At 37.6% G+C, this 72089-nt stretch overlaps 5 protein-coding genes across 7 annotated transcripts in view; 2 read left to right on the plus strand and 3 right to left on the minus strand.

Annotated features, from left to right (window-relative positions):
- Nucleotides 1-11833: 11833 nt before the first annotated feature.
- rwdd3 (RWD domain containing 3) lies at nucleotides 11834-15822 on the minus strand. The gene is made up of 4 exons (XM_053647322.1): nucleotides 15604-15822; nucleotides 13681-14150; nucleotides 12454-12569; nucleotides 11834-12313 (listed from the first exon to the last, which is right to left on the minus strand). Exons 1-4 carry the CDS (start codon nucleotides 15686-15688, stop codon nucleotides 12202-12204), a joined length of 783 nt encoding a protein of 260 aa, XP_053503297.1. The 5' UTR covers nucleotides 15689-15822; the 3' UTR covers nucleotides 11834-12201.
- A 94-nt stretch (nucleotides 15823-15916) lies between these two features.
- LOC128621507 (holocytochrome c-type synthase) lies at nucleotides 15917-25664 on the minus strand. The gene is made up of 7 exons (XM_053647321.1): nucleotides 22920-25664; nucleotides 21155-21262; nucleotides 20647-20816; nucleotides 20277-20425; nucleotides 20041-20160; nucleotides 19863-19949; nucleotides 15917-17190 (listed from the first exon to the last, which is right to left on the minus strand). Exons 2-7 carry the CDS (start codon nucleotides 21258-21260, stop codon nucleotides 16998-17000), a joined length of 825 nt encoding a protein of 274 aa, XP_053503296.1. The 5' UTR covers nucleotides 21261-21262; nucleotides 22920-25664; the 3' UTR covers nucleotides 15917-16997.
- A 325-nt stretch (nucleotides 25665-25989) lies between these two features.
- LOC128621509 (TLC domain-containing protein 4-B-like) lies at nucleotides 25990-34530 on the minus strand. Its single transcript, XM_053647323.1, has 6 exons — nucleotides 34337-34530; nucleotides 34097-34186; nucleotides 33952-34010; nucleotides 29515-29609; nucleotides 27555-27628; nucleotides 25990-26338 (listed from the first exon to the last, which is right to left on the minus strand). Exons 1-6 carry the CDS (start codon nucleotides 34489-34491, stop codon nucleotides 26020-26022), a joined length of 792 nt encoding a protein of 263 aa, XP_053503298.1. The 5' UTR covers nucleotides 34492-34530; the 3' UTR covers nucleotides 25990-26019.
- Nucleotides 34531-42456: 7926 nt separating this feature from the next.
- Nucleotides 42457-60574, plus strand: LOC128621377 (calponin-3). Its single transcript, XM_053647103.1, has 7 exons — nucleotides 42457-42652; nucleotides 55732-55853; nucleotides 56872-56938; nucleotides 57108-57245; nucleotides 58229-58345; nucleotides 58503-58649; nucleotides 59575-60574. The coding sequence occupies exons 1-7, from the start codon at nucleotides 42596-42598 to the stop codon at nucleotides 59917-59919; spliced, it is 993 nt and encodes a 330-aa protein (XP_053503078.1). The 5' UTR covers nucleotides 42457-42595; the 3' UTR covers nucleotides 59920-60574.
- Nucleotides 60575-67777: 7203 nt separating this feature from the next.
- Nucleotides 67778-72089, plus strand: part of LOC128620933 (NLR family CARD domain-containing protein 3-like) — a 14466-nt gene continuing 10154 nt past the window's right edge. Inside the window, exons 1-6 of one of the 3 annotated variants that reach the window (XM_053646300.1) lie at nucleotides 67778-67998; nucleotides 68249-68374; nucleotides 68825-68926; nucleotides 69983-70084; nucleotides 70885-70986; nucleotides 71244-71351. In XM_053646300.1, coding sequence (XP_053502275.1) covers nucleotides 67985-67998; nucleotides 68249-68374; nucleotides 68825-68926; nucleotides 69983-70084; nucleotides 70885-70986; nucleotides 71244-71351 — 554 coding nt within the window. In that variant the 5' untranslated portion in view covers nucleotides 67778-67984. Of the gene's footprint in view, nucleotides 67999-68248; nucleotides 68375-68824; nucleotides 68927-69982; nucleotides 70085-70780; nucleotides 70987-71179; nucleotides 71352-72089 lie in introns of those variants that run through there. The other 2 variants (XM_053646301.1, XM_053646302.1) reach the window with 2 other exon arrangements.

Genomic DNA, 72089 nt, shown 5'->3' on the forward strand with positions numbered 1-72089 from the left:
AGATGGCGCTGAACAGAATTGTGGGTAAAAGCAAGCATTGGACAGATGGCGAGGAAAGAAAAATAACTTTTCAATGAGTCACGGTCACCTTTCCTAGTCACAGACCATGGCGAGGTTTCAGCAAACGGATGCTAGCATGTGTCCCTAAATTTCCCATAATCTTCTTCATTCTCCTTTCTTACCCTTCTCATGTCAGCCCTGCACCATCATGGCTGTACCTTCTGTTCATACTTTCCCATCACTGATTTAACACACCACTCATGTTGTAATCATGTTGTGAAAGTGTGCACTTTAAAGCCAGAACACGGTCCAGACACATGTTTCAACAATAACACATTCAAGATGTCTTGTAAAACTAATTCCCCAGTGTGATTTGCTTTGTTCGGTGCACCTGCTGAATAAACAAGTTAATCACTAAGTGCCGGCTTTGCAGTGCCTTGGCTTTTTTTGGACAGGAATTAAATTTTGCAGGCTGTTTGTTGGTTATTAAAATTTAGGTATGCATCAGCGCCAGTCAAACATGTGGTTAACGCCTCCAGACGTCTGTGCTACCTGCGTTCCGAACTGCACATGTCCCATGTGAAGGCAGATCATCTGTTCTCTCGCCGAGATCATCTGTTATTCAAATGCACACCCGCTTTCTGACCTGCAGCTCAAGCCAAGAGGACATGATGCGGAGACAGAGGCTACAGTATGTTTTAGCTAACAGACTGCATGTTTAGCATTTAAATGACAAAGGGGTCCCAGAGTGCAGCTCAGGATGAGCAATGGCTGCAATATGTTCAGTGTGTACATGCTGTAAACACACATAGATTTCGAATCATTTAAAGCTTTCTCCCTCCTTCCTTTCTGCATTTATATATAACTTTACTGCTTTGTATGACAGGAGTAAATCTCTCAGTTCATGAAATCTTTTTATAGGCAACTTCTTATGATGAATGTCATGGCTATGTAAATAAAACCAGCAGTAGAGGAAAGAACAGACTGCAAGCCTGCTCAAGAAACGACTTCTGTTTATGAAATGGAGAACAAAAAAAGAGGAAAGGATTTTGGCATTTACCTTTGTTGACTCATTTGATATTTGCATTTGATTGCACTTTATTGTTCCTGCAGAGAGCATGGCCTAATTCTTAAAGGCAAAGATAATATATTCATATATTACGTAAGGAATAAAATACACCATGGCATGCTGTTATAATAAAATAAACATTTACTGGGTGGTGTGATGTCCAGTTAGTGTTTAACACATTTGCCTCAAACTTCTGGAGTTGCGGGCTCGAATCCTGCCTCCACCATGTGTGCAGAGAGTTTGTATGATCTCCCTGTGTTTCGGGGGTTTTCTCCGGGTACTCTGGTTTCCTCCACCAGTCCAAAGGCATGTGTTGTAGGCTGATTGGCATTTCCAAATTGTGTCTAGTGTGTGAATGGGTGCACGTTTGTGCCTTGTGATAGTTGGCACCATGTCCAGGGTGGCCCCCGCCTTGTGCCCCAAGTTCACTGGGATAGCTTCTTGTAACTGGAGATCGGTCTTTCACTTTCTTCTACGACTAGGATTTTCTCCTATGCTTTGGATCATTGTCTTGCTGCATAACAAACAAAACTTACAGACTGAAGACATTCTCCTTTAGGATCTCTGGTAGAGAGCAGAATTTATGTTTCCCTCAATTATTGTAAATTGCTCAGGCCCTGAAGCAGCAAAGCATCCCCACACCATCACACTGTCACCACCATGCTTGACCGTAGTTATGATCTTTTTGTAGAATTCTGTGTTTGGTTTACACCAGATGTAACAGGACTCCTGTCTTCCAATCAGTTCCACTTTCAACTCATCAATCCACAGAACATTCTCCCAAAAGGTTTAAGGATTATCAAGGTGTGTTTTGTCAAAATTCAGACGAGTCTTAATGTTGTTCTGGGTTTTCACCTCGCCACTCTTCCATGGATGCCATTTTTGCCCAGTGTCTTTCTGATAGTGGAGTCATGAACAGTGACCTTTATTGATGTAAGAGAGGCCTGTAGGTCCTTTGATGTTGTCCTTGGCTCTTCTGTGTCTTGCTGGATAAGTAGTTGCTGTGCTCTTGGAGGAATTTTGGAAGGTAGGCCACTTCTGGGAAGGTTCACTACTGTGCCGAGTTTTTTCCATTTGGAGATAATGGCTCTAACTGTGGTCCTTTTCGAGTCTCAGAGCCTTTGAAATAGCCTTGTAACTCTTCCCAGACTCATGTATTTCAATCATCTGCTTCCTCACCATTTCTGGAATTTCTTTCAACTTTGGCATAGTGTGTTACTGGGTAAGACCTTTTAACCAACTTCATGCTGTAGAAAAAGTCCTATTTAAGTGTTTATTTGATTGAACATGGTTTGCAGTAATCAGGCTTGGTTGTGTCTAGTCACCATTGTGTCTGAACCCCATTATGAATGCAGTTTCATATATTTGGGGAATTAGTAACTACGGGGGCAAATACATTTTCACACAGGCCCAGTTCGTATTGGATAACTTTTTAGCTTTAATAAATAACATTATCATTTAAAAACTGTATTTTGTGTTTACTTGCACTGCCTTTGTTTTATCTTAGATTTTGTTTTAATTTCTGATACAATTTATTATGAGATATACACAAAAACCGAAGAAATCAGGAGGTGGGCAAATACTTTTTCACAGCACCGTAGATGGATCGTCCATCATTCAAGTCAAATTATGGAAGAAGTACACTGTGATCCCAGGTTATAAGATACCATGCACACTAATTACTCACTGTAATTTGTCAGTTAGAAAACAAAGAAAGCACTGACTCTGCTAATGTGAAGCATAGGTTGTACAGTATATCAGTCCCATTTTACTCCGTCCAATGGAAACAGACCACCGCTTAGATGCTGCTGACCAGATATTGTTTAAATGATAGAACCATCATCACTGACATGGTAGGCTCAACAATAATGTGATAAAGAAAATCAGGAAATATTTGAGTCTTGCTTTATTTGAAGGGTACATATATTGGGCCTTCATAATGCACTCATAAGCCTTCTATCTTTTTTTTTGTATAAAGCAATGCTGGAGTGTTTATGTTATGCTTATGTCAAAGCTCATGAGGTGACAGTAATATATGACTTTTGATGAAAGTGACAAAACAAGTCTCTCAAATAATAAGGTCATTCTCGTCCGTAATGATGCTATCATATGGAAATTTGAGCATTCAACTAATAGCAGGATTGTACACAATATGTATTGTTTTCCATCATGTTTGTTTGAATGGCGTAATCCCAATCAAGTTCTAAACTTCAAAATCCACCTCTCATGCAGTTTCTGATAGCAGCAGGTGTATTTGAGCGTCTCAAAGAGCTGAGGTGACACATACAAGAAAGTGCATTTAAACTGGCAGGTGGCCCAATTATCCTCTTCCCAGCAATTAGGCAGCACACATCATCATCATCATCTTCAAGGGCATTGGCAAATATGTTTTCACTCTCGTTTTCCAGTAGAATGAGTCAGCCATGGCCAGCATCATATTTTCCGGATTTTTCTGTGAACCTGACAATGACATTGGCCAAAAAAAAAGCCCTACCAATGTCTGGCACTGACACTCGACAACTTGGATTAGTTGTTTGTTTACCCAATGCCAACAGCAACTATTGGCCAGTTTGCACGTGGCAGAAGGAATAAATTCGCAGCATCCTCCGCAAATCATGTAGATCTGGCAAACCTTAGTTCAGGAGGACATTGAATTGGCAAGCCTTGTTGTCCCATCTGGAATTAATGATGTGTTGTTGAGAGACGAAGGGACCACGGAGATGCACTAGTCCTTCAATGTCTGGTTTTGGAAACATGGACATTCTGGCTAATCGGAACATGCAGATGAGGCCGTGGAGGATCACTGTCCATTCGACAGTCTGGAAACACACACCTCTATAAAAACAAGCTGTTGACTGATGCAAGCCAGTTCGAATTTAACATTCATGATCTAGCAAAAAAAAACAAAAAGGTACTATACTACACACAGGAGCATAAAACATAATAGTGAAAGAGTACATGAGAGGAAAGAGAATCTCCCAGCAACTCACTCACGTTGCCTGGAAAACAACATCCCCAATAACATCCCCAAAGGATGCTAAAGGTAAAATTAGATCACAGCAAATTGCACCACCATTGACTCAACAACCTGGCCTTCATCAATGGCATTCATTGGCTTCGACCTGGCAATAATCACCCAGGAGAAAGGACAATGAGAAAGCCGCAGGCACCACAGCGACCGACCATCTGCACTCTCCAGCAGATCCTCAGCTACTTCATGATTAAGGAACCTCTAACCATGTAAACTTGCCACAGTCGTGTCTTTAGGCCAAATAGCTTTTGTTTCAGTTTGTATTCAGATGAATGGCCTTTTTTTCCACTGCACATACGGAAAGAAGAACTGGTCTAAACTGGAGCCAGGGGAACCTGAGGTTCTAGATCTAGCTAATTTTCCAACTTGAGAGATGACTGGACATGTCTCACTGACAGCAGTAAAAGCGTCTGTAACACCATTATGGTGAACAATGATGTTCTTAAGAAGAAGAAGAATTACCACTGTGCCTTTGTCTATATCCTTTAGTTCATCAACTCCTATCAGCTGCGGTAAAATTATTGACAAAAAGGCTTTCAATGATAAAGGGATTTAAAATTTGGTTATCATTTCTAGAACAGCTAATTCACAGGGATGGATTAATAAATGGGGAAAAATTGTGTTTAACAAAGTATAATCATTGATATTGTGAAGCGTTCTCTAAAGGGACATTTAGTTTAATGGAAGGAAACTCTAGTGTCAGTGCTATGTAACAGTCAGAGGTATATAAACTGTTGTTTTTTTTTTTTTAAAGTACACCGTCATTTTTAAAAATAAAATAAAAAAGTAAACTTTTGCAAATTTCTGCAGTATAAAAGGAATACAGCATTGTTATGGGAAGATAACAGTTTGGCATAACAGTTTGCATTGTGTCGCATCACACCACCTTGATGATTTATATCTTACTTATTCAATATTTGTTTACACAGTGTCACATATTGTGTTATCAACCAGCTATGAACAGTGCTACCCCCAGTATTATTAGTTTCTGTTGGTGAGCAGGTACCAAAAACCATATAACTTGAACCTTTGGTAATACTATTTCCAGTTTCATGGAACTAAAGGTTATATTATTTGTGTCGTAAAAAAGGACTAATGACTAATTGGCAAGAAAAGTATTCTCTCATAGCTGAACCTGGAAACATGTCAATCTTCTGACACTGAGATTTGCATTTTGCCAATGTGGAAATTGTCTAATCTCGACCCACTTCATTCATCACACTTGAAGGAGGCCCGATCAGAATGCACCCAGATCACCTGCAGGGATATGAGGAGATTTTGAGGGAATTAGATTGGCTCTCAGCATCTGAAGGTATCTTCTCAGTTGGAGTCATGGGGAGAGGCTCAGTTGAGGCTCAGCTGGATCTCTCCACAGCACGGCATGTTACACCACGGAGAAATCCACTCACTTCACTGCAGGGGTGGCGCTGAAGTGCATAAGCAGCGCGACACACACAGTGACAGTGAGTGAAAGGAGAAAAGGGGGATAGAGATTCAGATACACAGTCTGAGTTCAATATATCAACTACACGTGCAAAGGTTTTTCTGGCAATAGTACAGTCTATTGGTTTTGCCAAGGATTGGGCTAATTTATTCTACATCAACTATTCCTAGTCCTCTTTTGTGAAAAATACCTTTTTTGGTCAAAACAAGTTACACGATATATGTCTGTCACAGTACTACTGCTATGGTAACTGTGTCAGCCTTTTGGATAGCTTTTCTTTATTTATTTATTCCTTTCTTTATTCAAATTTAATCCTAGAACAAAGTAGTATCACATATGCCAAACTGTATTGAGACAAAATGGGGTTTTTAGCAAGCCTTGACTAAGCCTTGACTAATTATTGAATAAGTTGGAGTATTCATCCAACAAATCTAAACCCTATATTTACATCAAAATAAATGTAGCAACCTGAGATACATAGCAGTTAACATCTATACCGGAGTGAAAGCAAGGCAGTACCATAATCAGGCATATAGCAACCATAATGTCAAACCATATTAAGCCTTATTTAGACTGGATCAATTTAACATGATGAGGTGGGGTATTGTATTTCTTACTGGTGTATCTCTGAGATTTCAATCCCATGTGACTCAGGAATGTCATTATTTTTTAAAGGTCTGTGTGTTCCAGGGTCTCGGAAGTTTGTGTGTTTTACCTACATTAAAAGGAAATGTGTTCCTATTTGAATTGACATACTCAAAGATTTCAACATATCCTATGGCAAAAGTGGTCTTCTCTTCAATATTGAGACTTTGTTTTCTATTATTTCCCACCAAAGTCAAGCACAGAACAATAAAAACAGACATTTTTAAATGACTTCTTATTGATTTCCTAACACAGGTGTAGCCTACATACATGATCAGACATCCACTGGAGTATTATGAATATGAAATAAACCATAATGCACCATTGTAAATTTGTGGTACTGTTATGGTGCATCCTACACTCTTCACAGTTACCACAGCAAAATGAGTGTAATATCATGGATTAGTGATTAATAACAGTGATTACCATAAAGAATCAAACTGTAGCATAGTAAAACCACAGTAAACTATATGAGCTGGTGACCCTGAAAACCAGCTGCAAACCTATATTAGTCCTGTTTTAGAAAATCCATAGTTTTACTGCAGTGGGTGAAGCAACGTGATGATGTAATATTGATCTGCCACCCTTTTGGCTCGAGTTAAAGTTGCATTCTTTAAGATTGAATCGCTTTTTTTTTTTCTTTCAAATTAGTTGCTCAGAGAATCTACACCATTCACTGTAAATGGTCGCAGAAACCTTCAGTCTGAACATATGAATATAGTATATTCTCAATAAAAACAAACATTTAAATCAAGAAGTGAGTTAATTTAATTTATAACAGTAACACACAGGAGGACTAATGCTACAAAGATGTATAATTTGTATTATATATGTATATTTAGTAAAAAAAAAATTGTTATAGATTTTTTTTTATTTGATTATTTCTACATTATCAAGTCAGTACAAAAACTCTGTTTTCTAGCACAAAATTAAATGTTATAGAAAAATGATGTCAGTAAAGAAAGCAGTATATTACGTAAGAGACTCTTTTCAGACAGTAAACTCAATGAAGTCTGCTGGGTTTTGCTGCAAAAATAAGAACCAAGTGCGACAGTCAAATTCTCCAGAAGAACCGTGGCTGGTTCTGCAAGATGCTCAATAAAACTTACAGTTCATTTCCTTATAAAACTGCACTAAGTGTACCCGAGATTATTTTTATTTTGATTTTTTTGTCACACCAAATATTGACTTTCTTTCACTGACTACTGTTTACTGCTCTTTACTGTATTTTTTAATGTAGAAATAATTCATTTCCAATTTTTTTTTTTTACATGTATATAATGCTGTTTACTGAGACCAGACTGAACTACAGAAATCACCAAAATAAAAGGGCTACATTACCAGTTAAAAGTTTGTACATGCCTATTCCTACATTCTTATTTTTATAATGAATAATAATGAAGAAAGTACGATGAATGCAGTCACCAAGAAAAGTGTTTAATCAATGCTACTTTTTTTATATTATTAACAGTATTCCTGAAGAAGCTTTCCGAAAATAGTCCTCACTGCTTCTCCTAAGTTCTAAATAACCTTTTACCTATGCTTATTAAATGAAATGCATGTACACCTGGATATTATTACTGTCATTTGTTTGAGAAACAAATTTCAACCATAAGCATTTATTCTAATATCCTTAAAGCAGTGAGAAGTATATATTAAATCTAGTGTCCATTTTGGCTGGTATTGTACACCACCACAGTATGCTGTAGGTTCATTCATATAGCTGTGTTGGATATCTAGAGACCAAAAGTGGCTATGAAGGGAATGGGCGAGTAGACAAGTTTTCCTACAGCACAACAGCACCCTATACTGTCCACTAGCAGCATACACAAGTGTGCTGTTCGAGCCACTCTGCACAATGTCTATGTGGGATGTTCATCTATTATTCCGAGTGATTAATAAGGTACTAATGAGTATTATTAAAATAGAAATACAGAATTGCATGAATAAAAGTTCTAGTGCTCCAAAAAAATTCAACTTGTGTAATATTTTAGTGGTATTCCATTTATCCATAGTATTTTAGAACAATCCTGAGAAAATATGAGTGGTAATTATCAAACTGTGTAAGATTTTAATGTTTATTTGAAACTTAATTCCAGTACCTGATGTATTTTTGTCTAAGATTTCTTTTTTACCTTTTGCGTGAGACTTTCCATAAAACCTCTTTCCTAGGCATTTTGAATAATCTGTAGATCCACAGTGATCACTGAGAAAATAATGATCAAAATATAAAATGTTTTACTATTTCATTTTAGTCTTCAGTGCTTAGTTTTAAAAATATTCCCCATACTGTATGAACTATTTTCTATAATCATTTTGCATAAGCATTGCATATTTAACATATTTAACTCAAAATATGTCGTTAGCTACGAACAGAAACGGTAATATTCGTTTAATTAATGTTGATTTATTAAGCAAAACTTGTTCAGAATCAGAAAAAAAGATCAGATATATTAAAGGGAAAAAATTATTTTTCTATGTGTAGAGGAGTAGAAAAAAAAAATCCTAAAGTACAGATCTTGAAAAAAAGCATCTTAATTATAGCAATTTACTATAAATGCTGCTTAATTAAATGTAATTATGACCTAAAAAAAAACATCTCTAAAAACAGCATTTGGATTATTTTATAAGCACAATACTCCAGTGAAAGCAAGGCCGAATCTTCAAGCAAAACAACATTCACTGGATAGAGATAAGGCTGTTTCTCACATTAACCCAAACACTCAAACCTTCCCAAATTCATTCCTATCGACCAAACCCCAGACTTCATCACAAATTAAATCCCAAATTAAAGTGCAACTTTCCCTTACACCATCTGCTGAGCCTCTCCAAGTTGTCTCCACAAAGCTCAACCCACGATATCTCAGTTCTCAGTTAACTTCATTAACATGTCTATCTCTCACCTAAAACCATCCTCGGCACTCCAGCTTAATTAAAAAGGGCTGTGTTCACTCGCTACATTATCCACGAGTGTGTGCTTGCATGCTAAAAAGCTGGTCTGTCTCTCTGCTGTGATGAAGAATGAGCGTGCCGAAATCGGATAGCTCAATGACCAGGCGAGATTGCTGTTTTCTGAAATTACATCTCATGCTCTCAAAACTCCACACTAAACACAACTTGCCCATCTCTCCCAATCGTCCCCAGAGATTAATTGCAAAGTAAGCCATGTGCTCAAAATGAAATGAAACTCAGCATCCAAATGAGACACCCACACCACAATTGAACCAATTGGTTTTAGTGATGGGCAATTTCACACTAATGAGAGAATTCCACAGTGGTAGAATAACCATCTCTGGGACCTCTGGTATATCTTAACTCAAACGCCTGTGGTTCCAGCGAGGCACCTGTTGCAATACTAAACACAATGGTTTAGATTGTATATAGTGCAAAAGAAAAAAACATAGAGCATCTGGATAGACTTGAGGAAGGAACTAAAAGTGGACTAAAATTTCTGAACCAGTGATTCCTTGAAAGGCCTTTGTTGTGAAAAGGGCTAAGTTGCTTGACAACTCAGTTCTTGTCTGGCATTAGGTATACCAAAAACCAAAGAAATTGCCTGAAGTTTCTGCATTCCATCTCAAGTGGTCCAATAATTGCAAAGTTGGTTGCTTGACTATTTATTTATTTTTTTTTAATTATTAGCTCTATGTATCGGCATTGCAAAACCACTGTTTCTTTTTTATTTTTATTTTACTTGCTTTAACGATGATGGCATTTTTTGTGTCATGGCACACAACAAATTTTTGTTATACAGCTGTTTATGGAAACCTCAATATCTCGGCTCAGGATGGGCCTAGCTCCTTGGAATAAAACCTGATCTCAAGAGCACATTAAAAGGTACATGGACATATACAGTGCTGTGAAATAATATTTGCCCCATCCTGATTTCTCCTGTTCTCACATTAAATAGTTTTAGCTCTTCAAATGAAATACGACACAAAACAAAGGCAACCTGAATAAAAACACAATACAGTTTATTATTATTATTATTATTATTATTATTATTATTATTAAAAATGCTATCCAACACCTATCACCTATGGGAAAAACTAACTGCCCCCTTAAACTTAAAATCTGGTAGTGCCACTTTTAGCAGCAATACCTGCATAGATTTGGGGAATTATTAACTATGGGGGCAAATGCATTTTCACACAGGCCCAGTTTGTATTAGATAGCTTTTTTGCTTCAATAAATAACATTATGATTTAAATACTGTTTTTTGTGCTTACTCAGGTTGCCTTTTGTTTTATCTTAGATTTTGTTTTCATTTCTGAAACTATTTAGTATGAGATACACAAAAACAGAAGAAATCAAAATAATTTTTCATAGGGCTGTAAAAGCAGACTTACACACAGTAATGACTATGTGAATTCAGCCATGACTGGGAGGATTGGGAACCTCCCACAGCCTTCACATCGAGATGTTAGATGCCTTACTGAGGTTAGTGTCTTTCTGGTCTACACCTACTAAGGTTAAACAAATCTCCAGTTCATGCTGATGCTTCGACGGTGGCTCTCAATTAAGAGTCCGATATCTGCAGAGCTCTAATGTCATTTAACCAAATACATTTCCCAGCTCACTGAACCTCTACGCTCACTTAGACTGGGTACAGCTAAACTACATTAAATGGTTTTTTATGTCTATCACCTCACGGCCGATATGTTCTCGCACTGGATCCAAAAGTGATTTTACATATTGCCACTCAGTAGGTGACATTTAAGCTGCAATGTTTTGGAAAAACACGTCCGGACAGAAAAGGCATGTAAAGTGAATTTATTGTTTGGAAAATATGATGGTAAAGGGCAATAAGGTGATTTTCATTAAACACTATTAATCACGATTTACAAAATGGAATTTGACGTGAATCCTACTTTAAGCCCCTAACAGCTGTCTGTATTTGAAATGTGGATAGATGAATCCACAAGAGAAGGAGAAATAGAACATTCTGTATGAAAATTCATTTGGTAAAATTCACTCTGGAGTTTTTAAAGTAAATCTGTATTTATTTGACAGGTGCCTTTATTTATAACGACTCCTATTTTTTCCCCCAATGACTTAAATCTTTTTTGATACCATTATGCAGATTATTAAAGAATGATGTGAAAAGACATTTTGGTGCATAATCATCCGTTCCTCGTCGGTAACTGCTTTATCCTGGTCAGGGTCATGACCCGGAGCCTATCCTGGGAACACTGGGTGTGAGTTGAGAGTACATCCTGGATGGGATGCCAGGAAACCAGAGGAAACATTTATATTAGCTGATTTGGTGACTGACAGTTGAGACAGAATATTACTGAGGATTAAGGATCTTACTGAAGGTCCCAACCATGGTGGCTTGGTGGTGCAGGGATTTGAACCCACAACCTCCTGTGCAGTAGCCCAAAGCCTTAACCACTTCTCCACAGACAATAACCCAAGTTCTGGGGACCCTAGAGCTATGAGACAGCAATGTTACCTGTTGTACGTTGAAACGTGCAGCCTTATTCGATGAGTTGACGTAATTTCCACTGAAACCGGAAATCAAGGCGGGACTTATCCAGTGGCCCCTCCCCCTTTTAAAATCGCCAATAGTGTGTGGCTTACCTCACAGCCTTGACTAAGCCGTACTTGACGATATGTACCGTGGACAGAAAATCTGATGAGACTGAAGTGCAGAACGAGGTCATCAAAACTATTGAATCTTACTGCTGGTATAGAGAGACTGTAAATTTTAAATGCATGTGTCTTCTAAATGTAAATTTTGTCACTGTTTTTGAACACAGTAGCTTATAGATAAGCTTAAGGCTAACTTTTGATCAATTTTGATGTCATGGGGAAGAACTTCAAATGTGCAACATGACCACAATCGAACTGATTAAAGCTGGAGCCATCTTATGTTAACCCTATAAATTTGTGTGAATTCGCAATCCTTAGTGTTCAATCTCTGCTCAGGTTTTCCTCAAGGATTTCCCTAGTAATAAATCATGTATAAAAGCAGACTCTAAAAAAAAAAGAGCCAATAATTTATGACATTTATTGTAGCAAGGGAACAAATTCTTGGTAAAGCTTCATCGACCCTACTAAATCAAACTCCCTTCTGAGGTCCTCTAAAGACAAGTCTTCCTTAACCTCAAACGCTGATATTCTGAAAAAAGAGAAATGGGTTGAGAGGAAGGAACGTGAGAGTGGAGAGAAAGACATATTAAGTGACAGGCTGATGCAATAAGAAGTGTTCAATGTAAAGGGATTTTGAAATGGGTAAAGTGGAAGACTGGCAGCTCTTACCTTTTAAAATCCTCTGTAAGGGGCACTTCACATAAAACCCTCATCATCTTCTCTTTGCACCGTTTGCCTGACGAGTCGACATCAACTTTCACTGTCCTCTGAAGGTGGATATATTCCTTTAGGGGAGGATTTAGAGTTGTCATTCAATTATATCTTTTACTGACCTAAAGGAAATGAATATACTAATAAGACGTAATTGGAAATTGGGCTGGGTAAAGAAAAATAAGCACATATCATATCAGCCAAGATATGTTTGGTGTCTGATGTTTTCTTATTTAGTTTTGCACTTGAACAGCAAAGCTAATAAAACTAAGGGAAGTTGATCTCTTCCAAAATCATTTCCAATAACAAAGGCTTCCTTCTACCCTTACGTGCATGCTTTGTAAGCTACTTTATCTATTTTAAATAAATAACTTTGTAAAATGACATTGATAGTTTGTATTCATACATTTTATTTTAAACAATATTATCATTCTTATCATTTCCAGCTTTCTGGTATGATTCTACCTTCAAGTTTTCAGAGTTGGGGCCGAGGGAACGAACAATACCAAACCGTGCTGAGTAAAAAAGCGAATCTGGTTGTCCAAGATGGCCGTCCACATACCATCACAGTGTTATCAGTTACAGCATTTTGTTCTTGTTTATAGATTTGTATATTGTAGATCCTGTAAAAAAAAAAAAAAGAAAACTCAAGAAGAAAACATCAGCCACCAAACATATCTAATCTAATCTGTTTTACAAGTAACGCTGAGGTTTTGGTCGCCTCTCAAGGTGCGTCTCAACCAGCTCCCAAGTTCAGTAGTCAGGGCACTGATCAGGGAGTCAGCCATTTTAAGGGCTGTCTCAATGTCAAAATCTTTCCGGTGCACTGAAATTTTGTGCCCTTATTGGAAATGATGTCATATTTTCTGAAGCCTCTCAGCTCGGAAAAAAATGGCGGACAAACTCTCAGCCAAAGTCCGGCTACAAATGTAAGTAGCTTGTTATCGTTGTTGTAGCTCTCAAATGATTACTTACGTTAGTGATTTTTCACTTTATTTGACATTCAATATATGTAGTCATATCGCTGGAAACTGAGTCATCAGTGTCCCAGTGTGTAGTGAGCCAGGGTCCTTACCAGTGTCCGAACTTGTGTACATGATATACCAATTCACGACCGAGGGAGCTGATTGAGACGCACCCTCAGGTCAGGAACCAATAAACTTGTCATTAATCTCTCATTAATACCTTAATGCTTTCCTTTGTGCCTTGCAGTAAAATCAAAATCGGCCTTCCCACAAACAGTCTCCCCATCAAACCCAACTCTGAAGTCCACTTTTCAATCAGTTTGATATATTTAGCTTTAGACCGCATATGATCTAAATGCAGCAACGCCATCCAGGTGTCCTCTGCTTTACTATCTGCTGTATTTGAGCAGTCTCCTGGGATGTTTGGGGTTGTAATCAGGCTGGTGAAATGGTACTGAAGCCACGTCACTAGGTGGTGAACCATGGGCTCAGGTGGAAGGGTGTGAGCTTCACTGAGCATCGCTCTCTTCAGCTCGTGGCAATGGTTCCTCGAGAAATCGCTGGAGGTGACGCTGATATCAGGAGGGATGTGAGGGTATAGAGGAGGGAGATGGAACGTGAGGTTCAGGGTTTTTCTCCTGCTGTCTGTGTCTATCGCAGTGCAAATGCTGTACACAAGTCCTGTCTGAGCTGTGTTTAAAGAACAGATTCACGTTGCATTAGAAAAGACTGACGGTTTCTTGCAGGACAGTATTTAACGATAGTTCAGCCAAAAATCTGTCCTCAATTACTCACCAACATGTTCCAAACTCATTAAGACTTTCATTCATATCGCTTCATAAAGTCGGGATTAAACCACTGGGGTCACATGGATTACTTTTACGATACCTTTAGTAATTTTTTAGAGCTTGAAAGTTTTGGTTACATGGACTGTAAACAGGGGGATAGAAATCACCCAAGTTTCATTAAAAATATCTTCATTTGTGTTCTGAAGATGAACAAAAATCGTACGTGTTTGGAACAACATGAGGTTGAGTAACTGATGACAGTTTTTTAATTTTTAGGTGAACTATTGCTTTAACATAACAGATTCATAGTATTTATTCCACAGCACTAATCTGATTGGCCAGGATGTGATGATTATTTCTCTATAACATCTGCTCTGACAATTGTTCACAGGTTTATATTAATACGCTCGTTCTAATCCATTATCGTTTCTAGGAATAACTTAAACATTGACCTCTATGGCAGACACTCCACATAAACTGATCAAGGAACATGTGTAATTGTTTATATCATCAGATTTTTCTGTATGGAGACATTTATTTAGTCTTTTTGGAATGTTTCTCCAGTGTCAAGTTTCCAACAAGAGGAAGTTTTCAGGACAGGAGGCTTTGCTGATTCTTGGTAACATTTTTTTGTTTGTTTGTTTTTTTGGGGCACACGGTAGCTTAGTGATTAGTACATTCACGGGTTCGATTCCCTCCACTGCCCGGTGTGTGCGTGGAGTTTGCATGTTCTCCCCGTGCTGCGGGGGCTTCCTCTGGTACTCTGGTTTACTCCCCCAGTCCAAAGACATGCATGGTAGGCTGACTGGCATGTCCAAAGTGTCTGTAACGTATTAACGAGTGTGTGAATGTGACTGTGTATGTGATTGTGCCCTGTGATGGACTGGCACCCTGTCCAGGGTGTACCCCGCCTTGTGCCCCATTCCCCCTGGGATAGGCTCCAGGTTCCCTGTGACCCTGAAGGATAAGCGGTATATAAAATGAATGGATGTTTTGTTTTTGTCGTATTAACTTGAAGAAAGAGAAAAAAGAGAGACTGATGAGGAAATATTGCCACTATAACATAACTTATAGGAGGAACTCACTTGTTCTGCAGATGTTCAAGAAAACTATATATAACTATAAATGGTTAAAAGGTATGTCATTCTTTAATTTTAATTTAGGACTTGCTGTCATTGATTATTGTCCTATAACTGCATGCCCCGAAATGATTATTTTTCAGCAATAGACAGTTATGTTCTTATTCCAAGTTCATTCTTTCAACATTGAATTACATGGATAATCTGTATAACTATACCCTAGCTCTATAGCCAGCTAGAGTATAACTAGATAAAGTTAATCCTCATTACCCTCACCTGATTCCTCAATCAACTTAAATTCGTCTTTTCCGCAGAAAATGGCAGACAGAACTGCCATTTCATCCAGCGCTTCTTCAGACATCTTTGGTGCGTGAATGCAAAAATATGTACTAAAGTTCACTAGCTGGTTAGCATTATGTTCCCACACCTGTATTCATACCAATCCCGCATTCTCCTCTGTGATTGGTTAGTGCTTCTTCCACACGGGCGTGCTGATTGGAAGTTGTTCACGTTACCACAGCAACCACAGAACACGAAGATATCTGAGAGCTGTTTATGAAGACAAGTAACGTCTTTCGCCTGATTAATCAGATTAATTATCTTTTTTTTATTTTAAATATTTTTACAGGAATTAATGGATTAATAAAAGAAAGACCTGATAATGAATCAGGGACAGCTTGTGAATGTTAACTACTGACCAATCCTAGTATAGGAGGCTGGGACTGTACGAATACGGGTGGGTAAAAAAAATAACGAGTCGGTGTGTGATTGTACGCAGAAGTTTGAGTCGGTGTTGCAACACTGACTCCCTAAACTCAGTTCCGGTCTAGAGACTATTTTTTTATTATTATTATTATTTTAACATAATGTGGAATAAATGTATGATGTATTGAACACAAATTAACTCTTTTAATATGGAGTATAAGCCTTAATGAAGTCTACTTTCATTAGAAACATAACAATAAGCACAAGCTGTGGAAATGGCGCATAGACATTCACCAAAGTGCCATTTTGATGGTAGGAATTTAGATTTTCCTAAAACATAAAAGCGCAACATTTGTAGAAAAATTAAGATGTTAATTATTGAACATACATTGGCCTTCATACAGTGGGGAAACAAATCATGTTACAGATTACAGGACATCAGTATGGAAGTTGAAATTTAACCAACCTAGGATAAGCGTTTAGAATTATGGTGAAGATACTTGGCTTTTCATACTTAAGCAAAAAGGAAAACACCTTTAATTATTATAGAACTCCTGTGCATATAATTACTTCAATCACTAATTACATTCCTATTAAAAAAGAATAACGATAAAAAGTAATCACGTGATCTGTGATGTGATATGATACTGTATAATTCACTCTCAACAGCTTTAGCCCTGTGTTAGCATTCTACTACACTATAATTCTTACAGACAGCTTATTAAACTGTGATATAAATTGGCATTTGACCAGATTTCACTAATACTTGTTTGCATGTCTAATATTTACAGCCCATACTAATAATCATCATTAGTACAGGACATTTGGGTGTGTGTGCAATGCAACAGTACAGTATCTTCATTAAACACAGCACTTCCTGTCAGAGTAAGCTAAACAAGCCCAAATAATCACCAATAAATATGTATGAATATAAGTCTCCTATATTCCCGTAGAGAAGCACAGGTTCACGACGAGGTCCATCTCCACCACGCCACCTTCATGCGATCCCACACGGCTCCTAAAGAATCAAACGCTGGACGGACATCTAAGATGGTGTGACTCGACTTCTGACCTCCATCGTAGTAGTCGATCACATAGCGCACCTCTTTCCCACACCGGTCCACAATCCAGTCGTGTCTGTCAAATGGCAACTCATGCCTGCAGCACGAGGGAGACCGAAGAAGAGCAAAAATAAATAAATAATAAATATCAGTAGATCTTTCTATGTATTTTGTGGTAGTGGGGGTTCAGAGGTTAAAGCCATAGTTCAGCCAAAAATGATGAAAATTCTGTCATCGATTATTCACCCTCATGTCACTCTTATGCTGTGGTGCAACCTCTTTTAAAAAAGCCCAGTCTGGATCCGACAGTACAAAATAATTATCGACTCATTGCTAAACTGTCCTATTTATCAAAAATCCTAGAGAAGGTTATTTATCTTCAGCTCTCTTCTTTTGTTTAAATGGAAATGGTATTTTGGATAAATTGCAGTCTGGGTTTAGGGCACAACGTAGCACAGAGTCGGTTCTCCTTAAAGTGTCTCATGGGAAATTGTGCAATTCTAGTCCTTCTTGATCTTAGTGCCGCCTTCGACACTACTGATCATGAAATTTTGTTAGAGCGTTTAAGACAGTGGGCAGGAATTCAAGGAATTGCCCTTGAATGGATTTCCTCTTATCTTAAAGGGAGATCTTTCTCTGTAGAATTGGGTAATGTTTCTTTCTCCTCTGCACCCATTTCCAGTGGAGTTCCACAAGGCTCCAACCTGGGCCCAGTTTTATTTCCTTTATATATGCTTCCTTTGCCCATATTTGTCAAAAACACCATATATCTTTGCATTGTTATATTGAAGATACTCAGCTTTATCTCCCTTTAAAGCCAGGGGACTATTCTGTTTTACATTCACTCTTTTACTGTTTTAATGATATTAAAAAATAGATGACAACACATTTTCTTCACCTTAACGAATCAAAAACTGAAGTGGTAGTGTTCAGCTCCCCTAATTCTACTAAATCTATAATGAACTAGGCCCTCTTGCATCGAAATTACACAATCAGACAAGGATTCATGGTATGATTTTTTATTCCGATTTAAAGTTTGATTGCATATAAATTCGGTGGTAAGAAGTGGCTTTGTTCTAATAAGGGCTATGGTGAAATTGAAACCTGTTTTGTCTTTCAAGGACCTGGAGGTTGTTATACATGCTTTTATTTCTTCCAGATTGAATTACTGTAATTCATTTTATTATGGTATTTCTCATGCCTCATTATCACATCTACAGTTAGTCCAAAATGCTGCAGCTAGGCATTTGACTGGGATTAGGAAACATCCTAGTATATCACCTGTGTTGGCATCTCTCCACTGGCTCCCAGTTAAATTCAGAATTCAATATAAGGTTTTATTATTTGTTTTTAAGGGTCTAAATGGCTTGGCACCTCCCTGCACTGCAGAACTCCTTCAGCGATATACACCTTCTAGACCTTTAAAGTCATCGCAGAGTTTCCATTTAATTATTCCCAAGTCTCGTTTAATATCAAAAGGAGATGGGGCTTTCTCTGTTGTGGTTTGCCTCTTCGTATTAGAGCCTGTACTAACCTTGATGCTTTTAAATCTTATTTGAAGATTTACCTCTTCTCTCTTGCTTTTGACTGTATTTAGTGTGTTTAACTATATTATCTGTTTCGTATTGCTCGGTCGTTGGCATGTAAAGCACTTTGGTCAAAGTGTTGTTTTTAAATGTGCTATAGAAATAAATGTTGTAATGTTGTTGTGTTGTTCCAAACCCATAAGACTTCATTCATCTTCGCAAGACAAATGAATGACTGTTTACAGTCCAGTAACCAAAACTTTCAAGCTCCAAAAGTTATCCATGTGACTCCAGTGGTTTCAACTCAATTTTATGAAGCGATACGAATTCTTTGTGTGCGCAAGAAAAAGGTCTTTATTCATAAAATATCTTCACTTCCACATAGATCTCCGAGGCACGTTCTCGAGAGAACCACGACGCATGCGTGTTGTGCTGACATGAGAGCAGGCAAAAAAAATGCAAATCCTCCTCTATGTTGAAATCTGCAGTCATCTTTGTTACAAAAGTTGTTCTGTGTGACTCAGTTTGTCCCTCAGGCGACCCTCTTCCTCTGCTGTAAACAGCTTCCAGGTCCCGTTGTATGATGAGAGCGTCTTATGGGTTTGGAACGACATGAGGGTGAGTAAATAATGACAGAATGTTCATTTCTGGGTGAACTATCGCTTTAAGGTTCTGACTGGAAGTTCAAATCTCAAGACTGTCAAAAAGCAATGTAGGAGAAGAATCCTAACTTTTATGGTTCTTTCATACCTAATTAGTCTGTTTCATGAGTCTGAATCAGAGCGAAATTGATATAGTTGGTCCATTTACTGCAGATAATTAAAACAAAGCAAAAAAAGCTAAAGAAACTGTTGGCTAAGGGGCATGTAGGGTTGAAAACATACTCATAAAACTCTCTCATTCACTGGAAATAGGAGGAAATGGAGAAACAAACAGAGTGCAAAGAAATTGAGATCACAAAAATTTGCCTAAGCATAGAGAACTAGGTGCTAAATAAATGACTACATAATTATATTAATTACTATTTGTTTGTGCATCACATCCAGTATTTATTTGCTTTTGACCTTTTTTTCCAGTCTAAATATGCAGAGCACAAGGTATTTCTGCAGTGCTACAGCTCTGTCCTTTGATTAGATTTACTAGATTACTTACAGATTATTTACAGATTAGACTATTACAATCGTAAAGCAATCATGCATTTCCATTCTCTGTGTTTTTTTTATGTGCTGGGATTGAAACTCACCCCATCCAGTACCGAAAGCGGGCTCTCGGAGTAAAGTCTTTCGCTTTGCCTCCAAACCTTTTAAGAGCAGGTCCACATGGACACTCCCTTTAGACGACACAGACAAGTCACAACTGATCAATAACCAAACATCATGACTTTAAAAATAATATTAATCAAAAAGTTTCACTTGGCGCACTTAGAATGGAGAGCTTCCCATCTCAGGATCTCCTTCCACGCCTGCTCGTTGTTCTGGTTGTGAATCGAAATGATGTTCGTCATGTCTTTTTGAGAGATGTCTTGCTCCTTCCAGAGCCACCTGGTGGACACAGTTCAGGTAAAGTATAGCCGTTTAATGACGAGATCAACTGCATTCCCATTATTAAAACTTCTGCAAACAAGAAGCTTGGTTAGAAGTATTTAATACTCACTCACCCCTTCCTCAGCATGGCGTTCCAGAACATCTGCTCGGAGGGATAAACCCAGTTCTGGTCCGATCCTGAACGAGGGATGTGTGACTCTTCTCGCAGCACAGACAGAGAAAAGGGCTGGCCGGGAGAAGGCTGCTGGTTGGGTGGAGGCATCTGAAATCAAGAGGAAAATCATAAAGTCATACAGCAGCTACACTGAAAGTACAGTCTGCTTTCTTCTCTCCTCTATCGCTAGTGTTTCCGCTCTACGTTTTACTATAATATGAGCAAACGTCTATTCTACACATATTATACTCGATTCCGCTGCTGATGACAATTTATCATTCATCAGTAACCACTTTATGAGTAAATAAACTAATGAATAATTATCGCACCATGTTGGCAGGGTTGATGTCAGACGCTGTATGTTTGCTTCCTCTAGCTCCTGTCACAGGACATTGCACAAACTCGTAGGCTCGGTCCTGATGTGCTGGCCCATCTGGTACACTCTTGGGTTGTTCTGTAGTGGATGCATGGTGCATGGGGCAATCGGCCGGAGGAGCGGCTAAACACAAAGACATGAACAAACACAGACGATTGAGCAAAAATCACATTACTTCCCACATTAGCTCCCAAATGTTGCGTATGTGGTTTGCTTAATATGACATATTTATCTACGAAAATAGACAAAAGGACACAGCTGTGCTAAAAACAGTCCTAGTGGCTATATTGATGATGAATATTGCAGTATTGGCTGTACTGAACCTCATTAAATAAGGTCAGGGGACACAAAAAATTCATCTGTTTACACAACGGCCCCAGCAACAACATAAAGTTTGTGGATTTTCCAAAGTTTGCTAAAACCAGACAAATGAGCCAATTAAATGTGTTATTCCTAATCACCTCTTTTAGCGTCCTGGTGCATGGGACAGCCCGGAGGCGGAGCTCGGCTTTCGTCAGACATCACAACAGCCTCCGCTGTAACTGTGCCAAAGGGACTGGACATCATGTCTGTTAGGAGATGGACAATGTGAATGCTGTCACAGTATATAAACACTATCAAACCACATCCAGGGCACAATACATCACAATACTTATCTTGATAATAATAATAATAATAATAATAATAATAATAATAATAATAATAATCTTTAATTTAAAAGACACTTTACAACAGCAATACAATAATACATAAACAATGAACAATCACGGACAAACACAAAGTCAAACAAAAAATGAAAAACAGAGTACAGGTAGTACAGTCAGTGAGAGCAAAATGCATAGCAACACATCAGGACAAATAACACTGAGAAAACAGATACGTTTTAAGTTGAGATTTGAACTCGGAGATGGATGTGATGCACCGAAGAGTCAGAGGGAGTGAATTCCAGATCTCGGGCGCTACAACACTGAAAGACCTGCCACCCATCGTAGAGAGACAAAATCTAGGGACAGAGAGGATTCTGAACCCAGAGGACCTGAGAGAGCGGGTCAGGTTGTAGGGGAGAAGCAGTTCACGAAGACATGAAACCGTGAAGTGATTTAAATGTAAGCAGGATTATTTTATATTTAATGCGAAACGAAACCGGTAGCCAATGCAGTTCAGACAAGATAGGAGTAATGCGAGCTGAGCGCTTGGTATGTGCATCTTGGCGAGATCGAGATCACAGAAACCTGCAATATCAAAACAAAGCCAGAATGTATTTTTTAGCGTGTGAGCATTCTAAACATTTTAGAGATATTTTAACAGTATTAATGCTGAGTTTTTAACTGTAACTCATCATCACATTATTTTATTTGTGTTTGTTAAACAGCCACAAAACTGCAAAAACTCGAAGATGTAGACAAGACAAGACACAACGAGACCGGAACAGGACCAGGACAGGACAAGACCGGACCAGGACAAGATAAGACCAGGACAAGACCGGGCCAGGACAAGACCGGGCCAGGACAAGACCAGGACAAGACCAGACCCGACCAGGACCAAGACAAGACCAGACACGGACCAGGACAAGACCGGAATAGGACAAGACCAGACCAGGACAAGACCTAAACAGGACAAGACCAGAACAGGACCAAGACAAGACAAGACAAGACCGGAACAGGACCAGGACCAGGACCAAGACAAGACCGGACACGGACCAGGACCAGGACCAAGACAAGACCGGAATAGGACAAGACCAGACCAGGACAAGACCTAAACAGGACAAGACCGGAACAGGACCAAGACAAGACAAGACCGGAACAGGACCAAGACAAGACAAAACCGGAACAGGACCAGGACCAAGACAAGACAAGACAGGACCGGACCGGAACAGGACCAGGACCGGATAGACAGATGTCAAAACCCTTGTCCTTACAGCTACAACAGTTAATACAACAGCAAAAGGGCAAGTAAACAGATGTGATATTTGAATGATTTGTCTTGTGACCTTTCAGAAAATATATATTATAAATAAACAGCAGCCTGCGATGATACAGATCTGAGACTCAAACGGACAATCTGAGTTAAACCTTCAGAGTAAATACACCTCCAGTGTGCACGCACTTTTAATAACTGATAATAAATGCTTTTCTTGACTTTAACCATATCATAATGATTTATAAACAATACAACCTACACTGTGCCTTTCACATTAATAAAAATAATCAATAAAATAACCGTTACCTGATTGTAACTCTGTAACTCGCGTCAGCTTTGTATTATAATGCGTTTTAATTGTTAAATTCCGATAAAAAACATTCCCAAGCGCTTTTCAAAGTCGAACCCGGTGCTTTACCCAGCATACAGCGTGAACCAGCTTCTTCTTTGGGTTCAGTGTTGAAGCACAAATGGCTCTGTGGGTTTTTTATCGCCACCTGCTGGCTGGAAGATGAACAGCACTATAATTATACACCACTGTTTTCCCAACTCTAGAACACCAGAGAGCAGAGCTTCACTGTAATTGTCTTTTATTAAATACAACTGAAGATATAATAGTTATCTGCTTATCTCTCCTCAATTTTACAGAAATGTTACAGAAAATGCATTATGCAGATCAAGCTAAAACAGAGAGCAATAAATATACACACAGGGTCCCGATGACTCACTCATTACCCGATATAAGCAAGTTTGAAATACAAAAACTCAGAGAAACACATAAACAACCCTTGCTATCACGGGTTTGCTGGGTCAACAAGTGGGTTAAGACACAAACTCCATTATGAGGATAAATGGGCTGACAATCATTCACTATAGCTTCCAACTAAATTAGAAAAAAAAAAGTCTTACCTGTTGAGGAAGAAATACAAACAAAGTAATACTCCATCGGTCCTGAATACATTTTAACATAATTCTTACTTTGTTTACACTCTTACTCTCTCTATCACTGCTGATTGGCTGTGGATCCTGCCTGTCACCATGTAGTTGGATTTCTTTTAGCCTAAAGTTGGAGTGTGATGAGGTTTTACTGAAGTGTTTGTATCTGAAGTGGATACAGCATCAAGTCAAGTCAAGTCAGCTTTATTTCTATAGCACATTTAAACATCACCCAAAGTGCTGCACAGTAAAATCAAATCAGTATAAGATAAAGATTAAATCAAATAAAAACACCATAATTAAGAAACCAAATAGATTAAATAAGACAACAGGTAGACCGCAAAAAAATAATAATAAAGTAACAAGACAGAAACAAACAGATAGCTGTGGATGATGGAGATCTTAAAATGACTCAAATGCCCTGGAGAATAAATTGGATTTAAAAATGTCTGTTGTGGGGGAGAAGTTTATAATCAGTAGTAAAATATGGTTTTAAAAAAGGTCAGTTTCGACTGTACTACAGAATTGTCAGGGCAACTTTCAGGAGTTCAGGAATATCATATTATTATGCATTTTTTCTCCCCTCATTAATGATGTTTTTAAAATTCTATAATGCCACATAGGCTTAGTGGTTAGCACGTTTGCCTCACACCTCCAGGGTTGGGGGTTCTAATCCCGTCTCCGCCCTGTGTGTGTGTGTTCTCCCCGTGCTTTGGAGGTTTCCTCTGCTGTCCAAAGACATGCATTGTCTTCATTAAACAAATATATAAACTCAATTAAGTAAATTATATGTAGTTGCACATTGAAATAGCACATAGGCAGCTTTCTGATTTAAAAAAAAAACCCAAATCACAATTCATATGATATGCTGGAGAAGACAGTTTTTATACAGGCTGCTACAAGTGGGTTCGAGTACATACATTCATTCGGAGAATCCATAATTAAAATCATTTTTATAGGCATGCATGGTCCCTTATAGTATGTATAACATATAAGTCATGGCATCCATTTTGCTCCAGTCACAAGCCATGGACTTGTTAGTTCCTTTATGTTAAACTGTGCTGATGTTGTGCTGACTTTATTGCATCCGATAAAATAAAGGCAAATTTGGTTTCGCTTCATAGCAGCTTAGCATCGTTGGTTTCGATTGTCCGGATTTTCATCCTCAGTCCTTCGGTTAATCTGTGAAGAGTTCATTTGTAATACATATTGAAACTGTTTGCAGGTACACTTGGAGTAGGCGCTGTCAGGACTTGCCAGTTTATCAGGTACACCAAAATTGCACCTTGTCTAATTGGCTATTTTAGATAATAATTTACATCTACCATAAAGTGTAGGTCACTTTGAAGATTACAATTTATTAAGTAAGATTACAACTTACTGTACACCATCTCTTGATATGCACAATTTGTCAGCCTTCCTTTACTCCATTTATCAATGAAAAGGGGCGCCACATTTTAACATCAAAGTTGAGTTATACCAAACTATACCAAATATAACTATACCAAAGGTTCAGTCTTCTTTTTTCATATTAAAAATGTCAAGTGACAACCTGGAATGGCTGACAATTACACAAGAGTTTTGAACTCTCAGATAGTAACTGACACTCTCTGGAAGCCCCGCCCCCTTCCTCCTGTCTCACTTTAGTAATGTTTTGGCCTGTGCTCATGTTGCTTGAAAGATACCCTAACACAGTGCCCTCGCTTTCTTTTCAAGGTAAGTGGTGAATTTTGAAGTTTATTAACGTGAAATAAAATCTATTAACATGTCTGAGGGGGCAGGTGGCTTAGTGGTTGGCACTTTTGCCTCGCAACTTGGGATTGGAGCCTCCATCCCGCTTCCAACCTGTGTGCGCGGCGCTTGAATATTCTCCCTGTGCTTTGGGGGTTTCCTCCCCCAGTCTAAAGACATGCATTGTAGGTTGACTGGCATTTCCAGTTGTCCGTAGTGTGTGAATGTTTGTGCACTTGTGCCCTGTGATGGGTTGGCACCTAGCCCAGGGTGTCCCCCGCCTTGTGCCCACGTGTTCCCTGGGATAGGCTCCAGGCTCCTCCACAACCCTGTGTAGGATAAGCGGTATGGAAAGTGGATGGAAACTGTACACTTGTTAATGGTAATGCTAACTATAATGTGATTTTAGAACATTGTTTGTTTGCTTTGCTCTCCTGAGTGCAGTCACGTTCAGATAGACAAGTTCAAATAGTTTGAGCAGCTGGTCTTGAGGTTTCTATCCATTGAGAGTAAAGGAGAACTGACAATTTGTCCATTTGTTCATCCACGTGGGCTACAGTCAGTAATTGTACACCTACAAAGTGCTCACTATTTGCTCTTTATGTAGGCCGGTGTATAGTGATCCTGTATTGTCTTGCATGCTCCCTCATGGTCGTGGAGGCTTAATATTTAACATCACAGCATTTGTCTATAAGGATGAGACACCAATAAAAGTTGACTAAGCTTAACTTTCTCAGTCTCAGTCAGTTTTTGGCTTCTCTAATTCTGTCACTGGTTTTTGGCCTCTGCTGGAGTGTAGAACTTTGAGGCAGCCCCGAAGGATCTTGCGCATCCACATGACATTCATGATGTCAAGGCAGAGGCTGCTGAGGATCCAGGCACTGCGAGCCCCCAGTGTGAGTCTGTAGAAAGCCTCGGTACCATACACATTGTACATTTGGCTGTAGTAGACTGGGATGACTGCGATCCTCACCAGGAAAAAAGAGCACGCCATGGCTACTCCATTAACAAGACTGGGTTTGGAAAGCTTGTCATAGACCAGAACCTGAAGAAACCACCTGAAATCACAACATGTGGTTACTATTCAGACAAACATGACGTCTGAGTTAGTCATCCTAATGAGCAGTCAGAGATGACATTTGAGTAGGCATGTGTCGATATCACATTTATGATAACTATCTTAAGTTTTTCCTGTTTTATGATATTGTCACAATTTTAAAATGTCCATGTTCTGGCTGTTGTGTTTGTCAAACTTTTACAAAATTATCAGAACAACAACAACAACAAAAAAACACCAAACAACAACAATAACAAATTGCAAATTGGCACCAAAATCAGGGACAGAACTTTTTGTTGCTACTTGGTTATGGGTATGGGTTTCTAAACATCTATTAATGAACACGCTAATCACTATGTCCATTCCAGTCATCTGTCAGGCTGGTAGAAAATGAGCTAGAACCCTGAGTTCTTGTTTTTGAATGTATCGTGAAAAAATATCTTCCAAATAGGTCATACTTTACCGTTAAGGGCAAGTTTGCATCCCCGTTGTTTCTGAATTGAATAAAGTACCTCCAATATACTTCCATTTTGCAATTTATGTAAAACACAGTACAGAAACAACACAAAATGTTAAAACATTAACCTTGGGTGTATCCTGTAACAAGACATTAATCCAAAAACACACACAGAATCAACAGTAATATAGTTTGAAACGATGTCTCTAGGTCTTTATTAACCGCTTTATCCTGTTAAAGGTTGACGTGGATCTGAAGTGTATCCTAGGAACACTTGTCGTGAGGCAGGAATACACCCAGGGTGGGACACATGCATGCACAAACATTCATAAAATTTAGTATTGCCATTCCACCTACTGGGATGTTTCTTGGGAGGTGGGAGGAAGACATGCAGGCATTGAGAGAACATGCGAAACTCCATACCGACAGTAATTGGAGCTCAGGATTGAACACTAGATGTTCTGAAGTTAGAGAATATTTATATCGCATTCAAAAAAGGGGTGCAAACTTTTGCACTCAACCGTATCTTGGGAATCCGAGTGCTGATCAGAAATTTGTCCATGACAATAATGCTCTGTATGTTCTACTGTATATTACTGCATATCTTGATATCTCTTATCAGAAGATGCCCACCACTCAGTTAAGAATTGTAACCAGTTGTTAAAGTTAAAGTGTGTACTGTGTGTGTGTGTGTGTGTGTGTGTGTGTGTGTGTGTGTGTGTGTGCGCGCGTGATGTTATATAACTTTCATATAACTCACCTCTGGTTCACAAAGGGGGTGGAGAATTCAGCAAGCAGACGGAAATTGGCAAAATAGGGCAATATTCCCTGACTCTAAAAAAAAAAAAAAAATCACCTGAATAAAGTGGTCATACACTAATATTCAAAATGACTGGACTCCTTAATGTGAAATGCATTTTGTCATCCATTTTAGTATGTCTAACCCATAATATATAAAATTCTAATATGATGCTCATGGGTTTCAAACATTTGTAGAATTAAAATGTTAGATATGCTTAGGAAAATACCAAAATGATGTAGAAAGTTGTTTAGCATTCGAAATAACATTAAAATAAATTATATTATTATTACAATAAATAACCGTCTCGTATTTAGAAAGAAAATGGTGGTAAAATCTTCAAATGAATACTTTATGGAGAAATAAGTGTACAATACATATACAAAGATAACTGCAGTATATTAGATATCCATTGACCCTTTATTATTTTTCCAGAATTGTTGGAATGCAAAATAAATTTTAATTACATACAGTGCCCTCCACTAATATTAGCACCCTTGATAAATATGAAAAAAAAATTCTTTATCGTTTAACCTTTTGATCTTTTGCTAAAAGAATTCAGAAAAATACTCAAATGTATCTCAAAGATATCAAACAATTGCAAACAAAACACAGGTTTATCCAAAAAAATATATATCTTTGCCAATATTAGTGAAGGGCACTGTATTTGTTTGTAGTTTATATTATTTAGCAATTTTATATTTTATTTATCTGACAAAATAATAATATAATTAGTGTTTAACCTGTGAGAGATGATTTTAAACATTTTAAATAATAGTGTATATTCTTAGTAAACCAAGGCAAAAGATAAAATCGTTATGTTTCCAGCCAGTGTACATGGAGAACATGTTTTCTTTCACAGTCATTAAGGAAAGCACTGGTGTGGAATGTTATCACTGAACAACTCCTGTACATAGTCAGTCTTGAGGGAATCGTAACCACGTAAGAGTTTCATTTACACACACCAGAGCCCAAAAATAAATCCTTGGTTACCTCAGGTAACTCAGGTAGCCTGGGAGCAGGAATACAAAAAAAATACATTAATAATTATTTAATAAATAATAATAAATAAAAAAACATTGGTTTTGGAGCTTTTAGAGTTTTTAAAGCTATTAAAGAAAATTAAACTAAACTGAAGTTTGAAGTTGTAAAGGTTCGTCTTGTTTATCTTAAGCTATAAGAACCTCATTGTACAGCAATCATTAATTTGCACTTTTGTGGATATGTTTATATTGCTTGAACAAAAAGATACCTGTACAGTAAAAAAAAATTATATATATGATAGTACAACAAAACCTAGAACCTAGAATTTTAATAATAATTGTCTTAATTAGGTTTATTATTATTATTATTATTGTATATCAGATATAGAAAGATATTTACAGTATGTCACTTTGTTCTATTTAGGTACCAGGCATTTTATTTACCTTTATAATTATACTGCCTCTACTGGCGTAGTCTAGTTTAGTTTTGTCCTCTTAGATTTGTAATAGCTGTATTACCGAGTTCTTATAGTCTCTTTTATTTTTACTATATTTCTGACATGTATGTACAGAAGCCTTGTAGTTCACTTTCTAAGATGATTTTTGTTTGTACATGTGCTTTTTTTGTTTGTTTGTTTGTTTTTTAAAATAAATTTGCAAAGATTTCAAGCAAACTTCTTTCATGTTGTCATTATGGGGTATTGTTTGTAGAATTTTGAGGAAAATAATGAATTTAATCCATTTTGGAATAAGGCTGTAACATAACAAAATGTGGAAAAAGTGAAGCGCTGTGAATACTTTCCGGATGCACTGTACATATTATAATTATGGCATATTACAATTATACTAATAAAAAATCCAATAAGTATATCAATAAGTAGAACGCAAAATGACATTTTGTAGTCAGTATCTTCAATCTATCAAATCTACAAACTCACCAGTACATAATAATAAGCATAAAGAGCAGCAAGGTGGTGTATGACAAAATACTTCTCTCCTATGAAATCCCAGAAGTAGATCATAAGCAGCAGATCTGAAAAAGAAACAAAGCACGGTATCGTAGCTCCATTTTAACCAAACAGTATGACACCATCATTATCAACATGTTCACTTCTGATGGAAAGGGCCACTGCAAATTTTTTAATCTCAAATTTGTCACAGGGGATACAGCAATGGCACACTTTACAGTACAATGATCATTATTCAAAATGAACCTGTGGTTACATGCAGGTACATTTTATTTTGATTGTTACTTATGTAACACAGATTGTGCTGCTAATTAGCTACTTCTCAACCAATTGAGTAGTTGCAGTAATTGAAAATAATTTTATTGGAAGATTATTCTAAGTAAAAAGATTAAGGAACACTAAGAAGGTGACGAGGTGCTACTATTTAAGGCCTAACTGTTACAGAAATTGTCACCAGGAGCTGAAAGATCTGGTAGCCTATAAAATCAGCTGACAGAATTAAGCAGACATCAATAGTTTTAGTTAAGCAGGTACTGCCAGCAGAAGATACACAAGTACCCAAAAATGCAGTAGGAAAAAATATTAAAGAATCATAATCAAAGAGTCTCAAAACACAGACAGATGCAAACAAAAAGACTGAAGTGTAATACATTTTCCTAAACAAAAAAAGGGACAAAACCAAAACCAAAAAAAAAAAAAACCCTCAACATCAGGAACAGTATTGGCACAACTATAAAACCCACCACGCATTAACACACCCTTATACATGGAATACATCACCAAGGAAACCAAGCAGTGATTAATATACAGAATTGCAAGGAATAGCAAGCAAACAGGTGAAACAAATAACCAACATAGCAAGAGAAAATGAGAACAAGAAGCACTGACCACAAAATGAATGTATGTAAGGAATGTAGTGGAGTATGGTGAGTGAACAGGGATGGAATCAGGGTGGATGAGACATATTGGCATACTGAGAATACCGTTCATACTGAACCCCACCTGAAAGCAGTATTTCATGCATGTAGTGTTCAGTATGTCATCAACATGAATATTTCCAGCTAAATGTAACCTACTACTCAGTGTTTACACTGCAGTATTTTCATGTAAATGTTGCTGCTAACCCAAAAACATACCTTCTAGTCATACATAGCAAGAAGGGTGCCTCAGTGGTTCTTTGGATGGATAAGGGTTCTAGATTCCTCTCTTGGTTGTAGGGTTCCAATAAGGGTTCCCTCAGGGGAGCAAAATGAGAGACCCTTAAGATGTCTTGATTTAACTCGTTTTATCTAGCACTTGGTAAATACTAGCTTGTTAGTCTGCTAGTTTTATACTTTATTTTAGATAACAATTAATATTTGCCCTCAAGGGCACTGTGGCTTAGTGGTTACCATGCTTGCCTTGCACGTCCTGGGTTGGGGGCTCGAATCCCGCCCCCACCCTGTGTGCGTGGAGTTTGAATGTTCTCCCCATGCTTTGGGGGTTTCCTCCTGGTACTTTGGTTTTCTCCCCAGTCCAAAGCTATGCATTGTAGGCTGTTTGGAATTTTCAAATGGTTCTTAGTGTATGAATGTTTGTGTGATTGTGCTCTACGATGGGTTGGCACCCCGTCCAGGGTGTCCTCTGCCTTGTGCCCTGAGTTCCCTGGGACAGGCTCCAGGCTCCCTGCAACCCTGTGTAGGATAAGCAGTACGGAAAATGGATGTATGGATGGATTTGTCCTCAATGGCTCTTTAATTTTTACCTGTCCATGACAGCTTAACGTTTCTTGGTATAGACCAGATCATTAGCCATAATTTGTCCTGTGGCGGAACTCGTAAATATTTCTATTTGAAAAGCTAGACGGTGTTACCATCTAAAGAACTACCAATTTTCTTTCTGGCCATAAAGCATTTATATAAAGCATAAAGCATTAATAGTTAACGCATTTTGGTTCACAGTAACTGAAATTCTCTGCACAAACATTCTAACTCAGCAATCAAATTGCAGACACAGTACAGAAATAGTACACACTTTGTCTCTCTGAGAGTACTCTTAGAGGTTTTAACTCAACAACTACAACAACTTTAACTATCTACAGGAACTTTGAAGAACCCCTTTTCTCAGAGTGTATGTATATAGTACAATATACAGTACAGTGGCGTAGCCAGGGATTCATTTCAGAGTCGATGATGAAATGGGCTATGTAAAATCACTACATGATCTGTACAATTAAACTGCCAATAATGTGCTCATACATTAGTATGGGTATTACTACACACCATGTTTGGAGAAGAAATGGCACTGCACATCACGCTATTACTAGTCAGACAGTACAAGGAGTCCAATTTAAAGTGTCTATTCACTGAGTTATTTTTTGCATTCAGTGTAGGTAGGTGGCTAGTACCTTTTAAACAGAAACAGGAACAATCCTGATCGCTTAATCCTGTTTCAGTGTGATTAAACAAACTAAGCAACATGTTCATAATGATGACTCATTGTTAGTGTTAATGTTGACCTATTATGGGCAACATTACAGCACAGCTACTGTAAAAAAAAAACATCTTAGTTGGCACATTCATAATCAGTTGTGATGTACTGTATGTGGGCTATGTCAACCAGTCACAAATAATCATTTGGAAATGTCATAAAATATTACAGGGATTCAAACCCAAAATCCACCCATAGTGACACTTCTGATACAGTGTTTGCTGATGTAGTTCAGCATATACAGTGGGGGAAATAAGTATTGGACGCGTCAACATTTTTTTTAGTAAATATATTTCCAATGAGTCTATTCACATGAAATTTTCAACTAAAAAAGTTGAAAATATAAAGAATTTAGTTGTAAATATAAAGAATTCACATCAAAGTCCATAAATAAAGTTATGTGTAATAAAGTGGAATGACAGAGGAAAAAAGTATTGAACACACTAACTGAAATGTATTTAATACTTAGTGGAGAAGCGTTTGTTTGTAATAACAGCTTCAAGACGCTTCCTGTATGAAGAAATTAATGGGCGGCAGTATTCAGGTGTGATTTTGGCCCATTCTTCTAAACATATAGTCTTTAAATCTTGTTCAGTTGGATTAAAGTCAGGTGATTGACTGGGCCATTTAAACACCTTGATTTTTCTCTGAAACCAACTGAGAGTTTCCTTTGCTGTATGCTTTGGATCGTTGTCCTGCTGGAAGGTCCACCCATGTCTCATCATCATCATCCTGGTGGATGTCAGCAGATTCTTCTCAATAATTTCCCAGTAAAGGGCTCCATTCATCGTTCCTTCAATTATATGAAGTCTGCCAGTACCATGCGATGGGAAAACAGCCCCACACCATGATGCTTCCACCTCCAAACTTCACTGTTGGTTTAGTGTTTTTAGTGTGATGTGCAGTGCCATTTCTTCTCCAAACATGGTGTGTAGTATGACAGCTAAAAAGTTACATTTTGCTCTCGTATGACCAGACTACACCCTCCCAGTATTTCATAGGCTTGTCCAAATGAGTTGTAGCAAACTTTAAACAAGCTTCAACATGCCTTTTCTTTAGTAATGGAGTTTTCCGGGGTGAGCGTGAGCAGTGGAGTGCATTGCCTATTGTTTTCTCTGATGATGGCACCTGCTGCCGCCAAGCGTTTCTGGAGCTCTTTCCGAGTGGTCCTTGGCTCTTAGGCTACTCTTCTGACTATTCTTCTGACTCCCTGGTCAGAAATCTTGCGAGGAGCTCCTGTGCGTGGCCGGTTGATGACGGAGTGATGTTGAGTCCACTTTCGGATAATGGTCCCAATGGTGCTTACTTGAAAATTCAAAAGTTTTGAAATACGTCTGTATCCGAATCCATCAATATGCTTCGCAACAATAAGGTTGTGAAGGTCTTGGGAGAGCTCTTTGCTTTTACCCATCATATGTTTCTTGTGTGTGACACCTAGGTAACGAAAAGCGTTTTTATAGACCATCAATTTACTAACCCAGCTGAAATTAATTTGCACAGATAGGGGGTATAATTACTTACGGATTTCAGCTGGTCACTTGCCTTACCTTGCCTTGGAGAACTGCTTTTTCTTAGCGTGTTCAATACTTTTTTCCTGTGTCATTCCACTTTATTACACACAACTTTATTTATGGACTTTAATGTTGTGAATTCTTTATATTTCTGGATTTCTTGAGTTCATATTGTTGTCTGATGAAACTTTAATGTGAATAACCTCATTGGAAATATATTTACTGAAAAAAATGTTGATTATTTCCCCCACTGTATGTATATCATTATGAACATATAGTATACTGTACATACCTCACAATGCAGAACTCTCACTCTCACACAAAAAGAAATGTAACTTTAATATCTGGCCAACTGATATTTCGATATAGGCCCTACGACTGACCTGTGGTACGAATTTAAGGGTAAAATGGTTGTAAAGGTCCCCACCTGAGATGAGGTAGCCTGTGGTTACACCCACGTTCAGTTTTACCAGCGTTGGATCTCCCCTTTAAAAAGAGATATGAACATCAATCTACAATTATGAACGAATGGACAATTTTAAACATAAATAATATCACAATAAAACTCTCACCAAATGGGGTCTTTCTTGATAGCTTCATCAAAAACTAATATGTAGAGACAAAAAAGTCCCACGACCAAAGCATGGAATGTGGAAACGGCCCTGTTTGGGATACACAACGCTTGCATTTTATAACATGACATGAAATAAGGTCATGCAAACCTAAAATGATACTCCTATACACAAATACACATGGTTTTACATTCTTGCAGGAAACATACAAAAAAGACATAATAATAAAAGAAAATTGACCTGGAGCTCCACTCTGTCCTCTGCTTGTGTGTGAGTGTGAGGAAAGCTGGAATGAGGCGCTCGGACAGCCATGGGCATGCGACGTAAAAGATCCACTGAGAGACGAGGAAACTGCTGAGACTAACCAACACCACGGTGATGCTCAGAGGCTCCATAGCCACCTCGTCCTGCAGAAAGAGTAAGTGTGAGAGAGGGACAGAGACAGCACAGGATAGAGGAAAGAGACCATCTATACACACTGCTGTTCTCACTGCAGCATGCAGTATATTCCTCACTTTGCTACATCATGCTTTGTGCTGTAAAAAAAAAAGGACGATTTCCTGGTTTCAGATTTGCAGCTGGGTGAAAAGCATCACTTGTCCCACGTGCTGCTGCAGTAGCTCTCTGCTGCCAAATGCCCGGCGTGGAGCTCCGTTTGCATATCTGCTGATACAGTGCTATTGGACAACCAATTCTCATATTGCTGTATCCTTCTTTTACAGTGAAATGACCAGTGGATTTGGGAGATACATGTGAAAAGGATTGGAGTACAAGCATCCGGTATAATATACACTGTCAGGGGAAAAAAGGTACTAGACAGGTTTATTTTTGTTCCTGAAGATGGTCTTTACAGTTCAATCATGCATGTTAAATATGTTTCAATATGTTCTCTCTATCCTTTATAACACTAGATTCCTTAAAAGTACACTTTTTAAAAAGAGTGTAACTGACATACTGGAAGTAACTTTAGTCCTGTTTTTTGATAAATTCCATAATCATATCATAATTTCTTTAGAAGAAAAAAAAATCATGAGCTTGGGTTATGCTCTTTCTTGTGTCCATGTGGGTTTCCTCCGGGTTCTCCGGTTTCCTCCCACCTCCCAAAAACATGCCAGTATGTGGACTGACCCGAGATGTGAATGAGTGTGTGCATGGTGCCATGTGATGGAGTGTATTGGTGTCCCATTCAGTATGTATTCCCACCTCAAACCAGTATTCCCAGGATAGGCTCCAGATCTACAGTGACCCTGACCAATATAAAGCACTTATTGAAAGTGGGTGAGTGTAATTGATCATATCCTTGCTTCAAACACCATAGTTAAGCTACATATCTAATTTAATAATAAATAATTGATTTCGTTAAAGACAGAGAAACAAACACTCTGTGTTTACAAAACTAAGTTCAGCGTTATTTTGGTTATTTTAGAAATGTATTCCGTTACAGTTACAAATTACTTCATTAAAAAAAATGTAATCACTAATGTAAGCCAAGTATCACAATATGAAAGTAATGTAATCAGATTTTTTCTTTTTATTACTTCAAGGTCACATGTGATAATGTGTGATAATGATAATAACAATACTTGTTGTAAAGATTAAACAATGTATTTTATATTAGTGTTCTCCTGTTCAGGTTGTGTGAACTGGGTGTTCATTGCTCAGGACTCTGCTCCTAACTGACTGACAGAGCACTGTTATCCTCTTTGGACACACCTCTACCACCTCCAGTGTCACTCATAGGGTTCCCTAAGGCTCAGTGCTTGGACCCCTGCCAATCATTATCTACATACGCTGACTTTCACCTCTATGCTGACACCACAGCACTAAATCCTTCCAAAAATCTGAAACATACTAAAATCTGTGATACACAGATTTATCAAGATCAAGTTGTCCTACGCTGCACATTGATGAGTCCGTTGTCTCTCATTTCCCCTAGGAAATGATGGAATGACATTTTGTTTCATGTCATTTCATCTCATTTTTCCTGATGCTTTCCCCACTCACATCAATGTCTCTTATTTTTATGTAAGTTTATCTGTCTCTCATCAGTGTTTATCTCTGTTTCCTCATATTTCAAGGTAACTGTCTCTGGGTTAGGGCAACATACTGTTGCAGCAGGCAGCACTGTGTTGTTGTCCGAGTTTCACATGTTTTCCCCGTGTATGCACTGGGTTTTCTCCAGGTTCTCCAGTCTCCGCCGACCTTGCAAAAACATGCTGTTAGGTGGATTGGACCTATTGGCCCTAGGTGTGAATGAGTGTGTGTATGGTACCCTGCAATTGACCAGCAGTCTATCCTGGATGTGTTCCTGCATCACGCCCGGTGGTCCTGGTATAGGCTGTGGCTCAATGACCATGACCAGGATGAAGCACTTACTGAAGATAAATGATTAACACAAATGTATTTGGGTCATTGAAAAGTACTTATTATTATTATTATTATTAGTAGTAGTAGTAGTAGTAGTAGTAGTAGTAGTTGTAGTAGTAGTGATAGTGGTAGTAGTAGTAGTAGTAGTAGTAGTATTAGTAGTAGTAGTGTCAATAATATCAATTGATCTTGATAACATTGAAAAGAACATTAAAATCCACCAAGAAAGTATGTCTTGCCTGCCCTCTGTCAATACCTCCATAATGAGAAATAATGACAGAAGGGGCAGTGATACAAGAACCAGAGTGACCTTGTCAGGTCTGAATTGCCCTCCAGCAGTGTGGAATTACTGCTGACACGTGCAACACTATAGAAGGAAAAAAAAGTACAAAACACTGAACTGTCTACAAAATCATCCTCTGCATTTAGGCTATATAAACATCAGGGGTGGAGTGACATGAGACATTTACAGTATTAACTGTACAACCTAATATCAGGATTCTCAGTACATCACTAGATCTGCTTACATCTTCACATTTTTAAAGAGAATGGCATTAAATAATTTAACAGTGTAGTCACAGTTCAATTATTTGGTTAGGGAAGCTGCTGGGATTTTTTTTCCTAGGCACTTGCTAAGCCTTCAAAATAATACAGTAACAGTTGGTACATTCATTCTTCCAAAATGTAGAACATTCCCAGGCACCTGGAAACCTAGAAAGAGACATTATTTATGCTAATGTGGTATAATAACAATAATAATAACAATAATAAGTTTACATAAAGGCCTAATTTATATTGCACCTTCCCACTCACTGATCAGAACACAACAACAGCCTGATATAAAAAAGAAAGAGGAAGAATAATGAAAGGACTATTTTCACATCAGTGTTAATCCTTTAATTTTAGTCTAACTCAACCACAACTGAAACAGGATGTACTGCATAAAAACTGAAGAATGTGTGTGGACAGAGCTGATATACAGTACTGTGCAAAAGTTTTAGGCACATCAAAGAAATGCTGGAGCAAAGGTGCAAGTAAATGTTTATTTTCTAGTAAATGAAAGTAAATATTTCTACATTTAAAAAAAATACCATAAAGAGCAGTAAACAGCACTAAATGAAACAAAGTCTATATTTGGTGTGACAAAAAATAAAATAAAAATAAAAATAAAAATAGTAGTCTCCAGTACACTTAGTGCAGTTTTATAAGGAAGTGAGCTGTAAATTTTATTGAGCATCTTGCAGAACCAGCCACGGTTCTTCTGGAGAATTTGACTGTCACATTTGCTTCTTATTTTTGTAGCAAAATCCAGCAGCCTTCATTGTGTTTTTGGTCTGAAAAGTGTCTCTTACATAATATACTGCTTTCTTTACTGACATACAAACATTTTTATGTAACATTAACATTAATTTTGTGCTGGTAAACTAATGTTTAGGAATCTAAAACGTTTTTTGTACTGACTCGATAATGTAGAATTCATAATATGTGTATATATATATATATATATATATATATATATATATATATATATATATATATATAGATATAGATATATAGATATAGATATAGATATATAGATATATATATTTATATAGATATATATATAGAGAGAGAGAGAGATAGATAGATAGATAGATAGATAGATAGATAGATAGATTAGATATAATATATAAGATTAGAACAATTATGCTTCTCCAGGGTAGGTGGAGGTGTCCACACACACACACACACACACACACACACACACATACACACACACATTATTTCTCAGATAGTCAATATTCCTAAATATGGTGTAAATATTCCAAAAGGTTATTTGCATAGGAAACATAAAGCTATAGTCGTAATTTTGTTTGCTAAAGTTACACAAAAAATAAATCCAGCACCAGCTCTATCCTTCCCTCAAAAACACACACACACACACACACACACACACATTCTGCTTAGGCTAGAATACAGTACCTGAATGTTAAAGTGGAGAAGCTTTCCAAATTGATAGTCAACATTGCCATTCTGATTTGGTTGGATGTTGGTGGTCCAAATCATCGTCTGTTCTCTTGTTTTATTATTATTTCAGCCGAAACTGGATTGAACCAGTTGGAATGTAAAGAAAACTTAATCAAATGTTACGACAAATAAAACTTGTTGATTTATACCTAGTCCACACTAAAATGGATAATTTTTTTGAAATGCTGTTTTTATGTTTTGGCCACACTAGCGTTTTCAGTCTACTTCCTAAAAGTTTACAGTCTACAATGAAATGCAGAAATGATAGTGTCTGATCCATGACATTTATGTAATCCTCTCAGTTTTTGTTTGTTTTGATTACATGAACATAAAACCTGCTTTGTTTCATGCCTCAGCGTCGCTTGTATACTATACAAAGTAGTTCAATATGGAAATAAACTACCTAATACAAATGGGCTCTATTACCTTCGAATTGTGGAGGTCACATTACATCTATATATCAGAGTTACTGACAAGTTTTTCCTGATCCACACTACCTGAAAACAGTGTTTTAATAAATAGCACAATTTATGTACTAGATTATTTGTAAAAGTCAAACTATTCAACATTTACATTTACATCTATTCATTTGGTACAAGCTATTATCCAAAGTGCCTTATTAGTTATACAGTCTAATCACAAGGCTGTTAAAGATGTTGACAGAGATAGAAAAGGCACAGAGATGGTGTGTGTTGCCAGATTGGGTAATGCCTTGTTCAGTTGGGATATTTTAATCACATTTGCCTTGGGTGGGTTAGTTATAATTTGGGACAATTTTACATGTGATTCACGATATGTGTTTTTATGGAACCGTTATTTTGGTTCGTTTTTAAACTGGGAAGATTTTAAACACTGACTGATCTGCTAAATCATCCAGCCTAACCCGATGGAAGACATTTCATGTTTATCTATCCATAATTATTTAGCTCCACATAAGTCCATTCAGATAAAGCCCTACTCTTTATGCACACACTATAATACACTTTATGTGGCTTTCAGCTCACTGAAGGTTGTCCAGAAACTTGTAACTGGTGTAATTTTCTAAAGGTTGTTCCTGGCAGTTTCCTGTTTATAGCCACACATCCCCTGATAGCTGTGCTAAGGTTTAGGGAAGCACCGGGAAAGAAAAGACAAGACTTGCTGACAACTCCGTGCTCAGGATATCCTGGAAAAAGAAAATGATCTGAAATCATGGTCTCAACCTCTCACTAATTTTAGCAAAGACCTTGTTTTGTAATAATGTTCAACATGTCGTGACCAATTTTTTTGTTCTAAGTATGTGGGCTTAAATTAGACCTAATCCACTCTTGTTTTCAATATAAAACATGGAAAACAATATGTGCTCGTATATAAGATGGTTCCACAAAAAGATAAATTAATTTAGTATTATGAGCTGCTTTTAGTTAGTGGCTTTTTGTGGCATTATGTAATAGGGTTGAACTATTTTTGATTCCTTAGTGCATATGTTAGATTATAAATGTAACTATTTGAAGACCTATCCTTAGCAAAATGTCCCAAAATATGTATGGCTTTTCCATTTGACTTGTAATTGGTGGCAATCATGTCCAAACCTCAAAAAGCCTCCCAGCAGATTAACTACCAAGTTCATGTTTATGGAAGTCTAAAAGTGTCAAAATGACTACAAAAGAAATAAATAAATTCCCTGCATGTGCTAGAATATGTCACTGCTGTGAGCACATGCGCCATACAAATCAGGTAGGCGACTCGGATCAGGCGCCAGTATTACATGTTTAGATATCTGCAGAACATCTTGAGAAAGTCATTATTACAGGATTTAAATGTATGACATTTTACATGGAGTATGTATGCATTATGACTGATGGTCAAATAAATTCCCAATGAAATTGAAATAATCTACCAGCTTTCAAATTTGGGTTTGTTTTAAGATCTGTAATATGCTTGGATTTTTTTGTGGGGCTGAAGGATTATATTCGGATACATCTGATATTAATTTTTGAAAATGTAAAAACATACCATTTATAGATTCTAGTCCATTTTTGCAAGATTCATACCCAGCACATTAGATTAGCTGCACTTTAATGCTAAGATGGAGATTATGTTTTATGTGACGTCTAGTTTTTGATGTTTAAAAAATACTAAAAACTCACACATACCACAGATTAGAAACACAAGCAGGAGTCTAATGGAAAACAACTAGAAAAACTCCAAGAAGGTCTTAAAAGTGAATTATAAAATGCCTAAAAATGAAATAAATGGTTGTGTTAGCTCCTGGAGATTTGTGCTGCACAGGCAGACAAAATCGGAGGTTGTAGTTCTTACATGTGTCCACAAACAGGTCCACTGTCCAGAGTTCAAAACAACAACAAATTTGTTCAACTTGAGAAACTGGTTGAACAGCTATGCTAGTTAACTAAGCAAACGCCAAGGGTTCTTGATTAACCTGTGTGGTTACACACCCATCTGCTTCTATGAGCAGATCATATGAATGGGTGAACCTTTATGATGAAATTTTTTAACAATTTCTACTATATATGGTTCAGAAACCTACAGACTAAAATATATTTCTCTTTTGCATGCATCCTGATGACAAGTTCAATTCAACTTATTTCCTAAAGTGTAAAGGGAGAAAACCGCATTTAAACTTCATACGCAGTGCAGGAGAGTCACTGGTATGTGATTACAATCTATATTGATTAGGTTTATGTGTGTTTCACTACAGCATGTCAGTATCAGGAATTTGATCAAGGCATGACATTCACTGTTTAAGGAAATCTTAATTAGCTAGAAAGATTTTAGACACCTTTACGCAGACTAACTTGGTTTTTACCACTGTTTTTGTTAAACTGGCTCCTTACACATGATATTGTCCAGGCAGATAGCCAAGGCAAGGTTAAAAACAAAATAAAATAATTTCCAAATAATTCTGGTGAAATATATTTATGGTTTCTTAACATTGTCAAAATATATTATAGGCGCACACACACACAAAATCTTATTTTGACAAAAATTTGGTTTTCTTTTTGTTTTGTTTTTTGGCTTTTTGACAGAATTCACTCACATTGTCATCCAATGGGATTTCCCAGACCGTTAAACATATGATAATGACACTAAGAGAGAGAAGAGAAGAGAGAAAAGAGAAAGGCTGGTGAAGGTATGAGTGTTGACTGCAGCTATAACATAAGTGAGAACAGGAACTAACTCATCTCTTTTATGGTCCATAACATTAAATCTAACAATAAACCAGTAAAATGTGTGACGTTTTTGTACATTAATAAATTAAACAGTCTAATCGTTAGCAAATCACTGTGGTATAAGCAGAATAACACATTCTAGACCATTATTTTATATAAAAATAATGCATTTCAGGAGGGATGTAGTGGCACTCCGCTTGCGCGTCATGCTGCATCACACCCCCCAGCGTGCCTTATTTTCATATAACAGCACGTTCGGGAGTGTGTTAGTCCTTACTCATATGGTAACTACTTATCACAGCATTACAGAAGCTCTAAGCAGCCATGCGTGGTTTTTTATTTTTTTTATTTATGCACCATTGGTGCAGTGGTGGCTTAACGGTTAAGGCTCTGGGTTACAGATCGGAAATTCAGGGTTTTCAAGCCCCAGCACTGCCAAGCTGCCACTGTTGGGCTCTTGAGCAAGGCCCTTAACTCTCTCTGCTCCAGGGGGCGCTGTATCATGGCTGACCCTGCGCTCTGACCCCAACTTCCTAACATGCTGGGGTATGCAAAGAAAAGAATTTCACTGTGCTCTAATGTATATATGACCAATAAAGCCACATTATCATTAAAACTAACAGAAACGAAACTGAAATTGAAAACCAAAATACAAAAACGAAATAAAAATTAAAATAAATAAATAAATAAATAGCAACATTTTTAAACTATAACAACCCTGGTTCAGAATACCTTGATTAAAAAAAAAAATTGTGACATTTTGGACTCATTGGCCTTCCACAGTGCGTGCTTTTATTTCGCGGGTAGGAGGTAGAGTCACGCTGCCCAGCCCAAACTCACGCAGATTAGTTCTCTCTTCGCGTGGCGACGTGCTGCTCTTCCTTACAATCAAAGCAACACTTCTGGAGCAGTATTCATCATCTACTTCAAAGTAAAGAATTTTTTTTTAAAAATGGCTCAGTTTAACAAAGGACCCGCGTACGGTTTGTCTGCTGAAGTTAGGAGTAAGGTAAGCCTGGAGCAGCTTTACTCATTGCTTGTTTGTTTGGACTGAAATCTGTTGTTACTTTGTTTCCTCGCGCTTCCTTTCCCCCCCATCTCCTCGCGCTCGATTATTTTTATTTAACGTTCGAATTGGTGCATTAATCGAATATTCGACGCCACTGACTGCTTTTCAACAGTTTTTTTGGGGGGGTTAGTCGCTTCTCTCTTCTCTCTTCTCTCTTTGTCCTGCCCATCACTGCTTTCTTTTTTCCCCCACCCCTCTTCATCAGCACGCGCGTTTCTGAGAACATTCTGGAGAGAAAAAAAAGTGCGAAAGAAATCACGTGCGTCTAAAACTTTTGTACACGCGCATATTATCTTTATCACTCCTTCTCCTTCACCTTCACAGAGGCACACAAATGAACCAGATTCACGGTCGAAGCCAGTGTTTGCGCTTGATTCCGTGGTGTAAATCTCAAGCAGTCAGGGCGAAACTCACTTTCTGCCACGAATGCATTTCGTTGAGGAGTTTGTCATGTCGGAACAGCATGCACGTGCGGTTATTTCTAACTCCTATCCTAGTCCATGAAGTTGTAGGACTCTAAAGTGTCGCTTGGTTTAAGATGGAGGTTTTATAGCTGAAGGCTTGTATTAAGTATGGCTGGTGAAATGAATGGGTTGTGCATTATAATGAAGATATGTTTGGTGGGAAGAAAGGCTAAGAGGAATATGCTTGGGGGCATTAAAGTAGTGAAAATGCATCATGTTATGTATGTTATTGGGTGCAATGGGATGATTGGGATGTATTGTGTTTAGAGGGCAGGGCAGAAAGTGGCATTGCCTAATACATGCATGCATGTAGCCTTAACTAGGAGACACAGGGTGGAGGCTTCCCATTGCTGATGCAAAAAAGAGGCAGATTAGGCGAAGGAACCGGTTCATCACAGCATGACTAAATATTTAAAATACAAGGACCTCAGCTACTATTGCATTATGCATTTTTTTTTTTTTTTTTTTTTTTTTTTTTTTTTTTTTTTTTTTTAACAAGCAAAGTGGAAGTTACTTTTTTTTATCTTCTTTTTTTTGTGGCTGTGGTACAATAAGCCTTCAGGAAGTGATCTCAGACTTTTTTTTTTTTCTCTAGAGTGTTCTCATCTCTAAAAGTTATCATGCCTTTTTATAGAGAAATGACATCTTATTGAGTTTCCGCATACCATAATAGCTCAGAGTGTTGTTGTGAAGTGATGATGGGTTTGCACAGGCATTCCTAGAGTAGAATCATACTTAACACTAGGATCAGGTTCTACCTTGAGTCCCTAGATAAATTGATTTCTCATAATGAGATCAGACAAACGTTGTCTGCTTTTCTTCTGTCGTTCTGGAAAACTTAGTAAAGTGAACATGTTCTGCAAGGTTGTTTTTTTTTGTTTATTTTTTTAAGTTTTGAAAGTCAAATTAGCAAAAGTTATTTGTTGCAGTGAGGTTGGAAATGCAAGTTGCAGGTGTGGTGTTTTTCTGGCGTGCACACACACTCTTGAGGTGGAGGCTTCCTGTTCACTGAAAAAGAAACCAGAATTGATTTGTCGGTAATAGCATGTGCCAATAATTGATTATAATGTAGAGTACAGCACTAGATTATTATCGCACCCTTTGTGTTGCTTCCTTTTTTGGGTGGCATTTGTGTCCCAAAGGTATGATTGTCCCATGCAGGAGACAGCTTAAGGGCATTTCATTTTCTTTATTTTGCAGAAAAAAAATATTTGAAGGCCGTGACTGACAGGACGGTTATCGAGAGGTTCTTTAGAATTTCAGGCACATGCGTGGTAAACATATGTAGCAAGGTGAAGTATGCAGTTTCCTGACAAACTTGATTTCAGGCGTGTGTAGTAACATTGTTCCCCTTCATGTCTTGAGACATGATAGTGCACGGCCATGTTTGAGGAAGTGGATGTGAAGATAAACTTCGAAACAATTTGATCGTGTCGGAGCAGTTCAAACACTTGGAATGGTGTTGCTTTTGTCGAAAGATTTAATCACAGGCAGATTGATTACACTTGTGTGTATGCTGCAGTTGTACTCTCGCAATGCGCAGAATGTCAGACTCCACATGCAAACTGATCGCAATGAGAGCGCTGGCATCATTTCAGTAATCAAAATGTATTAATTGACTGAGTACTAAATCAGTGTGTCTTATTCAAAGAGCAGTACATGCAGTGGTGTTGAGAGTTTGGTGTTAGGCTGCATGTTGCTCTGGATATCAACGCTGAGATGCTTGTATAAGCCAGGTGCTGTGTAATCGACTCTTATTAACTCTACAGTCATCACATCCAAGCAGATTTAACAGGATATGACTCGCGCCAAATTATAGGCTGTCTGCAAGCATCACCGAACTACAGCCCATGTGAACGTGAACCAAACATGCAATGTGGTTGTTTTGTACTGTGTTGCATATTGTTCATCTCACAGAGACTCCATGTAACGTATTATATTTGTGCGCTCATGTTAGCATTGCGTTTTTTTTATTTATTTATCCTTTTTATACAGTTAGCTGTGGTGTCTCAACTATGCTAACGATGCAGGGATTTCTCATTGTGGTTTAAAAAAAACTCTTCAGGGCAGGCCGGCATTTTGCTTGACTTGTGTTTTTATGTATACAGTGATAACATGCTGTTTTATTAGCACTCCTTTGCACTGTGCAATATCAATCCATACAGGTTTCCAGTCTTTTTTTGTGATCGTTACGGCCAAAAATGCTTGATTTTGCGGTGGCTTTTTTTTTTTTTTTTTCAAAATTTGCATCGTATTTTGTGCTTTTTTGTTGTTGCAGAAAACTACTTGAATTGGTGAAATTGCAGTTGCATTAAATTCTTTTATACGGTCTTTCGCAGTGATGTTTTTTGGTAAATAAAACACCTTTTTTTTTTTTTTTTTTTTTTAAAAAAAAGCTGTATTCATGTTCAATGCGTGTGAATCGAGGCTTTGGCTAAATGCGTGATGTGATAATGTCACATGACACGTCTCAGCCCAAATCTACAGCAAAATCTGTGTGTTCATTTCTCGTGATCACGAAATCCTGAAGGGACTAATATATAAAACACTGTGAACTGGGCACTATAGTCAACTTGCTATGTAGTTCCAGTCTGTAACTGATGGCAGTTCTTGCCCGCAACGCCACTGTAAACAATGCGTCAGTTTTGTATAGGGTTGCAAAACTTAACTTGATATTGAATATTACTATCATATTTTCCATCTAATATAACTTGAGTGAGAACTGGTTTTAAAATAAAATGACGAGGAACTATAACATTAAAAAAAAAAAAAAAAATTGTTACTCCAATGCTGAAATTGAAGCATATCGCCAGCTTAACATGCGTAGGTTAGATTGCTGCTGGAACATCAGCAAAATGTCCCAGAGTGTTTCACAGTTTCTAGTATTCTGTGTAAATTAAATTGTCATAAATAAATATATTTGTAACAATAGATTATTTATTTATTTAGCTCCTAACTATGACTTCATTTTGTCTGCATGTTCTCTTTCAGCTGAAACAGTACATTTTATAATGTCCATGGCAATTTGTTTTAACTTCATACACACCTTGGCTTGCTAGCCCGCGTCATAACTAGCCAGATAATTACCTAACTAGCGGAATAAAAATGTAAGCACATTGGTTGTCATGAATACATGGAAGGAGTTAGATAAACACCCAAGTGAAACATGGGGGGGGAAAAAGCAAATATTGAAATATTAAAATAATAGTGTGATTAGTCGATCGCCTAAAATGTTTCGTGTCTGGAGTTTACACTTGCGCTAAGAGGCCAAAGTGCTTAACAACTAATAGAAGCTTGTATCCAGTTTATCCTAGTTAAAACTGTCTAAATCCTCACTCACTGGTGTCAAACCACAAGTAATGTGCTTGTGAAAAGTGTCTGTCGAAATCAACACACACTCGCTTATGCCACATCTAGCTGAAGCCGAATCACTTTCTTCCTCAGGCAGGAGGCGGGACCTAAAATGTGAAACCGTAAGAATACCATAAGCAGTAATACTGATAATATAGTGCCAGATTAAGTTATATATTTACAGGTAATATGTATTTAATGTTTAATATGTTTGCTGCACAGTGTATTTTGAGAAGTATTCACAAACATCTACAATCAAAATTCAGACACCAGACATGACTTTACGCATTGCGTCTGTCGACTGGATAAAGACTTTGGTCAAACTATATGTTCTTTACATTTCTTATTGCTTATTTTTAAATGAATAAATACCTTAACCAACTGGTTATACCAAGTGAGTCATGTCAGTTCAAGTTATCTTCATGTTCTGTTTCGCAATGCTGAAATAATCCAAAAGTACTAATGAAATGATGTGGGTGGGGCTACATAGTAAGTTACCAGAGGAGAATTTGATGCACATGAACACTTGCAGGCTGTGAGGACTTTTATCTGTTAATACATCGCTGTTAAATTCTTGATTCTGATTGGTCAGAATGTGTTGACTAATTTTCCATCACTGTAGCTCTGACAGTAGTGTTTGCTAAAACTCAGATCAGGTTTATATTAATGAGCTGGAGCTTTAAGGGTTTTTTTCCTCCACATGATCCTCTAAGGATTATGGACATTGTGGGGTTTTTTTGTGGTTTCTTGGGAAAAAATATTGCGTTTTATTTGTCTTATTAACTTCAAGAGAATGCAAAGGAACAACTTTATATTTGCCATAACGTAAGTGATCACACAAACTAACTAGTATTGTGGGCCGTCTACAATGTAAAATGTAACTAAACTGTTAGAGTATGATGTCATTTAAAAAAACTTTTTTTTTTTTTTTTTCCAATGTTCGATTTGGTAAAGTTATATAACGAAATATACATATTTGTTTGCATTTTTTTTTTATAAAGCAGATAGGCGTCTGTTTTAGTGACACTGTTGGTGAGGGCTCATTTGAGTACTTCCATGTTTTTTTCCTCTCAGAAATTGCACCCTATCTTCCAGGCGTATGAAATTTTGTGTTGCCATGTATAGTAAAGCAAGATATTATTTTTTCCTCTAAGCAGACCAAATTTTATGTGTCTTATAATCTGGTATATATAATAATTATTAGTGTGCACAAAGTGTTACTTCGATACAGGATGGAGCAAAATTGCAGGTTGTATCTGAAGCATTTGAGCCTGTTTACTCATCATGCCTTAACATTAAATCACACCTGTGAGCATGTTCACACTAAACCCCATGTAGATGATTACTGAGAAACTGACAGCCTTGTGGGATGAAACTGATGGATGTCAGACCTGGAGGCTCCTGATTCATCTTCAGACTTGCACTCAGTTTTTCCTCTTCTATCTCAAACAAGTGAAATCCAGGCCAAACACACAGAATCTACTGTGTGGTTGCAGATGGCTGCATGTGAGGACACTAGTGTTGGTCGCTTGGTTACTGTTGGATACACAACACCCAAACATCTTGGAAGAGGCGGAAGTTGGAAAGAATTTTGCTGTTAACCTTTGACCTCTCTGTGTGTGGACGTTTTTTCCTTTGTGGGTCATTGTGTCAGTGGTGGGATTTTTCATGATGGTCAGAGGTCATTGAGAACTCTAGATCGGCTTTTCAGTATTTACCTCATTGATTTTTTTTTTTCCCCTCTCAGCTTGGAAATGTGTATCGACTACATCACATGAGTGAGTACACTCACAGCGTGGGGGGAGTAGCAGTGAATAGAATTTTCAGCAGGCAAAAATTGAAATAGTAATAATTTTTATTGGCAGTGTGTACATTTTGAACTAGGGCTAAACTGACTATTTTTATTCAGTCATTATTTTTATTATTTATTTATTTATTTTATTTTATTGGTTTAGAAATGTACTAAATCCCAAAAATATTGATTTTATATTTCTTTTCAGTATTTCAGTTAACCAAATGCTACAGTATGCTTAGCCTTAATAATGGGTAACTAACTACAATACAGTATTAACTGTCTAGACAAATTTAAAATAAAGGCCCATACCCAATGTGTGTGTCCCGAACTGATTCATTTAACTGATTCGTTTGAGTGAGACACATCTTTTTTGGTGTGTAGAATCGATTCTAAAGCTTTGGGATTGACTGTTAGTTTCCACTGCCTGGAACCAGGCAGTCGACTCTGTGAGCTTGACTCCCAGCACCTTTGACGTGAACTGAAAGCAGGATCGTGAATTGAACGACACAACACACAGTAAAAATATACATTTGTGTAGGTTAAGGAAGTGAAACGCTACTGAGTCAGAACAATACTTTGAACTACATAATAAGCTAATTGATTCAAATAGCTTTGCTACGTGTGGTGTAGTGCGTAGCGTTCTTAATCACATAGACCAGCTAATTGATGATGAATTTTGTTGGTAACCATTTTGTCACCAAATTTGACTGAATTTGTTGACTAGTTTTTGTTCACTGTGTACAGTGTCCTACTGGCTTGTTAACTACTTGTCTATCAACTAGCTAACCAGGAAGTGGGATAAACAACTCATGATCACATACATAGATGGAGTTGGATACGCAATACTCCTAAATGACTGAATGTAGCAAATCTAATTATATTCTTGAAATAACGTTTGAGATTAAGTTGACTTTTATTAAAGTTTAGTTTTGATTTGGAGCTATGATGCTAATGTAATTAGAAACCAAGGGAAGCTTATAGCATGGTTTAGCATGTAAATCTTCACACACCCACATCAAGTTAAGTATAAATCATGTAGACATGATTCTGATCATAATATAGATCACACATCACACATCAAAATTGATGTGTGCACATTATTTACTGTCTATTATAGATGGTGGCAATCTTGATCTGCTATACATATTGGGCTAATATCCATAAAAATGCTAGCATGCTATTTATACAGGGATGCTTTAGAAATTTGTATTTATTTAGAGTTGAGTGATATTAAACTGGTAGCTGTTAGCTTGACATCATATTGTTAGCTACATTAGCCTTTTGGCTTTAATTTGAAACTAGAATCAAATTTCAGATACCAAACCTGTGGTTTTGGTGTAAGGGAACTGCTGTCAAACAGTCAGACATCTTCAGCTACTGTCTTTTGTAGTTATTTTCACTTATCAAACTTTACTTTACTTAAAATATTTTTTAAAAATGCCATATTTGGTCACAAATGACCATATTTGAAGTAAAAGACTACTACACGTTGAGGGGAAGTCTAGAAGAGTCTATAAAGTCTATAAAAAAACAATCCTGGAATGCAGGTGTGCCTTTATTTAGAGGCAGCTGTTTACTTTGCCTTTTGTGCATCATTTCGCTTTTCACTTGTTGAGTCAGTGTTGTGTGCTGAATGAGGTCAGGTTAGGAAGTGAGAACATGGAAAGTCAGAAGAGAACATGGGTTCACTGCTTTCTTTCGCTTTATTGTTTCGCTTTATTGTTTCACTTCTCCGAGAGCATTTTTTGTTAATTTCTGAGGACTCGAGTCTTCAAGGACCTGGCAGTTCTCTGCCTTACAGGAAGTGCAATGCCTTGATTTTCTTTTCTATGTGTACACAATGTGTGCTAAAGCTTCTGTAAACAGGATGCAATATGTTATTCTCACCTCCTCTTTTACTCTTGTTGCTGCATCACCTCTCCCACAGCCCAGGAGACCTTGAGTGCAGGGCGTATGACCACTGTGCCAATGCCCTGCAGTGTTTACTTACATGGTGTCACATTGAAACCTCAGTGTTTACTCAATAGATTGCTTTTGTTGAAGTGCTGCTTCCTGCTGGCCTTGCCCTGACATGGTTAAGGTACAGCCAATTATAACACAGCTTCAGTTAAACATGAAAAGGCTGGATCAGTGATCCTTCTGAAGGGCAAACCTTTAGGTCCTGTCCATTTCCATCACATTTCCTTAACAGGGGTTTAATAAATGCCACACAGTATTTGTAATGTTATTTTATTTATTTATTTTAAAACTCCTCGGCTAAAACTGCAGTCAGACCAAAATGGGAGTACATTTTTTTGTTGGAAAAAGTCAAATCACTGGATGGGAAAGGGCATGGGATGAGACACGCATTTGCTTATGGTAGCAGTTACTTTCCCTTCACACAGTCTCTATCTAGGTGTGCTTTGACCTGTGAATTAGCGAATCTGGATTAAGCCGGTGGTGTCTTTGCTTGATTTAAAAACTGAAGCAGGTGTTAATTTTCGGTTACACCAGACTTTTGCCTTGCTAGTTTTTTTTTTTTACTGTTACTTGATGGACCTCTAGAAGGAAAACCAAACATGCTGTGAGCATCAATTTGTTCCCATCCACAAATGGGGTTGTTTTTTTTTTTTTTTTGGGGGGGTAAACCCCCCTCATTTGTCTGTTAGGATTTTTCTTCTAAGCAATGTTGACACCTCTTTTTAAAAAAAGAAAATAACAAACAAAAACCCCCAAAGAACCAGTCTAACTGGTAAAAGCCTGAGACAGTGTGTGGTGTTTTTTTTTTTGTTGATTTGGGTTGTAATACACCAACCCTGCTCCAGCCAATAAACGTCATTGAGCATTATTAATCAACCATCCATGGTGTGTAGTTTATCTTTGCACCCTTTCAGCTGATTGAGTATGTTGATGTCAGGGAGAGAATTCTCTGATTGGCTGTCCACTCGATGGAGTTGATACCAGAGAGAAAGCAAAGCAAACATCACTATCTAGCTATTGCTATTTGGGACAGTTTATTCTAAGATCATCAGAGCATATTAATTTTCAATTTTCTTTTATTCTAAAAATTACTGCCTCCTCCTGTATGAAAAATAATTTTGTCATCTTTTCATAACCATCTTTTCTGTATGTTTTCTTATTCCTCGGGAGGTGATATTCAGCTCGACTCTCATTTTTTGGCTTTTTTGTGGTTTGAGGTATTTGACCAAGGTTCTCAGTTACTCCCCTTGGCTTGGATTGTTCCTCCATTGGGAAAATGTCACCTGCTCTCCTTTTTCTTTTCAATATTCAGTTTCGGTGAACCTATACCCACTGTAGCCTCAGATTCCTGTTCTTGGCTGATGGGAATGGAAACTGACATGGAGTTCTGCTGCTGTACCCAGTCTGCCTCATGGTTTGAGATGGTGGTAAAGAGTGGCTATTTGAGTTATTGTAGCCTTCCTGTCGGCTTGAATCGGTCTGGCTATTCTCCCCTGACCTCCCGCACCAACAAGCAGTTTACATTCTCAGATCTGCCACTCACTGGGTGTTTTTTGTTTTTTGTTTTTCGCACCATTCACTGTGAATTCTAGATGCTTTGGTGTGTTAAACTCCCAAGATGTCAACAATTATGATTTAGCTGTTATCAGATGTAGGGTTGTTTTTTTGGTGTCATGTGGATTTATGATGTACAGTCATACCATTGCACTATGAATCATGGAACCACATGATGGTTTGCTGTTGATTGTAACATGAGAAGGGTGATGCAGTTAGTTTCCTTCCTCACACTTGGGCTGTGCCACATGACCTTTGGTAATCGTTATTGCAAACAAGAACAGTTGCAAAGGATTGAGCTGTCCAATTGATCACACTGTGTGCCATGATCATCCTGACCCGAGCATTAAATTTCCCTAAGAGCAATATCCTGTGTGCTTGGACACATTATAACATTCACACAGTTCAATGAATACGAATTACTATGTTCTAAATACGCATTCTTTATCTATTGCAAGTATCAAAATACCGAATGCTATAATTGCAGTACGGTGTGGTGTCGAACTTTTACCCTGGATATATGCTTGAATGTTTTCTGTGAATAACATCTGCGGAGGTTTTTGTGAAACCGATTGTTCTCTTGTTGAATTGAGTTCACCATAATCCTGCATGAAGGATTTTTGTCCTTTGCCTTTCGAGCACAGACTTGTTGAGCATGCTGGAAAGACCGTTCAGTGTGTTTTGAACATGCAAAGGAAGTCCTTCAACAGTTCCACCGTTGCTTACTCAGGCTGAGTCAGTTCCCTTGTTGTTGCTTTGCTACTGTCTCAGTTGACCTCTTAATGACCCCGTTCTTCTGATGGTATTATTCAAGTCAGCCCTGACAACTAGACCATACAATATTACATCACAGCGTTATGTGTCCGAGTGTATTGAATGCATCATTTATACTGATGTGCATTAATTGGTGAATTAAAACTGCATAAAAGAAGTAATGGGAGGGGGAGATATCATAATAATAATAATAATAATAATAATAATAATAATAATAATTTAAGCCTATAAAATGATGTATTGAATAAAAACCTAAATATAAAAAAATGAAATGAGGCTTTATTTTAGCACATCCCTCAGTGAAACAAATCAAAAAAGCCATGTTGAGGAAGTGGACACAGTCGCACGGTTCTCTCTCGTTAGGCACAAATCTAAAATGTTCCCAGATCGCCGATGTAACATTTGGTTTCCCGACAAGATGCGTTGCAGTGGCAGAACCCGAAGTGAAATCGCAGAATTCGCTTGACTGGATTTTGCCGTGCTCTAACAGACACCATCTAAGGCGTTTTATTATGATTACGTAATATTAATATAAAATCTCCAGCTATATAGTAGGCTATAAATACAAATTAATATAGCAACTGTTATACTTGTACACAGAATGCTGTACTTTGTACTTGTCATAGTGCCAACTTGAGCAGAAACATTACCATGGCGTGTGATGTGACCCCACCGTGGTGGCAAACTACCACCGTGGTGGTGCGGTTGTCATGGCCACCGTCACAGCCCTGCTTATATTGTTTAATTTTGTAAACACTGAAAACAAAATATGAAATAGAGGGGCAGGAAGAAAATTCAAAATTAATGAAATTTTGCTCCTTTTTTTTAATAGAAGAAAGAGAGAAGAAAAAAGCAGCAGATGCGATAATGCTGAGGATCACTGATATTTACTTCCATGTTTTAAAACAGATATTAGTTATTAAAGGCAACTAGTTAGAGGATCGATAGGATTTCTAGATATTTCCTCCACAGAAAAAGGCAGGTCAAGGATATTGTGTATCCTTAAGCCTTATATAATAAAGCAGTAATACCAGTATGAGGTGTGTGTGTGTGTGTGTGTGCGCGCTGCCTTTTTTTTGTTTTGTTTGTTTTTTTTTTGTTTGTTTTTTTTAAGGTACTTGGTGCCAAATTTAAGTAGTGTTTAATTTGTGAAAGGTCCATTCTGAATTCTTAAAGGACTTAGAAACCCTTATTTAGTATTACTAAAATTGGATCATTTTAAATGTGTTCAAATAATCAGATTAAATGAGGTGAGGTAAACTAAAATGTAACCAAGATATACCAAGCATTAATGTGAAATGAACACTAGGAGGCAAAAAAAACAAAAAACAACTGGATGTATGTTTACTTGCGCTTTGATTTGAAGTGTTGAGATTTCCTGGCACAACCAGTTAGCATTTGTTTGACACACATAACTGTAAATAGACACAACACGTTATTAGGATTTAGCACGCTACGCTTACTCAAACTCCCATTCGACCATGTTTACAAGTTTAAACCGGCCTTGTTTCATTAGCATGTATACACTTTTCCGATTAACAGAAGGAGGAAAAAAGAGTACACATTTTAACGTATGGCTTGAGCAGTTAAAAGTATCTGGATATAATTTTCCCGTATCACTACCCCTACACTGTTTTCTTTTCTGGATTAGTTATGAGGAGTTGAAGATGAAATTGCATTCAGAGCTGACTCTAAAGCCATGGGTCAGAGGTCAGGCAACCCTCCATGCAATTTCCTGTATGCAGCACGGCTCTTGGCACTAATCCTACATAAACATGGCTGGGGTGAAGAGGAAAAACATTTTCTTGATCTGTTCTCCAGTAGCTTTACTTCAGAGACTGTTTTGTTTCTAAGATAGTTTAAAATTGGAAGCCTGGGATCTGATTTCGTGATGGATTTTCACATGCCTAATGTATATACTTGGACTAATATATAATATATAATGCTCATCACACTAGGCTTATGCTCATATGACATTTTTGTGATCTGAGACGCCATGGTTTTGCTTTGACAGAATTCACGTCCAGTGAACAAAACGATAGGATTGAATTGGATGAATGGATCTCTAATGTTTTATTTTCGGTTTTGCAACATCAGACACGCATTAAGTCCAGTACCAGTACAACATCGTACAAAATGTCGCTTTTTCATGTTCTGAATGTGTGTGATGTGATGACTGACATGAAACAGATCATGCACATAACACAGAACATAACTTGTCTGGAAACATGTTGCTGTCAGAGCTGTGATTTTTGGGCGTAATGTGGCAATAGAAACTTGGGGGGGGGGGGGGGTTGATTCGTTGTGAGAATGTTTGTATCAACATCAAAATTACGTTTCTGCCTAATTTTAATATTAAAATATCCATAAAAGGTCATGAACTGACATTTGGCTCAATGCTAGGAGAGCAGGAAGATGTCTTTGGGGGGTTATGAAGCAAGCTATCATTTTTCTCTTACAATTAAACTTGCCTCCTGTTAGTAGTCTTACTCTGGTTTGTAATGATGCAATATACGGAAATAAGTAAGGAATAACCTGACATGAAGCGAAGTTTCCAATAACCGCACTTCCCAAAGTGTTTTATTCCTCTTTTACCACAGCAATTATTTTATTCATCAAAAGAATGACCTGATCTACATTTAATTTGTCTGTAAGCAAATGAAACACAAATTACTTCCTGTTCTCACTTGGGTTATAGCAGCTATGAAGTAAAGAAACCGCAAAGTATAAACTCCTGTCCTAAATTCTTTCCTGTTTCTGAAAACGTAGTTGCAGCTTTATCTCTGACTGTTACAAAGCCCTGAAATTGGAGATGATAAAATCTCCTCAAAGACCTTCATATCAATGTGGTGGTTTTTTTTGTTTGTTTGTTTTATTATTATTATTATTATTATTATTATTATTATTATTATTATAATATATTTTTTTTTTTTTCAATTCTGTAGGTCCCTGTGTAAGTTGTTAGTATGTAAATGATAACATAAATCTTTCAGACTTAGTCAGATGTGCCATTATAAAACATTAATCAACACCCTATGGCCATATACACATGTTGTATTCCAATATATTGTATAACTATTTGTCAGAACACTGAAATTTAGGTTGTGCTCTTTCTTTCTCAGATCGCTCAGAAGTATGATGGTCAGAAGGAGGAGGAGCTGCGCTTCTGGATCGAGGAGGTCACCGGCATGCCCATTGGAGAGAACTTCCAGCTGGGGCTGAAGGACGGTGTCATCCTTTGCGAGTACGTTGTTGCTAATGTATTTTGATTAATGGTACATTCAGTCAGCACTGGTTGGCTTGAACTCCTTTTTCACTCTACCTACACTTGTGGAGACAGTCGGTCATTTCACTGACTTTGTGTAAAATGTTTTAGTATGCTTGGAGTTGTTCAAGAATGTGGGCTAACGAAGTCCTTGATGGTCAGACATGTTCCATTAAAATAGAAATGTTTTTTTTTTTTTTTTTTATACGAGGAAGATTTTGTATTTTACTATTTTACACGATTTAATTCATGGAAAATTCCCACCTGTAATCTTCCAACCTGTTTTATTTTGAAGTCATGGATACTTTCCGAACTGCTGCTTATGCCTCGTCAGAGAGTGCTAATTGGCCTTTTCTGTACACGAGCTACCGGATGCGTATGATAGGCTGCTGAGTCACGCTAGCCAGTGCTTCCATCCCAGGTGGCTGTGGCATCGTGGGGATTTGACTTCACAGACTCCTGATGATGGGACAACCACATAAAACATTTGCACCACTCAGAAGCCTGCTGTAATTGTAAACATTTCGCCTGTTAGCCTGGTACCACTTACTTTGAGAACGAGCACACTTTCTTTGTATCATTCACAGCTGTCACCCTTGTTTTAATTATCACGTGCTTCCACAAATTTCCAAATAAACCGATGTACAATACTGTTTGGGCGTTCCCGTGTCTCTGCTCCAGGGTCCCTGGTTCGATCCTAAACTTGAGTTAACTCTGTGTGGAGTTTCACATGTTGCCCCCGAGTCCGGGTAGTTTTCCTCCCAACCTCACAAAAACATACTGGTATGTCGATTTGCTGCTCCAAATTGCCCCTAGGTGTGAAGGAGTGTGTGATGGTACTGTCTGATGGACTGGCATACCATCCAGACTTCATTCCCACTTTGTGCCAAGTGTTCCTGGGACTGGCTCCAGATCCACTACGACCCTGACCAGGATAAAACCGTTTCTGAAGATGATTGTAAGTGAATGAATGACTTAGTGTTTTCATTATTTATAGGCTGATCAACAAACTCCAGCCTGGCTCTGTAAAGAAAATAAACAAATCCAAGCTCAACTGGCATAAGGTGAAGTATTTGAGTTGTTGGTGCAAATTTCATTTTATTAAGCATGTTTAAGATTTACAAGGTATCTTAAGCTTAACTGTGAAGTAAATCTTGTAGCAAAACAAGTTTTGTGTGCAAAAGCATAGCACCAAATCATCTTTTTTTTTTTTTTTTTCTGTTGGTCACATAGCTTGAGAACCTGGGCAACTTCATCAAAGCCATTCTTGCATATGGCATGAAGCCAAATGACATATTTGAAGCTAATGACCTGTTTGAGAACGGGAACATGACGCAGGTCCAGACCACACTGCTCGCCCTGGCTGGCATGGTGAGACTTTCACACATGGTGCACAATATGATGACTATACAATGCAGTATTGTGTTTTTAGATGCGTTATAGTATCAAATATCAAGTTCACTTCATTTTCGGAAAGGATGACATTAAATGGCATAATAATCCAGTAGGTTTTGTATCGTCGGTGCAGTAGGTAAGACTCGCACACGGGTTTCTACTGATAGGTGAAGGGCCCTCATTATATCTAACCAGTCAAATCCCTTTGACTATCAAACACATCTTGTTAAACTGCAATACCTTTTGACATAATCAGACAACGGTTTTATTGAGACATGTTTAATAGAAATATTCAAGAAGGCATCACCTGAACGCATTAAAAAAAATTCTTGTACCAAGCTATAATAGTTATGTAAATTATATAGTAGCTTATATCGTTTTGTAAATTGTATATATTGTATCATTACCCCATGTCATGAAATAGCCCTGTTGCTGTCATGGTGTTAAAAATCAATAATAATCGGTGAAGTAGGTTAGTTATTTATTTGGTTTTGAACTTGTTAAATGGATCACTCTTGCGTACTATTCAGATGGGATTTCCAGACACGTGGCTGTTAATGTTTTCGGAGGACGTCTGAAGTAATTATGATCGATTGCAAGTGGTACTGACGCGTTAGTAGGTCACATGACCATCACTTCTATGTAGGAAAGCCTGGAAGCTTTGCTTCTCTGACAGATCCTTTTAAATGTCGTCTGTTTTATTGTTCAGTATTTTAAACCCAGACACTATTTGATTTAGGTTTTGTGTGCCAGAAATGATTGACCATGATGTTAGATCTCACTTCCCAATGTAAAACTAATCTGGTCCAAATAGGGCTTAAGTACTTTTACAAATTGGTCGAGGAAAAACAAATTTCAGAGGTATACAATCACTCCCTTTTATAGAAGAAAAATTGGCAAGATTACAGAAGGTTTTCATATCATGTTTCTGTACTAAACAATTTTCTTTTGATTCAAAGGCAAAGACCAAAGGCATGGGCACCAGGGTTGATATCGGTGTGAAGTATGCAGACAAGCAGGAACGCAGTTTCGACGAAGAGAAGTTGAAGGCTGGAAACTGTGTCATTGGCTTACAGGTGTGGCGCATCGGCATAACTTACTTATTCGCGTATCGGTTGGTGATGCATTCTTGTACCCTAGTGTGTGTAACTTTCCTCCCACCCCATTTATTCATTGTTGATTTGAGTACATTTCACTGGCCATTTCTGACATGTTTTTTGCGCTGATGACTAGATGGGGACGAATAAATGTGCCAGTCAGGCTGGCATGACTGCTTACGGCACCCGAAGACATCTTTATGACCCAAAGTCCCAAACGGACAAGCCGTATGACCAGACTACCATTAGCTTGCAGATGGGCACCAATAAGGGAGCAAGTCAGGTATGTCCCTGTATGTCACTGTACCATCTTGTTCACTGTAACGTCGAACAGTTCTGAGCCCACTGTAGTCATTATAATGGTGTCTCCAACTGGACACATTTTGGCACATAATTTTTATGCTGTGGCTAGAATGGTGTTCCTCAGCAGAGGTAAATAACCATGCTCACTGTAGCAGATTAAGTGAGGTGGATGTGGTAGATTAATGACATGGGTATTCACTGATCCATTTTACATTCACGTCACTTCTGATGCTTCACCCAGTTCTCTGACCTCCTCTTTCAGTGAACACTAGCTGCTCCGCGCCCAAGATGATGTCGTACTCTGCATTAAACGTGCTAATTGGGCATGCAATTAATTCAGTTTATTCCTATTGTCTGTCAAAAGAAAGTAATGAATGGCAATTGTATTAGTAATTTTTGTTGTTGTTATAATAACAACAATGATGCATTATTATTTTCAGGTCAAGTGCTTTGCAGTGTGAAGTAAATCGGATAAAGAAATAAAGGGTCAAAAATAAAATGGCAAAACAGGAAAGACAAATAATACAAAAATGCAGTAAATAATAGCCGTGAAAGAAGAAAACAATATAAGTTTACACAATAAAAAAGGAAAAAAGTTATAGTTAATATTGTGTATATTACTTCTATTTAATATACAATTATAGTAATTTAAATCTAATAACTATCATTAGTATATAAATAAAATAAAAAAAATTAAATTGGCAGTAAAAGTAAAGCAAATAACAAAAGCTAGTTAAATGCTAAAGTGAACACATTTTTAGCTGTATTTTTCTAATTAGTAATGGATGGAGCTGATGGTAGTGCATTCAGGCTATTCCATTGTGTGACATGGTCAGAAACACATCACTTACTTTTTTCTTTTTCTTTTTTCAATCTTGTCTTTTTGGCTTTTCCTGACTGTTTAGGCTGGCATGGGCGCCCCCGGCACCCGGCGAGACATCTATGACCAGAAGGTGTCTCTGCAACCGATGGACAACTCCACCATCTCTCTGCAGATGGGCACCAACAAAACAGCCTCACAGAAGGGCATGAGTGCTTATGGCCTGGGCAGGCAGATCTATGACCCCAAATACTGCCCCTCAACTGGGGAGCCTGGAGCCCACACCAATGGCAGCCAGGGCACAGGCACCACCGGCTCCGAGGTCAGCGACACCGACTACCAGGCTGACTACCAAGCAGAATACCACCATGAGTACCAGCCGCAATATGACGACTACCGTGGCCACTATGACCAGGGTGTTGATTATTAGTTGGCTGAATTAGTGTTCAGATCAAGATTCCTTCTCCCCTTGTTTTTGGTTCTTATTTCAACAGAGCAAGATTATTTTCCTTGCTGGCCTTACAAACTGATGCAGAGGGAGCAAAAAGTTGCCTTAATACTCATTCCTGTGTAGGTTGTCAGTATTGCATTATTTTTTTTTTTTTTTCTTAATTATGTTTGGAACTTTTCTTTCTTTCTTTTTTTTTTTTAAAGTCAGTTTTAACCTGGGTGTTTGTAGAATGCAAAGTGTGCAGCCTCACCCTCAGAGTCTTCTTTGTCAACCTGTAATCTGACTTGGTTTGATTATGGGATGTTCATCTCATTCTAGCTGTCTCAGTGCTCTTGGACTCAGCTCAAGGACAATAGGAAGGACTTGTGTACCTCTTCCTGAAAGTTTGTGTAGTTTCCCATGCCCGGACAGGAAGTCCCTAGCTGTCCGTTTTAAGCAAAGCCTTTTAGATTCATTGGCCCTTTTAATTAATTTGATCTAATGATGTTTTTGTTACTTGTGCCATATCCTTCTCATGTTTTAGGCAACCTTTTCTTTTGTATTCTGTCCTTTTGTATTTATTACCACTTTTACTCGATATGGTCCTGTCAAATTATTTTTTAATGAATAAATTTTTACATATGACGTACAACAACAGGTTTTTTGTCTTTCATAACTAAGGAACATCATTGAAATGCTCTCACAGGCTTTAGTCTTTAGATGAAATACACAAGAGGATCTGTTTAGCAGAGATATGCCACCTCCGGAATGAGCTCTCTTGCCTCTCTGGGACCATAAAGCTATGTGTGTGGAGACATGAGCCAAAAGCCTCTCCCATCCATTCCAGTATGCCCAAACCTGTCCTGCAGCAGCTCAGTAAGACATGACAAGGAAGTGAGCTGCCCGATCAGTTCATGGGAAAAGTCCAGTAGCTCAGTTTCACTCCCTCTTTTTTTTTTTTTTTTTTTTTTTTTTTTTCCCCCCCTGAGAATAAGCCTTGCTTTGTGTGGCTATTCAGCCCTGATCATAATACAGCTCTTGGTTAGAACAGAAGCTGAGCGACAGCACAGGTTCTCCTAGCAACTTGGCCTTTCAGGACAACCCGAAAGCCAGGCTCGTGCACAACAGTGCGCACTCACAAAATGCTTCTATGGATTTCTGTTGAAAATGAAACTTCCAGTAATGTGTAACAAATGTTAGTCATGTGTTTAGCAAGACGATAATTCTCTATGAGGGGGTGCTGTGGAGCCATGGTGCTTCAGTTCTGCAGCCAAAAAAAAACCAAAAGCTGCTTCTAGCCACAAATTGGGTACATCTTTATTGAGAAAGCACAATGATTACAGCAGCAGCTGCACACACTCGCAGGATTTGATTGACATGGCTGGAGTGTAGAATGAACTTAAATAGTTTATTTATTATAAATAGATCATTTTTTCCACTCCGAGGCTGGAGCGTCCGACTGGGTGCTATTACATAAAAAGGAATCCAAAAAGCTTACAATTTTCTCTTTCCCTTCTTGTAAGCATTACTGGTGTTAATACTATAAGCCTACATTAATCTTATTAAACATTATAGTTGACATGGTAGCACTGAAGAAGTGACAAAAAGAAACCAAGCATTTCCTGTAACATTTTAAGTCCAGTCACTAAATGTGAACATTTTACTGTCAACCCTTTACTTGCACTGCAAAATTCTCTCCAGTACACCAGAAACCTGTGTGGTGGCCTGGGAAAACCCTTTACATGGTCAAACTGACATTTTCTACTGTATATAATTCTGAAAATCATTGGCATTGCTGAACTGAAATACATTTCTACTTTGCATGTGTCCCAAAGTTCTAGCATTTTAAAACCTGCTTGCCTCAATTCCACTAAAACACACAACTGATTGAATATGTAATAAGTATTTTAATCTTATAATAAGCTATAATATTTTATGTTAAGTGTGTTTTCAAAAAAAAATCTGTTTACAATAGGAAAGGAGTTCTTAGTTTGATGATCAACATATCTGTCTCGTCACCTGTTGTAAAAGTCTTTCACGGCATTTTCACTTGTTCACTGTTTATTCTTACGTGGGTGGGGGAAATAATCACAATGTGAAGGCACAGGAGCATCACATCAGACATTCTGTCAGTCAGTATCTGATTACAGACTGAGCCGATTAGGCTTAAGTCTGTCTTGTTGAAGTACATCGCTATCCAAAAACTTGATCAAAGCATAACATTTACCATGTGTGGAAATCACACTTAGCTACTTAAACAACATGATCTCTGCAGACAGAAAACCAAAGCAAGGGGAAAATTTAGATATAGTTTCCATGTCATTTTGGTGAATTATATAATTGGGTGTCAGAGTATGTTATAGCCAGGAAAAAAAGCAATTTGGCTAAACCAGCAGTGACATCTGACAGGTTTTATCTTCATCTGCCACAAGTAGGAAAAGTCTGTACAGCACTGATTTAAAGCAGTTGTATGATAGGCTGTATGCATTCCTACTTCGCTGCTGAGTAAAAGTCCCTGAAAGAGCACCATCTGAGAACAGCCAGCTGTGGTTTCAGTAAATGTGAATGAATTTGCTTTGTACTTACTGAGGAATATTTTCCACTTGTGGCTCAAAGGGAATTCCTCTCAGTGCACAGCTGCTAAGGAACTGGAAACATCCCTCACTCTTCCGATCATTCTCAGCCCCTCTCCATCTCTGTGTATCTCACTTTTACTCAATCTCTCTGTTTGGCTGGTTTCAATTTGAAACATAAACAGTATAAAATATTAACCCTCCTCTATAGTGCTTAGAAATTTAAACATCATCTGGAACATTGGCTCCAATGTTAAGTCTGCGGTATTAAGTTCTGCTTTAAGAGTCTGACTGAAGTTCACAGAGTCCATATCGGGGGGAAAATGCCGACCACGTTTGGATTATATGAGATTACCATGAAGAAAAACTTTTCCCTGTACTGAAAATAGAAGGGGAAACTTTTTTTTAGTCCAAACTTATAATGTAAGTTTTAAGGGCAGGAGTTTAAATCCATCCATAAATAATACAAAATGTATTACTGTAGAACTTATTTGCTACTTCAATCAAGAGCCAATTTAAAGTTCTAAAATGGTAGAAACCAACATTTCAGAGACTTTTCACAAGTAGAGCATTTATGGTTAAACATTAACAAAATAGTTGTAATGGTCAGAACACAGACACGGCAAAACCTTCAGCCTTTATACATAACCAGAAACCATGTTTTACTATATTGCTCCAGTGCTAAAAAGTTAGATTGAAACCATTCTAAGGTCTGAAGTGTTGCAGTTAAAGGATTTAATGAAGGAATTCACCAACTGCCCTTAGACTTCCATTATAAGCAGGCATACACGAAGATGCTTTAATTAAGAGGGGCTGCCAAATGAATGTAAAAGTGTGACCCCTTTGGATTTTTAGGAGATTTAAGGAAACAGCAGCCCCGGCATCTACCACAAGGGGGCTCCGCACTCCCTGCTCATACGATTATATAAGTCATGTGTGTGGAAATTTATCTGTGGTAAAATTACGTTTGTTAGCCTACAGATAAGATATACAGGATTTTTTCCCCATCATCATTGAAGGATTTGAGCCAAGCACAGTATTCTTAGACTGTTAAGACACACTTTAAAAAAAAAAAAAAGTAACTTTAGAACAGAAGACTGTCTAATGCACTTCTGTGCTGATTTATCTACAAGCTCATGGACACTTCCAGGACGTTATTGGACATTACAGAGATATCTCACCGGAGAATAAAGGGAGCAGAAAATAAAGTGTGGTCTATATTGTGTACGAACACACACACGGTTTTGGAAATGCATTCTACGAGCTAGATTTTCTCTCCTGTCGGTTCTATGCTCTAATTTAAGATGCCACAAAACATGGCTGGACATGCAGTATGAAATGCCAGACAGGCAACAGAGTAAGCTGTATTAATTTACCATGATTATATTTCATTCATTCATTCGTAAAAGTTTTATTATTTAAGACAACAAAGTGCATCTGTAGATTTCATCAACTTGATAGAGGCTAATGAGCTTTGCTTTGACTTTTCTATGAGAATTCATATGCATTCTTATGCAGGAATAATGTATTGACAAACAACTTTACCTCACAGTGCTGCTGATTTGTGGTATCTGATTGTGGTACCTGACACTAGTACCAGCTGTAATTCAAATCACAGGTTTATATTAATGAGCTTGTTCACTAATAATATATCGATTGTATAAGAACTTCCTGGAATAAGTCATTCCCATACTATAGGAAATGTATGGCAGACGTTCCACATAATCTAAGTCTAATAATAAACTAAAAAAAAAAAAACTGTTGTTATTTAACACATGAAAAATATATAATGGTTGATATGGTAAGATTTTCTGTGAGGAGACATTTAATTAACATTTATGGAAGGAGTCTCAAGTGTCAGCATTTTGTAACAGAGTTAAAGCTGTGATGTTTTCTGCCATGGGAAAGTCTTCACAAGAGAGAATGTTACACTTTGTAATTTCTTGGTAAGAAACTGCATTTATTTTTCTCTCTTTTTAACACAACAGTTAATGTAACTATAAAGGGATTTTTTAAAAAAAGGAAAGAAAGTAAGATCTGTCATTCTGACCCAACTTGATACATTATTTCATTATGTTACATTATTTCACTATATTACACCTTTTCAATGTAGGTTACAGTCTGTGTTGACTTGATCATATGCTCCATACCCATCTGAATGCTTTGTCCACCACACTGAGCACTCTGAAGTGTCTCTCTTTGTAGGGGGCCAAAACCATGGGGGCTTATGACCATTTGGAGTGCACATCAGTGTACTTTATGATAAAAGTGTCACGCAATCACTAAGACTTATGTAAATGAATTTGCTTGGTTTTGTACCATTAAAAACACAAAAGCTGTATAACTGTCTGTTAACATGAAGTTCAGTAAATATTATGTGACATAGAGGGGAGGGATTTGGGGGGGGGGTCTAGACTGACGGTACTCTTACTGAACCTACTGAAATAGCATGATGATGTGTTTTTTGATAGAGAATACAAAGCACTTTCTAAGTCATGCTGGATAAGGGCATCTGCCAAATGCCATAAATGTAAATGAAAAATGAATAGTTTTATTAGAGACCAAGATGACAGATTTGATGGCTCAAGGAACCTTCACGTTATAATTGGTTTAAACTCTGAACGCTTGGAAAATTTAGAACCATTATGGATTCTTCATTTGGAGGAATCCTTACACACAACAGATTATTTTCTGTTTAGTTCCAAGTAGAACATTTTCTGAAGACTAAGAACCAGGAATTATTCAATAAACATTTAAGGAACCATAGTGTAGTGATAATCCTGTGGTAAAAAAAAAAAAAAAAAGGCCCAAAGTTTTCATTACCTTTCATTATGTATTATAAAAAAAAATTAATTAAAAAAAGAGTGGCTATCTCAATGCAAATTTGGTACAATCAAGAGCTGACTGAAATCCTGTTTATCTCCTGATATTTAAGATACACTCTCAGAAAAAAAGGGTTCTAAACTATACCACCCCAGTCCCTCAGGCTGTACCTTTAAGCATACACCTTCCGTATTTTTAGTATGCATCTTTTACCTAGAAAAATTAATACAGTGTACCTTTTAAAGCTTTACTCTAAAAGGTATTTACTGTCAAATTATGTACCTTAAATCTTTTATTTAAATATACACTATATCCACATTTCCAGGTAAAATCTAAAATATTAAAGGTACAGAATATAAGTGTAGCACCCAAGGAACAAGGAAAGGTACGGTTTAGTACCCTTTTCCTGAGAGTGTAGCAGTATGTCTCAGTTTCATGGCACACAGACCTTTCCTGTTCTTGTCTTGTAAATGGTGGTATGGCGCCACATGCTGTTGTAGTGTTGTATCACTAGCTCAGATTTTTTTAGTGATTTCTAAATATGCCACTTTGTATACTACACAAACTTATACCATAATTTAATTTAATTACAAAAGTAGACTAATATAATAATTTACAATAGGTAGAAGGAAGAACATCAAGGACAGGAGCTGTTATTATAGTAAACCTAGTTGAGCGATTGAATCAAGGACCAAAAGTGTCTGGCAGATGAGGATTTGAATATAAATTTACCTAATGTGTCTGAGGCTCTGTGAACACACTGTGTTTTTTGGCAAGATGCAGAGGTGTGATGCCCGGGCTCTAATCATCTGGTTTCAGTTTTGATTAGAAGATCCTTAGTGGGAAGTCCAGACACTGAGGAAAGAACACTGGATCTCCCATGAAGTGGTCTTCAGTAATGCCTAAAGCATCAGATATTTCAAGTCAAGTCAAGTAGATCTTTATTGTCATCAGATCCAGTACACAGTGAAATGAAATAACGTTTCTCCTGGACCCAAGGTGCAAGATACATGTACTTGCTGAGATATTTTACACTTGAGCTAGGAGCTATGGAGGTCACATGGATTAATGGTTAGCTCCAGGTTTGAGGGTTTGATTCCCACCTCCACCCTGTGAGTTTGCATGTTCTCAGGGGGTTTCCTCCGAGTACTCCGGTTTCGTCCGCCAGTCGAAAGACATGCATTGTAGTCTGATTGACATCTCTAAATTGTCCATAGTGTGTGAATATGTTAATGTGAGTGCGATTGGCATGCCGTCCAGGATGTCCCCCACCTTGTGCCCCGAGTCCCATGGGATATGCTTCAGGCTCCCCGTGACCCTTCCTTTCTGCCTCCTTAACACAGTTACTAATAGGCATTGAGAGCTTGTACTTCCCTTTAATCATTAATGGCTCATTTCTGCACTTTGTCACCTCATTTGTTCATAATGGATGACAAAGTATTAGGAAACTCAGTGGCTATGTTATGCTATGGGATTTATTTTGCTGGCATGGTTTAGATCCACTAGTCTCCTTAGAGGTAGGAATCACTGCATATACTGTAAGTACAAAGTTATTCTGATAGATCACATTTATCCTATGATAGAATTTTTGGGATGGGATGGGGAGGTCTTTATCCGAATGAAAACGTCCCCATCCATGAGAGCTCACTGAATGGTGGTTTGATGTAAATCATACACTATGGCCTACACAGTCACCACACCTATAGGAGTTTTTGGACTGACTGAGTTTTAGAGCCACGTAGAAACAATGCCAGCGTGTACTGAAGCTGGTGTTGCATCATGTGGTGACCCAACACCTTACTAACACGTGTTGTTTGTGGAATATACTTAACCCAGCACTCACAGTACGGTGTTTTAAAAAAGAATCCAAGCTTGACCAGATCGACCTGTGTTCTGGCAGCTGGTCAGACTGAGCAGGATATTTTAACAAGGGTGTCGTACATACACAACCATATAAGTGTCACTGTTGTGCTGAGAATGAACCACAACCCAAATAATACCCAGTGATGGTCTAATGGTTCCTTTTTATTGATGAACAAGGTAGAGGGGATATTACCAGTGAAAAGCATGCATTCCTACATAACCACTTCTTTAACTACTTCTTCTGCACAAACATCCAATGCAAGTTCCTTCTCATAAATGGAATTAAAACGCTACTTAAGGGATATAATAACATTAACACAACAGAGGAAGAAAAGCTGGCAGCTTTACAATAGGCATGACTATTGCTATTTACTTAATGCCATTTGTGTAATTTGTGGGATGACAATCTCTTGCCTGCCACCTTCAAATCAAACTCTGTACATTCTTTCTGTAACATTTACACTTCAGCAGTTCTCAATTTTATGTTGTGACACCTCATCATTGGGTATTGTTTCCCCTGCTCTACCTGTTTAATTTTCTCGTTGAGAAGATAACAAGTAAAACATGTTGACTGCTGGCAACACACACGGTCTGTTTTATCTTGTTTACCAGGATCTGAGTAATGTTTGTATGAATGCTGATGGTTTGCACTTTGAGCAAGCTGAGACACAGAGAGTTAAAGCAGAGTAGAGTCACATGATGACTGGGTGGAGCCAAGAGGGGAAACGAAACAGATGCAGCCACAATGGAGCCGGTAGGAGCATTCACAAAACCAGGAAAAATAAGCTAATCACTCAAAGTGAGAAATGGAGGAGAAAAAGTGAGCAACATCTTTTTCTTTTCTTTTTTTTTTTGCTATTAATATGTTTCTAATCTTTATGCATTATTAATGTCTTTAGTGTGACAAACTCATTATGGGGCATTTAATTCACCTCCCATGTTAATATCCTTGGCTTTATTGAAGGAATTTAATGATACTGATTACTGTTGTAGCAAAAATTTGATCTGAACTTTCAGCTGTGTCGTTATGATGTGTGACGTCATGCTGTGTTATGGTGTTCACGACACAGGATGGCAGCTGTGAATCAGAGCCCACCTAGAGAAGTGCCCCAGAGAGGGCTGGCAGATTCAGATCTTAGCACAGTGATGTCCAAAATGACAATTAATAAACACCAAGCCGATCCTGAGTGTGAGAAGTAAGTCTTTGTGCAAAATTTTTAACATCAAATTACCATGTTTCAAATTTCATTTAAAACTGCAAAGGCATTACCATGACCTCTGAAGACCTGAGCTGTGATGTTTTAAGTGTTTTAAAAATAAATCTTTGTATTATTTTGGAAATAAATCTATTTCTTCAAATTGTTTTGGGCTAAATGTGAAAATGTAATAAAATAATATATTTTGAAACATGGATGGTCAACCACTGGTCATCACAGGTGTTAGTTACTTTGTTAACATTACTTGTAATGTATTATTGTTTATGTTTATTAACTAAAATAAAGTTTACCTAATGGAGCAAATAATATTTCTTAAAAGGATGTTGTATGTTACTTGTAACCCATTGTTCATGTTTATTAGAGAAATGGAGCCAACTGTGTAGTGTCACGGTGGAAATGTCATAAGCCAATATTAATCCTCTTTTATAGCATAACACCGACTTCACCTGTATTGAGCTGTGTGTCAATGAAAAGTGACCATTCAATGAACCCTCCACTGAAATTTCAGGAAGAATCATCAAGCATTCCCGGGTAAGACTAGGAGACGATCTATTAGCACAAGAGTTATGTTCATAGCCTACACTGATTGGCACAGATTTGCATGTAATCTGCATTGTGTCTGAATCAGTGGGATCTTGCATACAGCACCTAGCTCAAGCAAAACTTCAAGTTGTTCTCAAAAAGTCTGACTTGAATCCATTTTAATGAAATTTAAACATGTTGAACTGATTGCTATTATATAATATGTCAGTCTGTTAGTCAACTTAGCACCATAGTGCCTCCAAACATATCTAGGTCTACTTTTGAAAAAAAAAAAAAATTAGATCCCCCCCATTTAAAAAAAATAAATAAATAATCCTCTGATTATACATATTTCTGGAATCAAACAGCCCTTGATCTTGATCTTGATCTTACTGGAACAATGTTTAAACTAAACCATTAAGCCATTACGGAATGTGAGGGAACAGCTTTCTTTACAAAAGGTGTGCCATCATGTGTTAAGAAGCTGTTACAGGCAGTAGAGTATCCATGTTCATGCTGTGACATGCACAACTGGCACAAATCGAGTTTTAAAAGCTCTATCTATCTCTAAAGAGACAGCACAGCTAGATAGCTAGATATATAGCTAAATAGATTGCTAGATAGATAGATAGATAGATAGATAGATAGATAGATTAGAAATGCAACCGTGTGTGATGCATGTACATTCAAATATAATATATAGCATTGTTTTTTTCATAGGCTAAAACTAGCTTCACCTGTACTAAGCTGTCTGTCCATGAAAACTGAGAATTCAATGAATCCTCCACTGAAGGTTCAAAGATTAGATTACCTGGGAAATATTAATATGTGTGTGTGTGTGTGTGTGTGTGTGTGTGTGTGTGTGTGATTGTGTGTATGGGTTTGCGAGACAGAGTGTGTGTGACAGAATGTGTATGAGAGAGAGGGGGATAGATAGATAGATAGATAGATAGATAGATGGATATGAAACTAATGATTAATAACAGAAATGAAGAAGCAGCCATGCATGATGCGTGTATATTCAAATATAATATTTAATATAATATTTAGTTGGGTTTTTCACAGGGGAAAACCACTTTCGCCTGTACCGAGCTGTCTGTCAATGAAAAGTGATAATTCAATGAACCCTCCACTGAAATTTCAAAGTGAAACATCACAAGTGCACAGGTAAGACTCTGATATATAGTGAATATATATGTACAAAGCTGTCACAGCTAATTACAGCTGCATGTATGAAAATGACCCCTGAAATACACCAGCAGCATAAGATACATGATCATATTCTGTGAAGTACAACATGCAGTGTAGCTCATGCCCGCTGCCCAGCTTCTACACACATTAGCATGTATATTTTGTGCAAACAAATATGCTCTTTAAGTAAAATTTCAAAGTCAAATTCATTATTTTATCAGCAGATTTTAAAAATAATTTACAAATGGAAAAATGCTGCTTGCATAAGTATTTACCCCCTTTAGACTAGTACTTGTTAGAACCACCTTTTACTTCAAAAACAAACAAACAAACAAACAAAAAAATTCATTTGTTGGCGTAAGTTCCTACCAGCTTTGCACTCTGTTGGGAATGATTTTCACCATTCATCCTGACAAATTTCTTCCAAGTTCTTCAAGTTAGTTGGATGTTGTTCCAGTCAATATTTATTTATTTATTTTATTGCAAACTCATGTTCTCTTACAGTACAGTGAATTTTCAAAATCACAATTAATTATTGGTCAGCAAGTATTTCAAAGAAGAAAAGAAAAACCCCAGAAAAATGCTGCTTGAATAAGTATTCAACCCCCCAAGTTTCCCAGAAAGTCCAGATGAAGATAGATAGATAGACAGATAGATAGATAGATAGATAGATAGATATGAAACTAATGATTGATTACAGAAATGAAGAAACATAGCTATGCATGATGCGTGTATATTCAAATATAATATTTAATATTTAGTTGGGTTTTTCACAGGGGAAAACAAGCTTCGCCTGTACCGAGCTGTCTGTCAATGAAAAGTGATAATTCAATGAACCCTCCACTGAAATTTCAAAGTGAAACATCACAAGTGCACAGGTAAGACTCTGATAAGACTCTGATATACACTGCACACATATGTAGAAAGCTGTCACAGCTGCATGTATGAAAATGACACTTTCATAACACAAACATAAGATACATGATCATATTCTGTGAATTTCAATATGTAGTGTATCCATCAGTTATGTAACAATAAACAAGGCAGTAAAATTGCATTTCCTTTATTTAGAACTGTTAAGTCATTACAGATACACAAGCAATGGAGTATTCTGACATTATCCATGTACATTCAGGACGATAAAGCAGGAGAGATCACACACATCAGCACCCAGCTGTGCGTCTCTCAAAAGTAACTGGTCTCTGGACCTACCAGACTCTTTTAACAAATCTTCTGGGCACAGGTAAGAGTTCTGAAGCACATTTACCAGTTACGTTTTGGAGGCATGGTTTCCCTCAGGTGTCGTTTTTACGATGTTGGAAGAGAGTGCTGTCTAACATGTCATTCCGCTATCTGACTCTGGACGCTATAGCGTAGATTTAACATCAATTTACATCATCCTCGTCAAATCCTTCAGTGAGCACTCGTGTCCTCATGTCCATAAAAACTGTATCCAGCTATTATGAGCCTTTGCATTGATTCTACAAGTCTTTGGAACTGTACTACAGGGACAGAATACTGTTCTTCTAAAAAGATATTCCCTGAGGTGTTGTTTTGATGATGGTGGTCGAGTGCTTTCTGACAAATCAGTCCAAAATCTCCCATAGGTGTTCAAATGGGTTGAGATTTGGTGATTGTGAAGGTCATAGCATTTAATGTGCATCCTTTTCATCCTCATGTTCATTCAGGACAATCCATCAGGAGAGATCACGCACATTTACAAACAAATGTTTGTTACAGTGGAAGAAGTATCAGGACAGGCACTGAAGTGTTCTTGTTTCATTTCATTTCATTCAGCCTTGTTATCAATGAGGGTAAAGTTTATGCACTCTTTAGATTAGCCCTACAGTGATAAGGATGGAATTCTGGCAAAGTAATACATACTGTGCCCTAGCACACACCAGACTAACCTACTTAAGGTGGTAGAGTGTGTTGTTTCCCAGACCACGTGACTCTACATGCCAAAGTGTCCTTTGGCAAG

This window comes from Ictalurus furcatus, chromosome 17 (assembly GCF_023375685.1).
Source record: "Ictalurus furcatus strain D&B chromosome 17, Billie_1.0, whole genome shotgun sequence".
Taxonomy (NCBI): Eukaryota; Metazoa; Chordata; class Actinopteri; order Siluriformes; family Ictaluridae; genus Ictalurus; species Ictalurus furcatus.

Bases quoted from the DNA above. Each gene is read 5' to 3' on its own strand.
- LOC128621377 (XM_053647103.1), top strand. From the start codon at position 42,596: ATGGCTCAGTTTAACAAAGGACCCGCGTACGGTTTGTCTGCTGAAGTT. The intron at 42,653-55,731 runs GTAAGCCTGGAG...TTTCTTTCTCAG, and splicing joins CTGCTGAAGTTAGGAGTAAG to ATCGCTCAGAAGTATGATGG. The intron at 58,650-59,574 runs GTATGTCCCTGT...CTGACTGTTTAG, and splicing joins CCAATAAGGGAGCAAGTCAG to GCTGGCATGGGCGCCCCCGG.
- LOC128621509 (XM_053647323.1), bottom strand. From the start codon at position 34,491: ATGGAGCCTCTGAGCATCACCGTGGTGTTGGTTAGTCTCAGCAGTTTC. The intron at 29,610-33,951 runs GTGGGGACCTTT...TTTCTTTTTCAG, and splicing joins CACAGGCTACCTCATCTCAG to ATCTGCTGCTTATGATCTAC. The intron at 27,629-29,514 runs GTGAGTTTGTAG...TTTTTTTTTTAG, and splicing joins ATGCTTATTATTATGTACTG to AGTCAGGGAATATTGCCCTA.
- rwdd3 (XM_053647322.1), bottom strand. From the start codon at position 15,688: ATGTCTGAAGAAGCGCTGGATGAAATGGCAGTTCTGTCTGCCATTTTC. The intron at 12,570-13,680 runs GTATTAATGAGA...CCTCCCCTAAAG, and splicing joins GCACAAAGGAAAGCATTAAG to GAATATATCCACCTTCAGAG. The intron at 12,314-12,453 runs GTAAGAGCTGCC...CTCTTTTTTCAG, and splicing joins CTTACAGAGGATTTTAAAAG to AATATCAGCGTTTGAGGTTA.
- LOC128621507 (XM_053647321.1), bottom strand. From the start codon at position 21,260: ATGATGTCCAGTCCCTTTGGCACAGTTACAGCGGAGGCTGTTGTGATG. The intron at 20,817-21,154 runs GTGATTAGGAAT...CTTTGTGTTTAG, and splicing joins GCACCAGGACGCTAAAAGAG to CCGCTCCTCCGGCCGATTGC. The intron at 19,950-20,040 runs GTGCGCCAAGTG...TGTCGTCTAAAG, and splicing joins TGGGAAGCTCTCCATTCTAA to GGAGTGTCCATGTGGACCTG.